Source organism: Salvelinus alpinus, chromosome 26 (assembly GCF_045679555.1).
Source record: "Salvelinus alpinus chromosome 26, SLU_Salpinus.1, whole genome shotgun sequence".
NCBI classification, from domain to species: Eukaryota; Metazoa; Chordata; class Actinopteri; order Salmoniformes; family Salmonidae; genus Salvelinus; species Salvelinus alpinus.
This window is the reverse complement of record NC_092111.1, coordinates 26,539,821-26,611,741: the sequence shown is the minus strand read 5'-3', so window position 1 is coordinate 26,611,741 and position 71,921 is coordinate 26,539,821. Positions and strand designations below refer to the sequence as shown.

Here is a 71,921-nt window from a genome sequence, read left to right as displayed (position 1 = left end):
CTAAGGTTGCTACACACTCCGATACCATCTGATGTAATACGTTAATATTCTGTACTCTGAATATGTGTTTGGCAGGCATGCCTCTGACTTTCCACTTACAGTTATACTGCTGTGTGCTGGAGGAAAGAGAAGAGGTATTTGAACTTGAACAACCCTGTGTTGTGTTCACACTTGATGTCCTAGTGTTTTGGAAAACATTACCCTCAAGTCTTACTCTGTTTAGTTCAAACAAGCTGTAACATCTAAACTCACTAAATTAATGACATACAGTAATTGTAATCTGAATCACCCTGTTTCTTTTTATGCTTTAATTTAATACACCGTTTTAAAGATAAAGACTCACAGTAGTAGTCAATTCAAGGTAGCAGGAGTAGAACTAGCAATAGAGCCAGCGGTAGAGACAGCATTATACAGTAGAGACAACAGTAGAGACAGCGGTAGAGACAGTGGTAGAGACAGCATTATACAGTAGAGACAACAGTAGAGACAGCATTATACAGTAGAGACAACAGTAGAGACAACGATAGATACAGCATTATACAGTAGAGACAACGATAGATACAGCATTATACAGTAGAGACAACAGTAGAGACAGCGGTAGAGACAGCATTATTCAGTAGAGACAACAGTAGAGACAGCGGTAGAGACAGCAGCATACCGCAGTGGAGACAGCAGTAGAGACAGCAGTAGAGACAGCAGTAGAGACAGCAGTAGAGACAGCAGCAGACCGCAATGGAGACAGCAGTAGAGACAGCAGTAGAGACAGCAGTAGAGACAGCAGTAGAGACAGCAGTAGAGACAGCAGCAGACCGCAATGGAGACAGCAGTAGAGACAGCAGTAGAGACAGCAGTAGAGACAGCAGTAGAGACAGCAGCAGACCGCAATGGAGACAGCAGTAGAGACAGCAGTAGAGACAGCAGTAGACAGTAGAGACAGTAGTAGACAGCAGTAGATATAGGAATAGAGACAGCAGACAGCAGTAGAGACAGCAGTAGAGACAGCAACATACCGCAGTGGAGACAGCAGTAGAGACAGCAGTAGAGACAGCAGTAGAGACAGCAGTAGAGACAGCAGTAGAGACAGCAGCAGACCGCAATGGAGACAGCAGTAGAGCCAACAGTAGACAGTAGAGACAGCAGTAGACAGTAGTAGACAGCAGTAGAGACAGCAGGTGAGGCAACAGTAGACAGACAGCGGTAGAGACAGCGGTAGAGACAGCGGTAGAGACAGCGGTAGAGACAGAGGTAGAGACAGAGGTAGACAGTAGAGACCGCAGTAGACAGTAGAGCCATCAGTAGAGCCAGCAGCAGACCGCAGTGGAGACAGCAGCAGAGCCAACAGTAGACAGCAGTAGACAGTGGTAGAGCCAGCGGTAGAGACAGCAGTAAACAGTAGAGCCAGCAGTGGAGCCAGCAGTTGAGACAGCAGTGGAGACAGCAGTGGAGACAGCAGTGGAGACAGCAGTGGAGACAGCAGTGGAGACAGCAGTGGAGACAGCAGTGGAGACAGCAGTGGAGACAGCAGTGGAGACAGCAGTGGAGACAGCAGTGGAGACAGCAGTGGAGACAGCAGTGGAGACAGCAGTTGAGACAGCAGTGGAGACAGCAGTGGAGACAGCAGTGGAGACAGCAGTGGAGACAGCAGTGGAGACAGCAGTGGAGACAGCAGTTGAGACAGCAGTGGAGACAGCAGTTGAGACAGCAGTGGAGACAGCAGTGGAGACAGCAGTGGAGACAGCAGTGGAGACAGCAGTGGAGACAGCAGTGGAGACAGCAGTGGAGCCAACAGTAGAGACAGCAGTGGAGACAGCAGTGGACAATAGTAGAGATAGCAATAGAGACAGTAGTAGATATAGCAATAGACACAGCAGACGGCAGTAGAGACAGCAGTAAACAGTAGAGACATTAGTAGAGACAGCAGCAGACCGCAATGGAGACAGCGGTAGAGACAGCGGTAGAGACAGCAGTAGAGACAGTGGTAGAGACAGCGGTAGAGACAGTGGTAGAGACAGCAGTAAAGACACCAGTAGACAGTAGCGACAGCGGTAGACAGCAGTAGAGACAACAGTAGACGGTAGAGACAGCAGTAGAGACAGCAGTAGAGACAGCAGTAGCGACAGCGGTAGACAGCAGTAAAGATACCAGTAGACAGTAGAGACAGCAGTAGAGACAGCAGTAGACTGAGGTAGAGACAGCGGATGAGACAGCAGTAGAGACAGCAGTAGACGTAGAGACAGCAGTTGACAGTAGAGACAGCAGTTGACAGTAGAGACAGCAGTTGACAGTAGAAACAGCAGTGGAGACAGCATTAGAGACATCATTAGACAGTAGAGGCAGCAGTAGAGCCACCAGTAGACAGTAGAGACACCAGTAGACAGTAGAGACAGCTGTAGACAGTAGAGGCAGCAGTAGAGCCACCAGTAGACAGTAGAGACACCAGTAGACAGTAGAGACAGCTGTAGACAGTAGAGACAGCAGTATAGCATCAGTAAACAGTAGAGACAGCAGAAGACAACAGCAGAAGACAGCAGTAGAAGACAGCAGAGACAGCTGTAGAGCCAGCAGTAGAGCCAGCGGTAGAGACAGGGGTAGAGACAGGGGTAGAGACAGGGGTAGAGACAGGGGTAGACAGTAGTGCCAGCAGTAGAGACAGTGGTAGACAGCATTAGAGACAGGGGTAGACAGCAGTAGAGACAGCAGTAGAGATAGCAATAGACACTGCAGTAGAGACAGCAGACAGCAGTAGAGACATCAGGTAAGACCCAGGTTGAGACAGCAGTAGACAGTAGAATAGATAGCAATAGAGACAGCAGTAGAGACAGCAGACAGCAGGTGAGACAGCAGTAGAGACAACAGTAGACAGTAGAGACAGCAGTAGAGACAGCAGTAAACAGTAGAGACAGCGGTAGACAGCAGACAGGAGTAGAGACAGCAGTATACAGTAGAGACAGTAGTAGACAGTAGTAGACAACAGTAGACAGTAGAGACAGCAGTAGAGACAGTAGAGACAGCAGTAGAGACAGTAGAGACAGCAGTAGACAGCAGTCGAGACAACAGTAGACAGTAGTAGAGATAGAAATAGAGACAGCAGTAGAGACAGCAGTAGAAAGCAGACAGCAGTCGAGACAACAGTAGACAGTAGTAGAGATAGAAATAGAGAAAGCAGTAGAGACAGCAGTAGAAAGCAGACAGGAGTAGAGACAGCAGTAAACAGTAGAGACAGTAGTAGACAGTAGATACAGCAGTAGATTGGTAGACAGCCATGAGCCAGCAGTAAACAGTAGAGAGAGTAGTAGAGACAGCAATAGACAGCAGTAGACAGTAGAGACAGCAGTAGACAGTAGAGACAACAGTAGACAGCAGTAGAGATAGAAATAGAGACAGCAGTAGAGATAGCAGGTGAGACAGCAGTTGAGACAGCAGTAGACAGTAGAGCCAGCAGTAGAGCCAGAGTTAGAGCCAGCAGTAAACAGTAGAGAGGGCAGTAGAGACAGTGGTAGACAGCAGTAGACAGTAGAGACAGCAGTAGAGACATCAGCAGTAGAGAAAGCAGTAGACAATAGAGACAGCATAGAGACAGCGGTAGACAGTAGTGCCAGCAGCAAAGACAGCGGTAGACAGCAATAGAGACAGGGGTAGACAGTAGAGACAGCAGGAGAGACAGCAGTAAACAGCAGTAGAGCCAGCAGTAGACAGTAGAGAAAGCAGTAGAGACAGCAGTAGAGACAGCAGTAGACTGTAGAGACAGCAGTAGAGAAAGCAGTAAACAGCAGTAGAGCCAGCAGTAGACAGTAGAGAAAGCAGTAGAGACAGCAGTAGAGACAGCAGTAGACTGTAGAGACAGCAGTAGAGAAAGCAGTAAACAGCGGTAGACTGTAGAGACAGCAGTAGAGACAGTTGTGGACAGCAGTAGAGAGCAGTAGACAGCAGTAGAGACAGCAGTAGACAGTTGTGGACAGCAGTAGACAGCAGTAGAGACAGCAGTAAACAGTAGAGACAGTTGTGGACAGCAGTAGACACAGAAGTAAACAGTAGAGACAGCAGTAGACAGTAGTAGAGACAGCGGTAGACAGCAGTAGAGACAGTGGTAGACAGTAGTAGACAACAGTAGACAGTAGAGACAGCAGTAGAGACAGTAGAGACAGCAGTAGAGACAGTAGAGACAGCAGTAGACAGCAGTCGAGACAACAGTAGACAGTAGTAGAGATAGAAATAGAGACAGCAGTAGAGACAGCAGTAGAAAGCAGACAGCAGTCGAGACAACAGTAGACAGTAGTAGAGATAGAAATAGAGAAAGCAGTAGAGACAGCAGTAGAAAGCAGACAGGAGTAGAGACAGCAGTAAACAGTAGAGACAGTAGTAGACAGTAGATACAGCAGTAGATTGGTAGACAGCCATGAGCCAGCAGTAAACAGTAGAGAGAGTAGTAGAGACAGCAATAGACAGCAGTAGACAGTAGAGACAGCAGTAGACAGTAGAGACAACAGTAGACAGCAGTAGAGATAGAAATAGAGACAGCAGTAGAGATAGCAGGTGAGACAGCAGTTGAGACAGCAGTAGACAGTAGAGCCAGCAGTAGAGCCAGAGTTAGAGCCAGCAGTAAACAGTAGAGAGGGCAGTAGAGACAGTGGTAGACAGCAGTAGACAGTAGAGACAGCAGTAGAGACATCAGCAGTAGAGAAAGCAGTAGACAATAGAGACAGCATAGAGACAGCGGTAGACAGTAGTGCCAGCAGCAAAGACAGCGGTAGACAGCAATAGAGACAGGGGTAGACAGTAGAGACAGCAGGAGAGACAGCAGTAAACAGCAGTAGAGCCAGCAGTAGACAGTAGAGAAAGCAGTAGAGACAGCAGTAGAGACAGCAGTAGACTGTAGAGACAGCAGTAGAGAAAGCAGTAAACAGCAGTAGAGCCAGCAGTAGACAGTAGAGAAAGCAGTAGAGACAGCAGTAGAGACAGCAGTAGACTGTAGAGACAGCAGTAGAGAAAGCAGTAAACAGCGGTAGACTGTAGAGACAGCAGTAGAGACAGTTGTGGACAGCAGTAGAGAGCAGTAGACAGCAGTAGAGACAGCAGTAGACAGTTGTGGACAGCAGTAGACAGCAGTAGAGACAGCAGTAAACAGTAGAGACAGTTGTGGACAGCAGTAGACACAGAAGTAAACAGTAGAGACAGCAGTAGACAGTAGTAGAGACAGCGGTAGACAGCAGTAGAGACAGTGGTAGACAGTAGTAGACAACAGTAGACAGTAGAGACAGCAGTAGAGACAGTAGAGACAGCAGTAGAGACAGTAGAGACAGCAGTAGACAGCAGTCGAGACAACAGTAGACAGTAGTAGAGATAGAAATAGAGACAGCAGTAGAGACAGCAGTAGAAAGCAGACAGCAGTCGAGACAACAGTAGACAGTAGTAGAGATAGAAATAGAGAAAGCAGTAGAGACAGCAGTAGAAAGCAGACAGGAGTAGAGACAGCAGTAAACAGTAGAGACAGTAGTAGACAGTAGATACAGCAGTAGATTGGTAGACAGCCATGAGCCAGCAGTAAACAGTAGAGAGAGTAGTAGAGACAGCAATAGACAGCAGTAGACAGTAGAGACAGCAGTAGACAGTAGAGACAACAGTAGACAGCAGTAGAGATAGAAATAGAGACAGCAGTAGAGATAGCAGGTGAGACAGCAGTTGAGACAGCAGTAGACAGTAGAGCCAGCAGTAGAGCCAGAGTTAGAGCCAGCAGTAAACAGTAGAGAGGGCAGTAGAGACAGTGGTAGACAGCAGTAGACAGTAGAGACAGCAGTAGAGACATCAGCAGTAGAGAAAGCAGTAGACAATAGAGACAGCATAGAGACAGCGGTAGACAGTAGTGCCAGCAGCAAAGACAGCGGTAGACAGCAATAGAGACAGGGGTAGACAGTAGAGACAGCAGGAGAGACAGCAGTAAACAGCAGTAGAGCCAGCAGTAGACAGTAGAGAAAGCAGTAGAGACAGCAGTAGACTGTAGAGACAGCAGTAGAGAAAGCAGTAAACAGCAGTAGAGCCAGCAGTAGACAGTAGAGAAAGCAGTAGAGACAGCAGTAGAGACAGCAGTAGACTGTAGAGACAGCAGTAGAGAAAGCAGTAAACAGCGGTAGACTGTAGAGACAGCAGTAGAGACAGTTGTGGACAGCAGTAGAGAGCAGTAGACAGCAGTAGAGACAGCAGTAGACAGTTGTGGACAGCAGTAGACAGCAGTAGAGACAGCAGTAAACAGTAGAGACAGTTGTGGACAGCAGTAGACACAGAAGTAAACAGTAGAGACAGCAGTAGACAGTAGTAGAGACAGCGGTAGACAGCAGTAGAGACAGTGGTAGACTGTAGAGACAGCAGTAGAGACAGCAGTAGACAGTAGAGACAGCAGTAAACAGTAGAGACAGCGGTAGAGCCAGCGGTAGAGACAGGGGTGGGCAGTAGAGACAGTAGTAAAGACAGCGGTAGACAATAGAGACAGCATAGAGATAGCGGTAGACAGTAGTGCCAGCAGTAGAGACAGGGGTGGACAGTAGAGCCAGCAGTAGAGACAGGGTTGGACAGTAGAGCCAGCAGTAGAGACATGTAGAGGCAGCGGTAGACAGCAGTAGAGCCAGCAGTAAAGCCAGTAGTAGAGACAGCTGTAGACAGTAGTGCCAGCAGTAGAGACAGGGGTGGACAGTAGAGCCAGCAGTAGAGACATGTAGAGGCAGCGGTAGACAGCAGTAGAGCCAGCAGTAAAGCCAGTAGTAGAGACAGCTGTAGACAGCATTAGAGCCAGCAGTAAAGCCAGTAGTAGAGACAGCGATAGACAGCAGTAGAGCCAGCAGTAAAGCCAGTAGTAGAGACAGCAGTAGAGACATGTAGAGGCAGCGGTAGACAGCAGTAGAGCCAGCAGTAAAGCCAGTAGTAGAGACAGCAGTAAAGCCAGTAGTAGAGACAGCGGTAGACAGCAGTAAAGCCAGTAGTAGAGACAGCTGTAGAAAGCAGTAGAGCCAGCAGTAAAGCCAGTAGTAGAGACAGCTGTAGACAGCAGGAGAGCCAGCAGTAAAGCCAGTAGTAGAGACAGCGGTAGACAGCAGTAGAGCCAGCAGTAAAGCCAGTAGTAGAGACAGCGGTAGACAGCAGTAAAGCCAGCAGTAAAGCCAGTAGTAGAGACAGCTGTAGACAGCAGTAGAGCCAGCAGTAAAGCCAGTAGTAGAGACAGCGGTAGACAGCAGTAGAGCCAGCAGTAAAGCCAGTAGTAGAGACAGCTGTAGACAGCAGTAGAGCCAGCAGTAAAGCCAGTAGTAGAGACAACTGTAGACAGCAGTAGAGCTAGCAGTAAAGCCAGTAGTAGAGCCAGCAGTAAAGCCAGTAGTAGAGACAGCTGTAGACAGCAGTAGAGCCAGCAGTAAAGCCAGTAGTAGAGACAGCTGTAGACAGCAGTAGAGCCAGCAGTAAAGCCAGTAGTAGAGCCAGCAGTAAAGGCAGTAGTAGAGACAGCTGTAGACAGCAGTAGAGCCAGCAGTAAAGCCAGTAGTAGAGCCAGCAGTAAAGGCAGTAGTAGAGACAGCTGTAGACAGCAGTAGAGACAGCAGTAGAGCCAGTAGTAGAGACAGCTGTAGACAGCAGTAGAGCCAGCAGTAAAGCCAGTAGTAGAGACAGCTGTAGACAGCAGTAGAGCCAGCAGTAAAGCCAGTAGTAGAGACAGCTGTAGACAGCAGTAGAGCCAGCAGTAAAGGCAGTAGTAGAGACAGCTGTAGACAGCAGTAGAGACAGCAGTAGAGCCAGTAGTAGAGACAGCAGTAGAGCCAGTAGTAGAGCCAGCAGTAAAGCCAGTAGTAGAGACAGCTGTAGACAGCAGTAGAGCCAGCAGTAAAGCCAGTAGTAGAGACAGCTGTAGACAGCAGTAGAGCCAGCAGTAAAGGCAGTAGTAGAGACAGCTGTAGACAGCAGTAGAGCCAGTAGTAGAGACAGCAGTAAAGCCAGTAGTAGAGACAGCTGTAGACAGCAGTAGAGCCAGTAGTAGAGACAGCAGTAAAGCCAGTAGTAGAGACAGCTGTAGACAGCAGTAGAGCCAGTAGTAGAGACAGCAGTAAAGCCAGTAGTAGAGACAGCTGTAGACAGCAGTAGAGCCAGTAGTAGAGACAGCAGTAAAGCCAGTAGTAGAGACAGCTGTAGACAGCAGTAGAGCCAGTAGTAGAGACAGCAGTAAAGCCAGTAGTAGAGACAGCTGTAGACAGCAGTAGAGCCAGTAGTAGAGACAGCAGTAAAGCCAGTAGTAGAGACAGCTGTAGACAGCAGTAGAGGCTCTGTGCCGCTCTACGGTCATTAATTAGCTATGTAAGAGGGCTTTTGGAGCACTCCGTTGTCTGTGCTGTCACAGGCTGTTTTTTTTTGTTTTTTTTTATAATACAAAATTATCAACAACTTACATCTATCTCTACATCAAACATGTCTAACAAAACAAGAAAATACTAAATAGATACAAAATATATAAATAATAATGCATTTAAAAAAACAATTCCAGTGCAATTGTATTCATTCTAAATGATCCAGGAAGATGTTATTCTTGTTGTTATTCACTAGGGAGTCGTCTTAACAATAGGATTCAATTCAATCAAACATAATTGTAATTTTGGTATTAAAATTCTGGAATTTTTGTTTGTGTATAAAGTATTTGGCAAAAAGAATTTAAAAAATCCACAATAATTTCAATGGTATTGTTATATCATTGCAATAGTAACATATGTCAAAAACATGGGTAGTGTTCAAAATGGTATTCTGTATTGTGCAAGGTTTTCCCAAAATTCTATCCCATAATATCAGAGACAGGCTGTTGACCAGTCTCACAGTCTCTCTATTACAATATAGCTAGACCAGAGGAACAGAGAATAAACTAGAGGTTTCAGACACCTCCCACCCTTCACTCTTTCTGCTGCCCTCTTATCAGCCTCCTGCCACAGACCACACAGTGGTCAATTACTGTGGGTCATCGCACAGAGAGGCCGTCGCACAGAGAGGCCGTCGCACAGAGAGGCCGTCGCACAGAGAGGCCGTCGCACAGAGAGGCCGTCGCACAGAGAGGCCGTCGCACAGAGAGGCCGTCGCACAGAGAGGCCGTCGCACAGAGAGGCCGTCGCACAGAGAGGCCGTCGCACAGAGAGGCAGTCGCACAGACACACACAAATACTGCTGAGGGGAGCAAGCTCTTCAAACAATGCTGCTCAATAAGCAGGAGACACTCAGGAGACATAGAAACACTACAGTACAGAAACTAATCAGAGCGCACCCTTTTCTGGACGGGTCAGCAACTTGGAAATGGTTTATTGTTCTAGAGTGAATCTGTGGTCGATAAACTGTATCAGTCTTGTATAAAGCTCAAATGCTCTTAATGCTCCAACTCCAGGATCTGCCCCAGCCCAGGTAATCAGGGTACAGCAGTCCTACTTGGTCTGGCACATGGGGATGTGTGAAACTCTTCAGTCTGAAGTGTCCCACAGTGTCCCACTGGAAAGACGCTGTAGGAGGGCAGTCACGTGTGCTGTAGGAGGGCAGTCACGTGTGCTGTAGGAAGGCAGTCACGTGTGCTGTAGGAGGGCAGTCACGTGTGCTGTAGGAGGGCAGTCACGTGTGCTGTAGGAGGGCAGGCACGTGTGCTGTAGGAGGCCAGGCACGTGTGCTAGCAAGTCGAAGGTCTTGGGTTCGGAACCTCGGTGTGAGCTGAAGAGGAAGGAAGTAGTACTTGCTAAGCAAGCAGTAAGACGTCCTTTACATTTGCAAAGCCACATTCAGTGGAGTGGTGGTGGAACCCATACTCTTCACTGCTTGACCTTATACAATTTTAATTAAACTTTCACAGATCTCCCCCACGCGATAAAAGTCTGATCAACTAGCACTGCTGGTCAACTGACGCTGACAGCGAGTCTCAGTCCAACGGCCTTCAGCTTCAAGATGAAATTTGTTTCATCGAGGGGTCTGCTTGCATAATGATTTTCACTGACTAACCTGGCACAAACAGTTACTGTCAGCTGTATGAAGCTCATAGGGCATTTACAAGGTTTATTATTCAAGAATCAATGTTACATCATTTTAGCTTAAATTACCATTGATTGTGGCTTTAATATTAGGATATGGGGTAGGTAAACTGATCCTAGACCTTTCTGAGAGTAACTTATATCCAGAGCAGAGCACGTGCCGCAGCCTTGTGCCTCTAAGTGGAGGTTGTTGAAGAGACATCGCCCCCCATGGTAGAGGTTGTTGAAGAGACATCGCCCCCCATGGTAGAGGTTGTTGAAGAGACATCGCCCCCCATGGTAGAGGTTGTTGAAGAGACATCGCCCCCCCATGGTAGAGGTTGTTGAAGAGACATCGCCCCCCCATGGTAGAGGTTGTTGAAGAGACATCGCCCCCATGGTAGAGGTTGTTGAAGAGACATCGCCCCCCATGGTAGAGGTTGTTGAAGAGACATCGCCCCCCCATGGTAGAGGTTGTTGAAGAGACATCGCCCCCCCATGGTAGAGGTTGTTGAAGAGACATCGCCCCCATGGTAGAGGTTGTTGAAGAGACATCGCCCCCCATGGTAGAGGTTGTTGAAGAGACATCGCCCCATCATGGTAGAGGTTGTTGAAGAGACATCGCCCCCATGGTAGAGGTTGTTGAAGAGACATCGCCCCCCATGGTAGAGGTTGTTGAAGAGACATCGCCCCCATGGTAGAGGTTGTTGAAGAGACATCGCCCCCCATGGTAGAGGTTGTTGAAGAGACATCGCCCCCATGGTAGAGGTTGTTGAAATGACATCGCCCCCCATGGTAGAGGTTGTTGAAGAGACATCGCCCCCATGGTAGAGGTTGTTGAAGAGACATCGCCCCCCATGGTAGAGGTTGTTGAAGAGACATCGCCCCCCCATGGTAGAGGTTGTTGAAGAGACATCGCCCCCCCATGGTAGAGGTTGTTGAAGAGACATCGCCCCCCCATGGTAGAGGTTGTTGAAGAGACATCGCCCCCCATGGTAGAGGTTGTTGAAGAGACATCGCCCCCCATGGTAGAGGTTGTTGAAGAGACATCGCCCCCCATGGTAGAGGTTGTTGAAGAGACATCGCCCCCCATGGTAGAGGTTGTTGAAGAGACATCGCCCCCCCATGGTAGAGGTTGTTGAGGTGACAATCGCCCCCCATGGTAGAGGTTGTTGAAGAGACATCGCCCCCCCATGGTAGAGGTTGTTGAAGTGACAACGCCCCCCATGGTAGAGGTTGTTGAAGTGACATCGCCCCCATGGTAGAAGTTGTTGAAGTGACATCGCCCCCATGGTAGAGGTTGTTGAAGTGACAATCGCCCCCCATGGTGGAGGTTGTTGACATGGCATCGCCCCCCATGGTGGAGGTTGTTGAAGTGACAATCGCCCCCCATGGTGGAGGTTGTTGACATGGCATCGCCCCCCATGGTTGAAGTTGTTGAAGTGACATCATCCCCCCCCCATGGTATAGGTTGTTGAAGTGACATTGCCCCTCCATGGTAGAAGTTGTTGAAGTGACATCGCCCCCATGGTGGAGGTTGTTGACATGGCATCGCCCCCCCCCCCCCCCCCCCATAGTGGCCCCCTAGATATCACTGCTCTGTGTGGATCTGTTCCACTCCCAGTCACAGCGCACACCAATCAGCAGCCTAAGCCAATCAGCTGGCCGTGTGAGCTGATGCGTGAGCTGATCCCAGACTCCCCTTCAGTTCTACCTCCTCGGCTCCCACCTCCAGCAGAGAGGCTCAAGGTCAGTTCTACCTCCCCCCTCCAACAGAGGCTCAAGGTCAGTTCTACCTCCCCCCCAACAGAGGCTCAAGGTCAGTTCTACCTCCCCCCTCCAACAGAGGCTCAAGGTCAGTTCTACCTCCCCCCTCCAACAGAGGCTCAAGGTCAGTTCTACCTCCCCCCTCCAACAGAGGCTCAAGGTCAGTTCTACCTCCTCCCTCCAGCAGAGAGGCTCAAGGTCAGTTCTACCTCCCCCCTCCAACAGAGGCTCAAGGTCAGTTCTACCTCCTCCCTCCAGCAGAGAGGCTCAAGGTCAGTTCTACCTCCCCCCTCCAACAGAGGCTCAAGGTCAGTTCTACCTCCCCCCTCCAACAGAGGCTCAAGGTCAGTTCTACCTCCTCCCTCCAACAGAGAGGCTCAAGGTCAGTTCTACCTCCTCCCTCCAACAGAGGCTCAAGGTCAGTTCTACCTCCTCCCTCCACAGAGGCTCAAGGTCAGTTCTACCTCCTCCCTCCAGCAGAGGCTAAAGGTCAGTTCTACCTCCTCCCTCCACAGAGGCTCAAGGTCAGTTCTACCTCCCCCTCCAGCAGAGAGGCTCAAGGTCAGTTCTACCTCCTCCCTCCAGCAGAGAGGCTCAAGGTCAGTTCTACCTCCTCCCTCCAGCAGAGAGGCTCAAGGTCAGTTCTACCTCCTCCCTCCAGCAGAGAGGCTCAAGGTCAATTCTACCTCCTCCCTCCAGCAGAGAGGCTCAAGGTCAGTTCTACCTCCCCCCTCCAGCAGAGAGGCTCAAGGTCAGTTCTACCTCCCCCCTCCAGCAGAGAGGCTCAAGGTCAGTTTTACCTCCCCCCTCCAGCAGAGAGGCTGAATGTAAGATGTTCCACTGCCATCTCCTCTTCTCTAGCAGCATATAAACACACAAATTAATGCATGCATATAGCCATACACACAGGTATGTAAACAATAAACATAGCCTGAAAGTATCTCTTTGTATTTATGTGAAGGAGAAAGAGTAGAATAAAGACACACTCAACATGGATGGCCAATAGTACATATAAACATGTCCAACAACAGTCCAGTTTGAGGGGGGCTGAGAGGAAGGTAGGAACAGAGAACACCAGCCATGTTGCCTATGTAGAGGACCTCTCACTGTGCTTCCATTATGTAAGACAGCAGACTACACCACAACATTGCTCCATCTCCAGCACTCAGAGGACATCTAATGGACAGGTTTATATCTAGTACAAGGCTCCTTGACAGAATATATAAGCTATGAACTCTGATCCATAAGAGGCTTCTGGGCACACCCATTAACATTGAATGTAATTCCTGACTGCAATGGTTTTTAGAATTAGGCTACTTCACAGCACTATATCTAACTACAGCGCTCAATGTGATGACTGACTAGCTAATGACTTATTTTGCATGCTTCTCCATTACACAGTGCATATTAAACAGGCAGCAAAAGGCCTTTCTCAACTCGCTCAAAGACCATAGACATAGGCAAAACAGACAAAAGGCACACACACACACTACTCACTGTTGAACTCCCTGTGGCGGGCCCGAGCCCTCCAGGGCCGGTTACGGATCCAGTGCAGCCGCCGAGACAGTTCCATGGCCTGGTGCCAGCAGTGTGCTGTGGCACGAGTCATCCACCATCTGCCTTGTCCCCGAGACAGGAGCTCATCCCTGGGCTGTAGTGGCCCAGCTCTGGGCCTGTCCCTGGACAGCTATCTGCTAGGATATGAAGTTCCTATGGATCTCAAGTCAGACTGGCTGGGTCAGTCTGTTTGTTTACAGCCAGTCCTGGCTCTACCAGAGTCTAGTGAGAACACTGATGGTGTGGATCATCTCTCCTCTCCCCCCCCTTCTTTCTCTCAGCTTTATCTTTAATGCATGAGTCTGTGGAACCAAACTCCCTGGGCTGGGCAGAAGGCTCAGGGACACACAGACACACACAAAAACACTCCCCAGGCCTAAGCACCTATCAACGGGCTGCATCTGAGACGAGGACAGGAGTACACACCCTGCTGAAACATAATCCGCTACGGTCCGGACCAGAGGGGAGGGGTGAGGACAAGAAACGGTCACATACACAGATTAACACAAGGCCATAATATATAGGACCTACTGCATTGTCCTCACTTTATAAACAAAAATCATCTTCAGTTGGCTGAATCCCAACAGATGACTTAACATTCATTTTGCCTGCAAATCCAATGTGCTTGCTTAGAGATCTCTAGTGGACAATCCTCTGTTGTTATGTATAGTACAGTACAGTGCACTCAGAAACTATTCACACACCTTGACTTTTTTCACATTTTGTTGTGTTACAGCCTGATTTCAAATGGATTAAATATATTTTTTTCTCACCCATCTACACACAATAACCCATAATGACAAAGTGGGAGAAAAAAAAGAAATTCAAAATTTTAGCAAATTTATTGCAAAAGAAATACAGTATCTCATTTACATAAAAGTATTCACACCCGAGTCAGTACTTTGTAGAAGGACCCTTGGCAGCGATTACAGCTTTCTGGGTAAGCCTCTAAGAGCTTTCCACACATGGATTGTGCAACATTTGACCATTTTTAAATTCCAAATTCTTCAAGCGCTGTCAAATTGGTTGTTGATCATTGCTAGACAACCATTTTCAGGTCTTGAAGTAGATTTAAGTCAAAACTGTAACTTAGCCGCTCAGGAACATTCACTGTCTTCTTGGTAAGTAACTCCAGTGTATATTTGGCCTTGGTTTTAGGTTATTGTCATGCTGAAAGGTGAATTAATCTCCCAGTGTCAGGTGGAAAGCACACTGAAACAGGTTCATTTTCCAGGAATTGTTTACAGATCCTTGCGACATGGGGCCGTGCATTATCATACTGAAACGAGGTGATGGAAGCGGATGAATGGCACAACAATGAGCCTCAGGATCTCGTCACAGTATCACAAATTGCCATCGATAAAATGCAATTGTGTACGTTGTCCGTAGCTTATGTCTACCCATACCATAACCCCACCATGGGGCACTCTGTTCATAATGTTGACATCAGCAAACTGCTTGCCCACACGACGTCTGCCCGGTACAGTTGAAACTGGGATTCATTAATGAAGAGCACACTTCTCTATTGTGCCAGCTGCCATCGAAGGTTAGCATTTGCCCACTTAAGTTGGTTATGATGCCGAACTGCAGGACTCTGGTGAGGACGACAAGCACACAGACGAGCTTCACTGAGAGGGTTTCTGACAGTTTGTGCAGAAATTCTTCGATGATGCAAACCCACAGTAATCAGCTGTCCGGCTGGCTGGTCTCAGAAGACCCCCCAGGTGAAGAATTCGGATGTGGAGATCCTGGGCTGGCGTGGTTACACATGGTCTGCAGTTGTGAGGCCGGTTGGACGTACTACCAAAATCTCTAAAACTATGTTGGAGGCTTATGGTAGAGAAATTAACATTCAATCCTCTGGCCTCAGCTCTGGTTGACATTCCTGTAGTCAGCAAGCCAATTCCACACTACCTTAAACATCGGTGGCATTGTGTTGTGACAATACTGCACATTTTAGTGGCCTTTTGTCCCCAGCACAAGGTGCACCTGTGTAATGATCATTGATGGATTATCTTGGCAAAAGAGAAACGCTCACAAACAGGGAAGTAAATAAATTTGAGCTCAAAATTAGAGAAATAAGCTTTTTGTGCATATGAAAATTGACTGGAATATTATATTTTAGCTCATGAAACCAACACTTTACATGTTGCATTTATATTTTTGTTCAGCATAATATCACCATGCTCAAAGGTCGCTGGTTCAAATCCCCGAGCTGACTAGTTGAACTATCTGCTGGTGTACCCTTGAGCAAGGCACTTAACTAGTTTCTCTGGATGAAAGCGTCTGCTAAATGACAAAAATGTACACGTGGTCTCCATATTAAAACACCTTAGTGTTTCTGTTTAGCCTCAAGTCTAAAACATGACAGACTTGTCTTCATTCCATTTTAATTCCACTTCACATATCTGAATCTTTCTAAACCATAAAGTATACCTCTTTGCACTATAAAGCGTGTATATTGTAATACGCAGGGCTGTAAACAAATACAAAATGGAACAAAGCAGACAGACTGGAATAATGACAACATTTAACATGTATACATCAACACCATTATGGAACTACTAGGAGAGACTAGAACTTGACCGTCAATGGACCACAACCCGCCGTATAGAAATGAATGTCAAGGCTGTAACATGACAACATAGGGGAATTTGGAATAAGAACACTTTACTGAAATGTTCTGAAGGATGAAGTGATGGAAACAGAGGTAGAGGCCCATGTGTCCTCTGTGCACCTCATTTTATTAACATTTGGAAAGATGTTGCAGATAAACAAAACAAGTCATTACAAAGATCCTCTTCTTGGTATGAGAGAAACAATGTCAAAGACACCACTTTAGCCTGGTTCTATAGCAGCTGGCAGGACTGCACAAAGCGATGTGGGACCAGGCTAACACTCCCACATCATATATCTTCCTAGGCTGTGTTTACACAGGCAGCCCAATACTGAAGAAAAAAAAAGAAGCTGATCGGATTGGTCAAAAGTCCAATTCGTGAAAAAATATCCGAAATGGGCTGCCTGTCTAAACAAAGCCATAGAAGGCCGCACAACAATATAAATTGCCTACATTTAGTCTGGCAGAAAGCACATTTACAAAAGGCACAAGTGAAAACCATACTCAAGCTGCATATAATACTCTTACAAGAACAAGAGAAACTGTACACACCACTGATTTCCCTTGAGAGATTTTATTCAGCAAGTTCAGACACCCAAATATAATATTCCTACTAAAGATTGAAATAGAAAAGCCTGTTCTGTAATGTATAGTGACGGACCTAGTCGCTCATTATGAAGTTAAACCTTTGATTTTTACACATACCTGTACACATCCTGTGAATTAGGACAGTGGACGGACAGATTGAAGTTAATGAGTTAATTTGTTAAAATGTCACCAGTACTTTGGAATCCATAGTTATGCAGTAATGTAGAGTAAAAATGACTGCAGAAAGTGAACCAACAGCAGTCGAAGATAAAGTGATATCACCAAGGGTGACATTGATAAAGCAAGTGAGACGGGTCGACCACAGTCCACATTGGTTCTGCCATAACCTGGCCAGAATAATTCCCAAATGTAAAAATGGGTTTATGTGCTTTATAGGTGAAAAATCTGTCGATGTGCCCTTGAGTAAGGCACTTAACCCTAATTGCTAATTTCAGTCACTCTGAAACAGCATCTGCTAAATTATAACAATTTCAAATGTATACCTGACCACTGAGAACTATAAAAAGTGACCAAAAAACCCCTCCAAAAACATTCAAATGGCAGTCATACATCCGTGGACATGTTTCCGTTTCACATTCAGTTCATGTAATGCAAACAAATTGATTTGATTGACAGGTGAAGGGACCTGGTAAACAGCTTTGGATGGAATTAGATCACTTATTAAAAAGGGTCAATATGCAGTTGTTACATCAATCTTTGGACTTATAAATGAATGATATGTACCCATTGATTCTTGAAGAACATAACTTAGAAATGCCTGATGAGCTTAGTTCAACTGACCTTCACCATCAGAACCGAGAAAAAGCTTACATTTTCTGTTTGTAAACAAAGTAAATGTAAACAAACAGCCTAAAAATGGTTAAGACTATCACTTTGATATCATGGATGGTCAGACCTTGCGTCTATGAATTTGAGTGGCTATATTTCTCCCTCAGCAGTTTACCAAAACAGGGGCGGGGAGTACCCATTTTATTTAACTAGGCAAGTCAGTTAAGAACACATTCTTATTTACAATGACAGCCTACATGGCCAAACCCGGAAGGCGCTGGGCCAATTGTGCACTGCCCTATGGGACTCCCAATCACGGCCGGTTGAGATACAGTCTGGATTCAAACCAGGGTGTCTGTAGTGACACCTCTAGCACTGAGATGCAGTGCCTTAGACCGCTGTGCCACATTGTTATAGTTTAAACTGCTGATTGCCCCTTTAAAGCAAATGACAACATACATGCATACACCAATAAGAGACAGCGCATTCAGAACAACAACTTTTGGATGCAAGTGGCCTGAGTGCAGTGATCCACAACATTGACTTGCTCTCAACAACCTGAAGTTCATAAAACTACCACTAGATGGTGCATAGAAATAAAATATGGCTCAGCCAGTAGCTGTAATATTTGATCTGGCTTCTCAATGAATTGCATTGTAAAGGAGATGTTGCATTCCTCTAATCCTGCAAGCTGCATCATATGTTCATCCAAATTGCATGAATGTGCATATTTATGGCATTGAATCCTACCAAATTCATGTTGTAGGATTTCTAGGTCTATAACAAAAGAACAATAGAGAGCAAGACATGCATGACACCACGGCAAGTCAATGGCAGAGATGTCATGAATAGGATCGCCATCTAATGGGTATATTAGAAAATGGGTATATTTTTTTATACAAAAAAAAAAAAACGAAAAACATTGAGACCAGTCCTCTGTATATTATTGGAAACATATCCTTTCTACATTTTCCACATGTCTACGTCAGCAACTGTCCTTTTGGTTGTTCAGATAGGCTTATGGTTTGAAATTAAACGTCAGTAAATGTGACATCTTAATATCAAGCACAAAATTCAGTAAGTGCTATTAACGTGTCACTGCTGGTGATTTCAACGCTGTCTTAGAGAGCCATCTTGGTGTAATAAGGGCATAGGCTAAAAGTCAATGTCATCTACAGGCCTACATGTTCCTTTCTGGACATCAATAGGGCAACCATGGTAAGAGCTGTAACAATGTCAGTAACATATCCTGTGTGCGTGCGCCATGGTGTGCAAGGCCAATAGAATGATAGCATCCATGTGAGGCCAAAATTGGGCTATCGGCAACAGTAACTAAATTACTATCATCTGACAGATTAAATGGTGAGAAATAACACAGTAAAAAGAAAATGCAACAACCAGCAACGGCAATCTATTCTTATGAGAACGAGCAAGCGTCAGAGACAATATCTTAGCTTGGTTTGGTAGAGAGAAATAAAGAAGACAAAAAAAGGACATTAAAGTGGTCACAGAATATGGACCACTTTGTTCTTCCGGGGTGGCAGGTAGCCTAGTGGGTTAGAGCGTTGGACTAGTAACCGAAAGGTTGCAAGATAGAATCCCCGAGCTGACAAGGTAAAAATCTGTCGTTCTGCCCCTGAACAAGGCAGTTAACCCACTGTTCCTAGGCCGTCATTGAAAATAAGAATTTGTTCTTAACTGACTTGCCTAGTTAAATAAAGGTACAATAAAATTAAAATTCACCGTCTGTCAGATTCACCAATAAACATTACTTTGATGCCATAACGGCTCAACCCATGGCAGTTTCCATTCAGTACATGTGTCAGTCACTTGACAGCCACTATGTTGGAGGAATCTTCAGTGACCAGTAAACAATCAAAGACAGGCAGTTTGTTTGTGCACACACACCACACCTGGCCTAGTGCAAGTAAAGTAGGGCCAGAATGGGCATCTTTGACTAATGCTTCCAACTTTCAAAACAAATAACTAATTTAATATAAAAAATCTCCACTAGCTTTATTCAGTAGGGCCTGCTGATGAAAACCTACTCCTCCTAAATGGTCAGTAGGGCCTGCTGATGAAAACCTACTCCTCCTAAATGGTCAGTAGGGCCTGCTGATGAAAACCTACTCCTCCTAAATGGTCAGTAGGGCCTGCTGATGAAAACCTACTCCTCCTAAATGGTCAGTAGGGCCTGCTGATGAAAACCTACTCCTCCTAAATGGTCAGTAGGGCCTGCTGATGAAAACCTACTCCTTCTAAATGGTCAGTAGGGCCTGCTGATGAAAACCTACTCCTCCTAAATGGTCAGTAGGGCCTGCTGATGAAAACCTACTCCTCCTAAATGGTCAGTAGGGCCTGCTGATGAAAACCTACTCCTCCTAAATGGTCAGTAGGGCCTGCTGATGAAAACCTACTCCTCCTAAATGGTCAGTAGGGCCTGCTGATGAAAACCTACTCCTCCTAAATGGTCAGTAGGGCCTGCTGATGAAAACCTACTCCTCCTAAATGGTCAGTAGGGCCTGCTGATGAAAACCTACTCCTCCTAAATGGTCAGTAGGGCCTGCTGATGAAAACCTACTCCTCCTAAATGGTCAGTAGGGCCTGCTGATGAAAACCTACTCCTCCTAAATGGTCAGTAGGGCCTGCTGATGAAAACCTACTCCTCCTAAATGGTCAGTAGGGCCTGCTGATGAAAGCCTACTCCTCCTAAATGGTCAGTAGGGCCTGCTGATGAAAACCTACTCCTTCTAAATGGTCAGTAGGGCCTGCTGATGAAAACCTACTCCTCCTAAATGGTCAGTAGGGCCTGCTGATGAAAACCTACTCCTCCTAAATGGTCAGTAGGGCCTGCTGATGAAAACCTACTCCTCCTAAATGGTCAGTAGGGCCTGCTGATGAAAACCTACTCCTCCTAAATGGTCAGTAGGGCCTGCTGATGAAAACCTACTCCTCCTAAATGGTCAGTAGGGCCTGCTGATGAAAACCTACTCCTCCTAAATGGTCAGTAGGGCCTGCTGATGAAAACCTACTCCTCCTAAATGGTCAGTAGGGCCTGCTGATGAAAGCCTACTCCTCCTAAATGGCCAGTAGGGCCTGCTGATGAAAACCTACTCCTTCTAAATGGTCAGTAGGGCCTGTTCAAATCTCCATTTGAATTTCTTGCGTTGTTAAATAGTTAAACTCTCATTGTTGATCGTCTCCATGGGTGTAACCAGTAGGAGTGAACTACATTGTGCTGCATGCGTGTGGTTGTCAGAGTCCACTGGCACTAGAAAGTGCCTTTCCTCAGCACTGAACACACACTGTACAGTCCCATAGGACAAGCAAGTCAAAATTATTCATAGTAAAGTCCTGGTAAAAAATTAATTCAAAAGAAATGTTCATCATTGGCGCAGAAGGTGTAGCTGTGATTGTGGTCCGTCTGTTTCCACCTTTGGCTCAGTATCTACCTCCATCCCACCACACCTCCTTTCATCCCTTACTCCAGCTTTTCATCAGGGATGTTGTCCAGGTCTAGGTCAGGTGAGGCCACACAGCACATACACAGCTTCTGGGTATTTAGGGAGATTGCATCTGGGGAAAGGAAATTAAACCAGGAAGTGTCAAATCCAAGCACAGCTCCCCGGAGCAAAGTGTTACAACTTTTACATTGCCCCCAAGCAGCCAGTGATTGTCAAGAAAACAACTGTCGTTCTCATGGTTATTGACTGTTAATTAACAAACATATTTAGTATCTACTGGCTTCCTTACAAGCCACTGATGCAGACCTTTGGAACATCTACATTTTAAAAAGGTATTATAAATCCATGTAATATAGAATACACTTACACAATAAATCCTTTATTTATTTTAGACAGGTCTAAAGAAACATAATATGAAGAAAATTGAGTCTATTTCAGAAGAACAGAATAGCATACTCTGAGTTGTCCTTATGTTAGGTCCTGATCTGGCTATGCCAAACTAGTTAATTTAGCAGAAAAGATTTGCTTAGAATTCTGTATGAAGAATACAATTGAACAAAGCTGAATAAAATAGAAAGGATATTTTCTCCAAATTATTCGAGGGAGTGCGCACATGCGGCTATTCTGTGTTGAGCAGTAAACAAAGAAATAGGTATTCCCAGGAGCGGAACTTTGATTTTAGAAGTGGGAGGAGTCCGCTGGGTCCTAAAGCACACCGTTGACTTGTATTCCTATATGCTTCATTTAGAGTTATTAATGTAACTTTAGTTATTCTACAAACGTTGGGCTATATGCTTAGATTTTTTTTATACATTGTAAAAGGCTGCATGATGCGACTAATTATGATTTGAATAAAGTTGCTTGAAAAGGCATGAGCTCGGCTTTGTTTTTAGTGCAGGCTGTACACACTACATCACTCTTTCAATCACAATTTGACAAGCACTTGATAATGCCTTGAATTTCACGGAGGCATGCCCTTCTGCGGCCAGTGGCCGCTGTGCCCTTGGCCCGTAGTACTGCGTTGTGCCCTTGGCCCGAGTGCTGCGAGCCCCGAAGCCCCGCTCACTCACATTGCTCTCCATCACGCGATCGGGTCTTCCACAGACTACAAGTAAAGACAGACACATCCGGGACGCAACTGCGTGCGTCCTTATCCAATTCCCGAGGTGCATATCGAAGATACTGGAAGAGCTGTCCACATTTAACTTACCAACAGCACTAGCCTATGTCAATCTACTATCCCCCATAGTACAAAAGTCAACCTATTCTGTGTGAGAAATAAATATTCCAGACAGTCTGGGACAGTTGTGCGATGCGATAGATCCCAAATCAATACAACCACTAGCATCAAAAAAAGTTTACGCAACACGGCTGACGCAAAATATCAAAACGTTTAGCTTAAGTTTTTCATTAACTATTATGCTATTTCTTCACATTAGAAGCGCAGCAATGCGCACATGGCAGTAGGCTAAGCGCAAATGTTCCATTAGCTGCAAATCACCATTATCAAAAGTGACCGCAAATGCTATTATGCATGTAATGTTTGTATTATAAAAGGTGCATTTTTACTCACATGATGCTTATCTATGCCAGTTAGGCTCTACACCCCTTGTAAAGCAGATTAATGTGCTTAATTTTAAGAAGTTATTTGGTCACTTTAGTGTGTGCAACTACGATTCTAAAAAGGTCGCAAAATAAAAGGCATTGTTTCTTGTGCTGGGCATCATTCACAAGTGATAATTCACAATAGGCTAATATTGTCACCCATCAGACTATTCTTGATTTAATCTTGTCTTTACATATAAGTGAAATTTGTTTTGATTTAGAATGGGCCATTATCAAGCACCCGTCTCAAAACCGAGGCAGCGAAAAAAAGACATGTCATCTATGCACTTAAATAGCGAATGGAGGACGCTTTTTCCGTGGTTTATTTTCATGCCAGCCAGGTAGGCTATACTCCTGTTGTAAAGCGAAGCAATGTGCTAAATATTAGGGTAGTTGAGAAATAAATATAGTAGGCCTAGCCTATAGAGAGCTGATGGGATCCTCTGTTTAGTAGAGGCCATCACTGTTTTCTCAAATAATTACATAGCCTATAGAAATGTTGTGCAACATGAGCTCTCATGAAGTGTTTGATTCGATTTTCAAAAAAATTTGCATTGATGTCAGATTGATTAGAGGGACAATAGAGTGCTGAGTACCAGGAAGTTAGCAAGTTTGGTAGGCTACTAATGACCATCAGCAGCATCAACACTTGGAGAAGCCTAATTACCTTGACTAAACGGACATGTTGAATTTGACTGCCTTCATGACGGCGTGTGTGACCGTACAGCAACAGCCCTACCTCCAACTACAGTAGATCTAAATTTGGCTGCCCAATTCCAAAATCACAAGGTAACCATGATATGAATGTATAGCTTTCCACCATGTATATGTCTTCAAACAAAGTCTACCTATTATTCCCCATGAATCAATCTTTCCTGTTGAATCATGTCAGCTCTATTTATTACATCTTAAGGTTGTTTCAGCCCAGTCTCACCGAGCATCCTGCCCAGGAAGGCAGGTCTGGAGGAGGGGGGCAGGTGGATACAGATGTAGTACACTGGAGCTCCAGACAAAGCCACCCCGATACCAACCAGAGAGTTGATGGTATCACTGTAGAGAGGTACTACCACTAGGAACACACTGCATAGGCAGTACACTATAGGGAAGAACAGAGAGAGCTGGAGAGGGAGAGAAAGAGGGCGAGAGAGAGAGCAAGTGGGGGGAAACGCAACATGAATTATGCATTCCATCATGTTCCCACACATTCCTCAGAGCAGTTGACAAAATAACTGATAGAAAAGTAGATAACTGACAGGAATTAAGACATTTAGTAACCGTGAATAAGGTCCTTACCTTGACGGGCCGGGGCATGTTGGGAGCCTTGAACCGGAGGTAAATCTGGCTGGCGATGGAGAGGCCGATGAACAGCCAGTAGTTGAAGCTGAAGTAGTTGATGAGCTGGAACACATCCTTCACACACAGGTAGATCAGAGACATGCCACCCTGCAGGACACAGAACACTTCAGAAATCTGATCCTAGATCAGACATGCCACCCTAAACCAGACAAAGACAGTGCCCACACACACCAGCAGGATAAACCCTATATTTCTACAGAGAAAAGGATTGTAAAGCTACTATATGCAACATCACACTCCCCATTAATCACTGTGTGACATGACATTTTAAGTCGTCATTCACTTACGTTGAAGAGCAGTGCTGGGATGGGGGTGTAGCGCTCGACGTGGATCATGCAGAGGACGTTGGGTAAATGGCCCTCCCTGGAGCCCACAAAGAACAGTCTGGAGATAGCAATGATGGAGGAGTTGAGTCCTCCGTAACAAGAGATGGCCACTGACAAGGGGATCAGCCACCGAGCCCAGCCCAGGACCAAATCCGAAAAAGTCTTCAAAAGACAAGACAACATAGGTTCACATCTGGGATTTGGATACAGAAACCTGGGTTAGGCTGCGTTCCATTTATTTCAACCAATTCAGCAATTTATTGCCTTTCCATGGGGAGAATTGGATTAAGAATTTTCCATTTACTTCCTGAATTGCAATGGAATTTACCCCATCTCTGCTAGCAACCGTCAACACACCTAAAAAGGACACTTACTCAGGGCATTCTGTAACTACATGATCATTATTAATTACCATAGTCCTGTGTACAAGCTAACCTCAGCAGCTAGAGGACTTTCCCTCCTCTTGGTTATCATGTCAGTGAGAGTCACAGGAGAATAGTATAGCTGGTGCCCCAGGCAAGCAGAGTAGCCAGTTTCCTACTGATGATGTCACAGGAACCAGAGAACATACAGCAACAGCTGGTCAATTAGCTACACTGAACAGATGCTGCCAATTAAGACCTGCCCCGTGACCTGCTAATGGTTTAACCATGGTGTGTGTGTTTGAAAAGAGAAGCCTTTTACATTCATCATGATTGACTTAACATGGCAGGTCCCAACTCATCCATAACCCTACTAGTGGTGAGCGATTAATCAAACATTTTTTTTATTAAATAACTAATTGACCGACGTCTGTTCAATTACTTGAATTCCATTTAGTTCTGTTTTTTTGTGAGCTCAACGGGCAGTTTCTCTAGAAATAAGTCAAATAATTCGAGAAATTAAGTCAAGAACAAATGTGGAACGCTGGGCTGAAGGGAGTTGTAGTTTTCATTAGGCAAATATTGAACATAATTACTACATTTCTGTGCTGAACAAACTGCAGAGCCTTCAGAAACTATTTATATCCCTTGACATTCCACATTGTTGTGTTACAGCCTGAATTCAAAATGGATTCAATAGATTTTACCACATACAATGCCCCATAATGATAAAGTGAAACCCTATTTAGAAATATTTGCACTTTGTGAAAATGAAATATAGAAATTGTATTTACATAAGTATTCACAGCCCCGAATCAATACTTTGTAGAAGCACCTTTGGCAGCGATTACAGCTGTGAATCTTCCTGGGTAAGCCTCAGCTTTCCACACATGGATTGTGCAACATTTGACATTTTTTTCTTTTAAATTCTTCAAGCTCTATCAAATTGGCTGTTGATCATTGATAGACAACCATTTTCAGGTCTTGCCAAATCTAACTCGGCCACTCCGGAACATTCACTGGATTCCTGGTAAGGAACTTAGATTTGGCCTTGTGTTTTAGACTATTGTCCTGCTGAAAGGTGAATTAATCTCCCAGTGTCGGGTGGAAAGCACACCGAAACAGGTTTTCATCTAGGATTTTGCCTGTGCTTAGCTCCATTCTGTTCCTTTTTTATCCTGAAAAACTCCAGTCCTTAACGATTACAAGCATACATACACATAACATGATGCAGCCACCACTATGCTTGAAAATATGGAGAGTGGTACTCAGTAATGCATTGTATATGCTCCAAACATTGTATTCAGGACGAGAATGTTTTGCCTTGCCACATTTTTTGCAGTATTACTTTAGTGCCTTGTTGCAAACAGGATGGATGTTTTGGAATATTTTTTATTCTATACAGGCTTCCCTTTCACTCTGTCAATTAGGTTAGTATTGTGGAGTAACTATAATGTTGTTTTATCCTCAGTTATCTCCCATTACAGCTATTAAACTCACTGTTTAAAATAAATCCCCATTGGCCTCAGGGTGAAATCCCTGAGCGGTTTCCTTCCTCTCCGGAACCTGAGTTAGGAAGGACGCCTTCTTTGGATGGTGTATCAATACACCCTGTCACTACAAAGTGTAATTAACAGTAATTGGTAATAAGCAGTCTTTAAAGTAGGGCTGGTCGATATGGCCAAAATATTATATCACTGTATTTTTACAAAATGTGATGTTATTTTTAGTTTTTGAATAATAAAAGTTCTACATTTGCTTTATGAGTAGTGAGTGATCCTAGCGTGGCAACACATACATTCAATGGGTCTTTCTCCATTCTAATTGTTTTATACTGTTCAATTCAACCAAAACATATTTCAGCACTTTTATCATTTCCCGAATTTCCTGCACTCAATTACAGTGGTGGGAAAAGTGCCCAAATGTCATAAAAGTAAAGATACATTAATAGAAAATTACTAAAGTAAAAGTGACCCAGTAAAATACTTGAGTAAAAGTTAACATATTTGATTTTAAATATAATTGATAAAATGTACTTAAGTATTAAAACTAAAAGTATAAATCATTTCAAAATCCTTATATTTAGCAAACCAGATGGCACCATTTTATTTACGGATAGCCAGGGGCACACTCCAACACTCAGACATAATTTACCAACAAAGAATTTGTGATTAGCGAGTCCTCCAAAGAGGCAATAGATGACCAGGGATGTTCTCTTGACAAGTGCGTGAATTGGACCATTTTCCTGTCCTGCTAAGCATTCAAAATGTAACGAGTACTTTTAGGTGTCAGGGAAAATATATCGAGTAAAAAGCACAGTATTTTCTTTAGGAATGTAGTGAAGTAAAAGTTGTCAAAAATAGTAAAGTACAGATACCAAAAAAAAGCAACTTAAGTAGCACTTGAAAGTATTTTTACACCACTGCTCAATTGAGAATTTCCACACAGCCACGTAGGACTGCATGATATGTGCAAATAATCGAGGACTTATTTTTAACCAAATGTTACAAATGCAATTTGACTTGCGAATTAGAGCAAAACTGTTGGAATCGTGTAAATAGAATGACAGTTCTAATTCTATTGTTAGAATATAATAGTGGGCACTTTGAATAGTGTTGTTTGAGATGACAACAAATGAAAATGCCAGGGAATAGTTAACGTGACAGGGTAAGAACTAAAGTGTTAATAGGCGTTTCCTAGGGGACCCAATAAGCACGGGCTACATTGCATGTTCTCTCTTACCTACTTCATGTGTGAACATATTCCTCTTTGATTTAGTAGATACTGTTGTACAAACATGCTGGCTTAGGTCTACACCATCACTGGTATTATCAGGCTGTATTAGCTAGCTACGTTTGCTCTTACTCAGTACATTTATTAGTTTGCTACGTTTGCGCTTAACGTTACTCAGTACATTTATTAGCTAGCTAGCTATTAGCGTCTCACAAGAATTAGGGCAACTTGCGAAGATGTTGCTTTGCTGCTGTAAGAAACAAACTAATAATGTCATTATAGAACGCTAGTGTATTTATATTAATTAAGAAGCACAGGGAAAACAGCATTGTCGTCATTAACTTTGTTGCATGCGCTGCATTGACCATGCAGACTTAACGCAAGTGTTTCTTGGTTGAGGATGCGCTCCTTGAGTGACAGGGGGCGGGGCTAGGTCCTTGTGGAAAGTGACACGGAGACAAAGAGCGGATAGCGATGATTCAAGTAGCAATGTAAACAATAAAAATTGACTACACATGGCGTATCACATTTAACAAACCAAACATTCAAATACCGGTATAGAAGGTAAAGTTAAATCCCAAACCGGTGCCTGCATCAATACCGGTATATCATAAAATACGGTATACCGCCCGCCACACTTTAAAGTACTTTGAATAACTAGTAACATGATTGTCAGACAGCTCTGCAGCATACTGTAATGAAACAGCAGGGAGCAGGTCTCGAACCCTCGACCTTCTAGCCCGAGGTCCGGCGCGCTATCGACTGTGCCGCAAAAGCATGCTCAAGCGGCAGAGTCGATTTCCGCGCTTATAAACCCAGGGTCATTACAATACTTAGGCAGCTACTAGTGATGAGGGTTTGAAATAATTTCACTATACTATCATGAATAATTGTGAAATACGTGTTTGACCTGAGCACTGCTGCACGGGGGAGAGACGCTGGTGCTCTATTGCAGCTATGGAGGGGCCGGAGAGATGGGAGTGAGCAGACGGAGGGAGACTCAGTTAGCCAAGGCAACTCAGCTAAAGTTACAGCAAAGATCCTCTTTGCCATGCAAATGAACTGAATCCCCAAAAAACATTTCCACTGCATTTCAGCCCTGCCACAAAAGGACCAGCTGACATGTCAGTGATTCTCTCGTTATCACAGGTGTGAGTGTTGACGAGGACAAGGCTGGAGATCACTCTGTCATGCTGATTGAGTTCGAATAACCACCCAAAGCTTCAAAAAGGAGGGTGGTGCTTGGAATCATTGTTCTTCCTCTGTCAACCATGGATACCTGCAAGGAAACACGTGCCATCATCATTGCTTTGCACAAAAAGGGCTTCACAGGCAAGGATATTGCTGCCAGTAAGATTGCACCTAAATCAACCATTTATTGGATCATCAAGAACTTCAAGGAGAGCGGTTCAATTGTTGTGAAGAAGGCTTCAGGGCGCCCAAGAAAGTCCAGCAAGCACCAGGACGGTCTCCTAAAGTTGATTCAGCTGTGGGATCGGGGCACCACCAGAACAGAGCTTGCTCAGGAATGGCAGCAGGCAGGTGTGAGTGCATCTGCACGCACAGTGAGGTGAAGACTTTGAGGATGGCCTGGTGTCAAGAAGGGCAGCAAAGAAGCCACTTCTCTCCAGGAAAAACATCAGGGACAGACTGATATTCTGTAAAAGGTACAGGGATTGGACTGCTGAGGACTGGGGTAAAGTAATTTTCTCTGATGAATCCTCTTTCCGATTGTTTGGGGCTTCCGGAAAAAAGCTTGTCCGGAGAAGACAAGGTGAGCGCTACCATCAGTCCTGTGTCATGCCAACAGTAAAGCATCCTGCGACCATTCATGTGTGGGATTGCTTCTCAGCCAAGGGAGTGGGCTCACTCACAATTTTGCCTAAGAACACAACTATGAATAAAGAATGGTACCAACACATCCTCCGAGAGCAACTTCTCCCAACCATCCAGGAACAGTTGGGTGACGAACAATGCCTTTTCCAGCATGATGGAGGACCTTGCCATAAGGCAAAAGTGATAATTAAGTGGCTGGGGAACAAAACATTGATATTTTGGCTCCATGGCCAGGAAACTCCCCAGACCTTAATCCCATTGAGAACTTGTGGTCAATCCTCAAGTGCCGGGTAGACAAACAAACCCACAAATTCTGACAAACTCCAAGCATTGATTATGCAAGAATGGGCTGTCATCAGTCAGGATGTGGCCCAGAAGTTAATTGACAGCATGCCAGGGCGGATTGCAGAGGTCTAGAAAAAGAAGGGTCAACACTGCAAATATTGACTCTGCATCAACTTCATGTAATTGTCAATAAAAGCCTTTGACACTTATGAAATGCTTGTAATTATACTTCAGTATTCCATAGTAACATCTAACAAAATATCTAAAGACACTGAAGCAGAAAACTTTGAAAATGTATATTTGTGTCATTCTCAACTTTTGGCCACGACTGTACCTAACTTGTAGCAGCCAATGTTATTTATCATCCCCTATATAACAGTGCCTGTCTTGACTAAGCTAGCAACCTATAGCTAGCTAAGCTAATTGAGGACACATGCTGCGTTTTCTCCCTAAACCAATTCAGATAAAACAGCTTACCTGTTGGTTGCTCGTTGTATCCTACTCATCATTTCGCAAACTTTTAATTCCATAATTGTATTCCTTTTTGCATTAGTGAATTTGCGCTCCACATTGAGCCGCTTTGATTGGCCAACAAACAACAACCTACACGTGAAGACTACCGGTCTTTTTAATGGGGCATATCATAAAAACGACATTGAAAAGTTGTGTTTTATTAATCATTTGAAATATAATGGTATATCCTTGTACGCAACATGGATGTTTAAATTTTATTTAGAAAAAGCCTTTGTGAAAAATAGGCCTATTTTTTGCCAACATTTATACTCACAATTATTTCAATACTAACGTCAGTTCGTATATTCGAATAACCGTGCACATCCCTACTACCTAGCTAAATAGGATGACACAAAGACAGTGCCGGAATGACGGGCACAGGGATAACGTTAGATGGTTGGCTGCTACTTCCTGAACAGAGAAAATGACTAAGGAATTAAAAACAAAGTAATATACACAACTGATATTTTATTATTTCAGAGTAATTTGATTTTTCTGTTGACATCTACCCAATGTGGACCTGAGAGCAATGGAATGTTTTCGGCAATTGAACGTTCACTATTTTGGGCTTTGTAATTTCCATTAAAAAGCTATAAAATCACTCATGTCATTATTTCATAACTCAGTTAATGTTTTTAATGATCTAAACCGACCTCAAAATGCACCAATCGCTCAGCATTAAACCCCACACAACCTCAAATCCAGAGCAGAGTAGAACTCACCATAGCCACAGCCTCACTGGCCAGCACGGTGCCAGCATCCATAACGGTGTAGTAAGCTATATTAGTCAGAATGTAGATCACTGTGACGATGGGCATGGAGATCCCTATGGCCAACGGGAGGTTCCTGGTAGGAATGGATAAAGAAATTGATAGAACGCTTTATAAAAATACAAGGACAAACTTTGCGGGGAGAGAGAAACCTTGACAGTAACCAGACGGCCAGGGCCGGGCATACGTTCCTTGTCTATATATAACAAGAGTCAGACTAAGAAGGGTCAAGAGAGGACTGGCAGTGCAGGGCTAGTGGAACATAGGGTTGAGTGGTACCGTTCCTATACCGGGGTATACAGTATTACCGGCAGTGCACACAAGTAGCGCTATTTCTTTCCAAAAATAAATATAAACATCATGACAGACTGCCTCACCTCTTCGGGTTCTTGATCTCCTCGGTGATGAAGTTGAGTGCGTCCCAGCCCGAGTAGGAGTAGAGCGCAGCGTACAGAGCCAGGGCCATGTCCCCAGGGTTCACTTTAGAACCCTTAAACAAATTCTCAAAGTTCTGAGTCTGGCCTACAGACAGAGGCCAGGGATCACATAATAAATTAGATGTAATGGATTAAATAATTGAGTTAAATATCATAGCTCTTTTCCTGTTTTTCAATGCTCTTTACATTGTAAGGGGGACTCATCTCATCCACTACAAAACTCACACACCTGGTCAGCAAGTGAAACTCCATCATGAATAGGCCAGCACACTGACATTAGGAACAGGTGGGTTATGTGTCCCTAGCCAGATGCCGTACTATACCTTGTCCCAGCTTGATCATCCCAGTAATGATGATGACAATGAGGGCCAGGACCTTGGCTACTGTAGAGACCACCTGGAGAATGGCCCCCCACTTCACCTTCATACAGTTCACACACGTCAGGAGACCTAGAGTGGGAGAGGAGGAAGAAGACTGTAGCAGACCACTCTCTGCAAGCAACTCCAAAGCAAGTGTTGTTTCAAACCAGGGTTGGTTCAGGTAAATTCCATTTCAAACGGATATAAACCAATTCCATTTTCAAACCTGGTTCAAATCATGTATATCATGAAAGCAGAGGCACGTTTTTGCTGACTCGCCGAGTTAGAGCTGCTACTAGTTACCAGTAAAGCAGAGGGCCGGGATGATAAGGCTAATGGCTTATGAACAATTCCAGATAGAGACAGGCTTATCTGACTATCCACCACTACACAGGGAGCTGATAACATTACAGTCCAGGAGGACAGGACTCCATCTGAGGGCCTGCATGTAAAGTCATTCCCTCAGATAACATTCGCAGGAAAGTGTGCACCTGCAGGCACAGACAGGGATTTGACTTTATCACTGTGGCGCTGCACAGCAATTTCCTCTCTGGTACCCTGGTCCCAGTGGATATGTGCATGGCTTTGCATTGTCATCCCAGAGAAGGCCTGTAAAGGAAAATAAGCCTGAAGCTTCTTACTGTATTTACAAGTGGCTATTCAAGGAAGGCTGACTCCACAGCCAATCGCTTAAACATACCCTGGAGGTGTACTGGAAAATATTTGCTGCTGTTTATTTGGTAAGTAAACAACTCAAATAAGTTACTGAAAAAGTAATTATCTTGGGTATGGTTTAACATGTAAATACTAGGCCTATAAAAAAAATATGCAGAACTGAATTGATAATCTAAAGAAAGCTCATTTGGAAACACACAAACTTCCGTAGACTATATTTGGAGCATGTTACACGGAATCATTCACCAACATGTAAGCCAACTTAGATTCACTATGTGGCCAGTTTCTAAAGGTTTCATTTGTCAATTTACCATACATACTCGAAGTACATATCTCATAAATAGTGTTTTACTTGTAAAGTGTTATTCCCGTGTTTCATGAGCTGAAATCACAGAAATATTCCATATTTCTCACAAATTTTGTGCACAAATTTGTTAACATCTTTAATGGTGAGCATTTCTCCTTTGCCAAGATAATCTCTTTATGGGTCTGATTAAACAGCATGATCATTATACAGGTGCACCTTGTGCTGGGGACAAATTTTGAGGGAGCGTGCAATTGGCATGCTGACTGCAGGAATGTCCACCAGAGCTTTTGCCAGAGATTTGAATGTTCATTTCTCTACCCTAAGCCACCTACAACAACATTTTAGAGAATTTGGATGTACATCCAACCGGCCTCACAACCGCAGACTATGTGTAACCACGCCAGCCCAGGACCTCCACATCAGAATTCTTCACCTGCGGGATCGTCTGAGACCAGACACCCGGACAGCTGATGAAACTGAGGAGTATTTCTATCTGTAATAAAGCCCTTGTGGGGAAAAACGTATTCTGATTGGCTAGGCCTGGCTCCCCAGTGGGCATAAATGGGACCCATACCAGCCAAAAAGTTATACTTTTGACTCATCTATCCATAACACATCCTTCCAAGAGTATTGATGATCATCCAGGTGTTTATTGGCAAGCTTGACCCCCATTATGTCTGGAGAAAACCAAACACTACATTTCACAGTAAGAACCTTATACCAACGGTCAAGCATGGTGGTGGTGGTGGTAGTGTGATGGTTTGGGGATTCTTTGCTGCCTCAGGACCTGGACAACTTGCCTTAATAAAAGGAACCATGAATTCTGCTCTGTATCAGAATTCTACAGGAGAATGTCAGGTCCTCCATCTGAGCTGAAGCTGAAGTGCAGCTGGGTCATGCAGAAAGACAATGATCCAAAACACACAATCAAGTCTACATGAAAATGTATAAAAAGCAACACATTTTTAGTTTTGGAATGGCCTTAACCTAATCCCAATTGAGATGTTGTGGCAGGACTTGAAAAGAGCAGTTCATGCTTGAAAACCCACAAATGTCGCTGAGTTATAGCAGTTCGGCATACAAAAGTGGGCCAAAATTACAACACAGTGATGTGAGAGACTGATCAACAACTACAGGACATATTTGGTTGCAGTCATCCAGTCATTGCAGTTAAAAAGGTGGAACAACCAGTTATTGAGTGTAAGGGGGCAATTACTTTTTCACACAGGGGAATTGGGTGTTGCATAACTTTGTTGAATACATTTAAAAAGTATACATGTTTTGCTATTTGCAAACTCAAGTTCCCTTTATCTAATATTAGGTTTTGGTTTAGGAGCTGATAATTCAGAATAAAAAAAATAAGCAAAAATTGAGAAAAACTAAAAGGGGGCAAATACATTTTCACGGCACTGTAGTTTGAATAGCGATCCTTATTTTGTCTTCATAAACTGGGTGGTTTAAGCCCTGAATGCTGATTGTAAAATGGCGCCGGAAAGAAATGGCAGCAGTTTTACGGGCGCCCAACCAGTTGTGCTATTATGTTTTTCCCCCATTATTTGTAACTTACTTTGTACATAATGTTTCTGCAACCGTATCTTACAGCAAAAAAGAGCTTCTGGATATCAGGACAGCGATCACTCACCTCGGATTAGACAAAGATTTTTTCTTCAACAAACAAGACATTCTCCAAACACCCGGCAGGGCCGACATCCACGTTATTTGCAAGAGGAAGCGACACAGGTACAGAGGACAAAAGAGTGGGATGCCTGGTCAGGACCCGGAAAAGTCGAGTGGGAAAGCTGCTGTTACCGTCAATACTCGCCAACGTGCAATCATTGAACAATAAACTAGACGAGGTACGATCACGAATATCCTACCAACGGGACATCAAAAACTGTAATATCCTATGTTTCACGGAATCGTGGCTGAATGACGACATGGATATTCAGCTAGCGGGATACACGCTGCACCGGCAAGATAGAACAGCACACTCCGGTAAAACGAGAGGGGGCGGTCTGTGCATATTTGTAAACAGCTGGTGCACGAAATCTAAGGAAGTCTAGATTTTGCTCGCCTGAAGTAGAGTATAATGTGATAAATTGCAGGCCACACTACTTGCCTAGAGAGTTCTCAGCTATACTTTTCGTGGCTGTTTATTTACCACCACAGACACATGCTGGCACTAAGACCGCACTCAGTCAGCTGTATAAGGAAATAAGCAAACAGGAAACCACTCACCCAGAGGCGGCGCTCCTAGTGGCCAGAGACTTTAATGCAGGGAAATTTAAATAAGTTCTATCAAATGTCCATCAACATGTTAATTGTGCAACCAGAGGGAAAAAAATTCTAGATCACCTGTACTCCACACAGAGACGCATACAAAGCTCTCCCTCGCCCTCCATTTGGTAAATCCGACCACAACTCTATCCTCCTGATTCCTGCTTACAAGCAAAAATTTAAGCAGGAAGCACCAGTGACTCAGTCTATAAAAAAGTGGTCAGATGAAGCAGATGCTAAACTACAGGACTGTTTTGTTAGCACAGACTGGAGCATGGTCCGGGATTCTCCACTCGATGGCATTGAGGAGTACACCACATCAGTCACTGGCTTTATCAATAAGTGCATCGAGGACGTCGTCCCCACAGTGACTGTACGTACATACCCCAACCAGAAGCCATGGATTACAGGCAACATTCGCACTGAGCTAAAGGGTAGAGCTGCCGCTTTCAAGGTGCGGGACTCTAACCCGGAAGCTTACAAGAAATCCTGCTATGCCCTGCGACAAACCATCAAACAGGCAAAGCGTCAATACAGGGCTAAGATTGAATCATACTACACAGGCTCCGATACTCGTCTTATGTGGCAGGGCTTGCAAAATATTACAGACTACAAAGGGAAGCACAGCCGCAAGCTGCCCAGTGACACGAGCCTACCAGACGAGCTAAATCACTTCTATGCTCGCTTCGAGGCAAGCAACACTGAGGCATGCATGAGAGCATCAGCTGTTCCGGACGACTGTGTGATCACGCTCTCCATAGCCGATGTGAGTAAGACCTTTAAACAGGTCAACATACACAAGGCTGCGGGGCCAGACGGATTACCAGGACGTGTGCTCCGGGCATGTGCTGACCAACTGGCAGGTGTCTTCACTGACATTTTCAACATGTCCCTGATTGAGTCTGTAATACCAACATGTTTCAAGCAGACCACCATAGTCCCTGTGCCCAAGAACACAAAGGCAACCTGCCTAAATGACTACAGACCCGTAGCACTCACGTCTGTAGCCATGAAGTGCTTTCAAAGGCTGGTAATGGCTCACATCAACACCATTATCCCAGAAACCCACTCCAATTTGCATACCGCCCAAACAGATCCACAGATGATGCAATCTCTATTGCACTCCACACTGCCCTTTCCCACCTGGACAAAAGGAACACTTATGTGAGAATGCTATTCATTGACTACAGCTCAGCGTTCAACACCATAGTACCCTCAAAGCTCAACACTAAGCTAAGGAACATGGGACTAAACACCTCCCTCTGCAACTGGATCCTGGACTTCCTAACGGGCCGCCCCCAGGTGGTGAGGGTAGGTAGCAACACATCTGCCACGCTGATCCTCAACACTGGAGCTCCCCAGGGGTGCCTGCTCAGTCCCCTCCTGTACTTCCTGTTCACCCACGACTGCATGGCCAGGCATGAATCCAACACCATCATTAAGTTTGCAGACGACAAAACAGTGGTAGGCCTGATCACCGACAACAACGACACAGCCTATAGGGAGGAGGTCAGAGACCTGGCCGGGTGGTGCCAGAATAACAACCTTTCCCTCAACGTAACCAAGACTAAGGAGATTATTGTGGACTACAGGAAAAGGAGCACCGAGCACGCCCCCATTCTCATCGACGGGGCTGTAGTGGAGCAGGTTGAGAGCTTCAAGTTCCTTGGTGTCCACATCAACAACAAACTAGAATGGTCCAAACACACCAAGACAGTCGTGAAGAGGGCACGACAAAGCCTATTCCCCCTCAGAAAACTAGAAAGATTTGGCATGGGTCCTGAGATCCTCAAAAGGTTCTACAGCTGCAACATCGAGAGCATCCTGACTGGTTGCATCACTGCCTGGTATGGCAACTGCTCGGCCTCTGACCGCAAGGCACTACAGAAGGTAGTGCGTACCGCCCAGTACATCACTGGGGCTAAGCTGCCTGCCATCCAGGACCTCTACACCAGGCGGTGTCAGAGGAAGGCCCTAAAAATTGTCAAAGACCCCAGCCATAGACTGTTCTCTCTACTACCGCATGGCAAGCGGTACCGGAGTGCCAAGTCTAGGACAAAAAGGCTTCAACAGTTTTTACCCCCAAGCCATAAGATTCCTGAACAGGTAGCCATTTGATTATCTGGACTATTTGCATTGTGTGCCCCCCCCACAACCCCTCTTTTTACGCTGCTGCTACTCTCTGTTTATCATATATGCATAGTCACTAACCATATCTACATGTACATACTACCTCAATCAGCCTGACTAACCGGTGTCTGTATGTAGCCTCGCTACTTTTATAGCCTCTACTGTATATAGCCTGTCTTTTTACCTACCTATTGTTCACCTAATACCTTTTTTGCACTATTGGTTAGAGCCTGTAAGTAAGCATTTCACTGTAAGGTCTACCTGTTGTATTGAGCGCACGTGACAAATAAACTTTGATTTGATTGGCTGACACCCGTGGTATACAATCTACCATGGCTATGACAAAACATTTATTTTTACTGCTCTAATTACGTTGGTAACCAGTTTATAATAGCAATAAGACACCTCAGGGGTTTGTGATGCATCTCTAAAATACCACGGCTAACGGCTGTGTCCAGGCACTACACGTTGCATTGTGCATGATAACAGCCTTAAGCCATAGTACATTGGCCATTTACCACACCCCCTCGGTCCTTATTATTTAACTATACTAATGGTACTTACAGAGTGCTAATATCTGCTAACACACATGAAGCAGGAATGTGGCTTAGGCCACATCACACCCAAGGCTAACAGAAGGATAGTGCAAACTGAAAAGTTGCAAATCTGATGTTGAAGAGAGTTAAATCTTACTACACATATTTTATTTTTTTAAGAGACAACCTCTGAAAATAGATTATCTATACACACACAACTGCTAAATTATTGGAATCATTGGTTTCAACAAGGACCTAATGTTGCTAGTCAGTGTGTATCTGCTTCAGGGAGAATTTCTACAATGCCTTCACACAACAACCAAATGCTTCCATGACATGTTTGAGTTCTGTTGTCATGGCCTATGGCATTTATGTACATCAAGCGCTGCGTTTTGGCAACATGGATTCCTTAGCATTTAGGGGAACAATTATACCTACGTCTTTTCTGAAACATGAGTAGCATACACTGTTACCGCTGCAATATTACAAGGACATTTAAAATTCCCCACAAATAACTGAGCAGGTTCTCAGTTAGCTACTAAGATGTTATCAGGTTGCTTCCGCATAGACCTTGGCCTCCTACACTAACCAGAGAATCAGCATTCCTTTACTCACTCGTAATTCATGAAGGAACGTGTGAGAATGTCTCCCCAGACCCATAAAGAGAACAAGCATGTACAGTTGGCCTAATTCCTGAGGGGATTCAACTAAATGCCAAGTCAGGCTGTTCCGTTGATTACAGCTCACTCTCTCCGACTCAGCAGTACCCCTTTTTAGCCTTCTACATGTTTGTCTGACAAAGCACACATTTGTTTTTACCTTGAGTGGCTCAGCTCCAACTGAAAAACACACACGCACATTCATATCCCCCCTGGCAACTGCAGAGCTGACACAGGATGAGAGAAACAAATGGCAGGACTGAGAAAAACAAAGAAAAGCACAAGTGCACTTTAAAGCCAGACCCAGTTAAGACCCAGTTACATCATTTGTATTCATGAAATATCACACTGTCTGAGAGACAAAAAAAACTAACAGTGAAGACGTCATAATGTGTTCGATCAGAGTTCTTTAGTGGCAGCTGGGCCAGCCACCCTTTGATCAGTCAGTATCAGACAGCTGATGTTTGCGTGTAGCCAACAAGCATGTAGGCTACTCTACAGTATTGTAACATTTTAAATGTACAAGTGGGATCAGCTTTGAACGTTAAGGCAGTGAAATGTAATTCTAATTTACAAAGACGAGTTCAACAATAAAAAGGCAGCTTACATGTCTTATCTGTGATATTTTGATTAAAAGACAAAAAAATGAAATTAAACAATATACTACATTACTTCTTATTAGAAATACATTTATTGTTTTAGAAACATGAGCATGCTAATCGGTTTCTGTTTTGTTGGTGTAATTTTAGCAGGAAACTAATATTTTGGCTGGTAAATTTTCCATCTACCTGCCAGTGGCTGTTGGACCAAAATACAATTTTAGGCCCTGGTTACGACATGCATTTGTCCGGGATGCTGGCGTTCTAGGCAGTGTTCCTCTGTCCAATGTCTGTTCTTTTGCCCATCTTAATCTTTTATTTTTATTGGCCAGTCTGGGATAAGGCTTTTTCTTTGCAACTCTGCCTAGAAGGCCAGCATCCCGGAGTCGCCTCTTCACTGTTGATGTTGAGACTGGTGTTCTGCAGGTACTATTTAATGAAGCTGCCAGTTGAGGACTTGTGAGGCGTCTTTCTCAAACTAGACACTCTAATGTACTTGTCCTCTTGCTCAGTTGTGCACCGGGGCCTCCCACTCCTCTTTCTATTCTGGTTAGAGCCAGTTTGCACTGTTCTGTGAAGGGAGTAGTACACAGCGTTGTACAAGAGCTTCAGTCTCTTTGCAATTTCTTGAATAGCCTTCATTTCTCAGAACAAGAATAGACTGACGAGTTTCAAAAGAAAGTCTTTGTTTCTGGCCATTTTGAGCCTGTAATCGAACCCACAAATGCTGATGCTCCAGATACTCAACTAGTCTAAAGATGGCCAGTTGTATTGCTTCTTTAAATCAGGACAACAGTTTACAGCTGTGCTAACATAATTGCAAAAGGGTTTTCTAATGATCAATTAGCCATTTAAAATTATGGTTGGATTAGCTAACACAACATGCCATTGGAACACAGGAGTGATGGTTGCTGATAATGGGCCTCTGTACACCTATGTAGATATTCCATAAAATAAAAAATAAATGTTTAAAAGCCTTCCCCAGCTACAATAGTCATTTACAACATTAACAATATCTACACTGTATTTCTTACTGATGATGGCTGCTGCTATGAGTTTCACAGCATCGTAGGAGGCTGAGCACGTGGGGTAGAAGGGCTGCACCAGGTAGTTGGAGAAGGTGAGGGCTATGACAGCCTGGCCTGCTGGCTCCACGATCATCATGGACGACCACAGCCTGATAATTAAAAATAAGAAATTAATGAGGATATATATATAGAGTGGTTTTCTAGATACTCGAAGCACTTCACATAAAGGTCTATTTTGCAAAATAGTTTCTCAATCAGACCAAACTGTAATTTAAAAAACAAAAGTGGAATCTCACCTAATGAAAGCCAGGAAGCCACCAAAGGACTCCAGGATGTAGGCATAGCTGGCCCCAGACTTGCGGATGGTGGTTCCTAGCTCGGCGTAGCACAGGGCCCCGAACACGGAGAAGACCCCGCCGATGGCCCACACCACCAGAGACAGGCCGAAGGAGCCTGTGTAGAGGAGAACCCCTTTGGGGGAGATGAAGATGCCCGAGCCGATCATGCTTCCCACAATGAGGCAGACCCCTTGGAGCAGGGAGATTTCCTGCTTCAGACGCATGGAGCCAGTCAAAATGGTGTCGGTGTCTTTCTCAACCCCCATGATGATGGTTCGGGGAGGAATAAGGTGGAGGGTTGAGGCAGAGACCGGGGTGGAGGGATTGAGGACAGAAAGATGAAGGAGTGGAGACAAGAACAAAGTAGAAGGTGCAGGACTGGAGACCGGGGTAGAAGGATGGAGACGGGTGGGAGCAGCACGTCAGTAAACAAGGCCACTGTCAAAGGCTCTCAGCTGATGGTCATCAATGGTCTTTATCAGCTGTACTCTCTCGATAAGAAGGCTGTAGGGAAATAAGGACAACTGTTAGCACAGGATGCAGGACAACATAACTTGCTGTGTGAGACCATTAGGCTTCAGGCAATGACTCCTTGTATTAGGTAACTGTGAACTTCAGCATTTTTGAGGGATAGAAAAACTAGCTAGTCCTACAAGCTGGAATTTTCAAAGACGCAGCTGATTACAAACCTACTCACAGGTACAATGTAGTAGCAGGTCTAGAGTTTCTCTACAGCGTCTCTGAGCCACAAGCCGTAGTGGAGGAGGAGTTGATGCAGGATGTGTTTCTGGGTAGCAGATACAGTGGAGAAGTGCTAATGAATGCTACAGCAAGGTCTTGTGACCAACTGTTTTTCCACTAACAGGCACAGTGCCTGGCTACTGGATCTGGGAACAAAGTAGTGGGGGCCTTAGAAGTCAGAACAAGGTCTTTGTTATAGGATCACACACAGTACACGCACACATACGTAGTGCGCACGAACATACTGCACACAGTGACACACACTACCCATGTAACGCACAGTACAGTATTCACATAACTGTTTCCCATCACTTATTTTCCTCCCTCTAGAGTTGAAAAACTCGTCTTGGATTCAAGTCGCTGTTTACTCAAGCACTTTACTTTACCTCTGTAACAAAGAAAAAAAACAAGGACATGGAGTGAATCATAGTTCAAATGCCTCCTGTTACCATGGGAGAATTTCTCATGGCTGTTTGTTCATCAACTAGAAAATCTTCAAAGTGAACGTAGAACAGCCCGCACACTTTGCATTTCATAACAGTAATAAGGCTAGATAGATGCTCATTAAAATTCACTAATGGTGTATTAGAGCTTGATATATCCTAGCTGAATATCTAACGCAACAATGCTGTCAGTAGGAGAGATGCATCTTTCAAATGATTTACCCCCGATATAAAGTGCGCCGCACGTAACAGTTGGCAATACATTGAGAAGATGAAATGCAAACTTTGTTAGGTGGAACTGAGCTACAGTGGCAGTACAGGTGCAATGCTGAAAGGGAGGCAGCAGGAGAATCAGCACTTTACTCAGAGTACATAGCTCTTCTCCCGGGCAGTGTTGCTGCGTGAGGTGAGATATAGGATTCGTATTTCTTTGTGCGCACAAAGAAATACGAATCCTATATCCCACCTCATGCAGCAACACGGTAAAGTGCGGATAGTTTCATTTTTGGAGGCGCTGCGCACAGGCATAAACTTTGGTCTAATTTACTATAAAGTCTACAAAGTGAGACTTTGTCCTCGTGTTTGACTTTTCATATAGTTTTGTTCACAAGCTCGGATGATGTTCAACGTTAGTTTGGAGTCTGCTGCTTTAAATGATAGTGAAGAGACGCCCTAGTCAGATCACTCATCTCACGGGCCCGTTAACCAAAATATAAAGGCGGGAGGTTACCGTGTTAAAAGACTCAAGTTACAATTTTTTTAATTAGATTTAGAAATATACCACATTACTTACTAATACATTTTTTGTTTTAGAAACATTACAAAGCATGGGCATGTTTTTTTAATGCAATTATGACAAAATATAATATAATATAATATTTTGGCTGGCAGAAAATCCGATTGGCTGGTAGACATTTTTTTAATCTACCTGCCACAGTGGCTGGTGGAACAAAAAGTACATTAAGGCCCTGGTATTGCGATTAAATACTGCGATTTTATTGCAGTTTGACGTTCTGAACATATTGCTCACTATATGTCTGCTAAAGACAGACAAGAGCATGAAAAAATGTGTTTTGATCAGTCATGGAAATAAAAGTGCTGAAAACACAAGCTACAGGATGAAAAATACTGTGTTTTAGAGCAGGTACAATTTCTCGAGGCAAGCCGAAGTTCAGAAGCCGAAGTCTACGGCCTTTGGTCAGTGATTGGTCAACAGTAGGGATTCTTCAATTAAGTGTTTGTTGTCATTCAACGACATACAATTAAGTTTAAGCAAATTTTTTTGCTTGAGAAATACAGCACCAAACATATTTGATAGATGTGAAATTGCGCGACTAAGACCTCTGCAAAAACTTCAAAATTAACGAGATTTCTTGATTTATCTTAGCTTGATTCTTACTATTTTGTGGAAGTCTTACTGTATGTTGTTACTACAGTGGGACAAACAGTCATATAGTTTTAAGTAATGTATTTTTAAGTGAGTAGGCGAGGCACAGACGTTCGCGTCGCTTAGCTGAGTTCTGCTAAGAGCAAACCAAACCTAGTATACGGACGCCTTAATGCTGTGTCTGTTTGTAATGCCCTCTCTGTGTTTGTAATGCCCTCTCTGTGTTTGTAATGCCCTCTCTGTGTTTGTAATGCCCTCTCTGTGTTTGTAATGCCCTCTCTGTGTTTGTAATGCCCTCTCTGTGTTTGTAATGCCCTCTCTGTGTTTGTAATGCCCTCTCTGTGTTTGTAATGCTACTGCATTAAACACACAAGTATCTCGGTTTCTAATGCAGTATCTGGTCTGGTGGTCTGTCTGGGTGTTCTGGGAAATACACTGCCTTCAATTAAATGTATTTGGGATTCCTGGCAATAACAGCCTAGAGACTGATAACATAATCACAGTTTAACTAAAATATATCAGCGTGCCATATCACAAGGAACACCATGTGGGAATGAGTTTTCCACTCATGCGTGTGTGTCAACATCAGCTTGTAGCAAGTGATGCAACATCTAGATCACATGAGGTTATTCTACCTGCTTGAAAGTCAAATGTCACTGCCCAGATCATGTTCCGATTAATTTCATCACAGTGTTCAACATTTTGCATGATGGTACTAGCTAGTCTGATTAATCAGGCTGTAATACAAAATGTATTGGTATATACAACATCAAACAAATGCCTGATAAAATTACATTTAAGATTAATCTACCAGTTGCCTTTGTGGTTTGATCTTCAGCTGCTTGAAATTTGAGATAAAATATCCACCGTAAAGTAATGGTTTAACCAGCTTTTTATAGAGAGCCATAGGTATATGTTAGTTTTGTTGGATTTTCTTTAGTCAATAGCTATTGAACCATATTCTAAATCAGGGAAGGATAGCTAACTATCAACATCTGATTCATTACACAGTACCAGTCAAAAGTTGACACCTACTCATTCCATGGTTTTTCTTTATTTTTTTCTTCATTGTAGAATAATACTGAAGACATCAAAACTTTGAAATCATGTAATAAACAAAAAAATATATATATTTTATATTTGAGATTCTTAAAAGTAGCCACCCTTGCACACTTGGCATTCTCTCAACCAGCTTCATGGTGTAGTCACCTGGAATTAATTTCGATTCACAGGTGTGCCTAGTAAAAAATGTATTTGTGGAATTTCTTTCCTTCTTAATGCGTGAGCCAAATCAGTTGTGTTGTGACAAGGTAGGGGTGATATACAGAAGCTAGCCCTATTTGATAAAAGACCAAGTCTATATTATGGCAAGAAGAGCTCAAATAAGCAAAGAAAAACAACAGTCCATTACTTTAAGGCATGAAGGTCCGTCAATACAGAACATTTCAATAACTTTTTCTTCAAGTGCAGTCGCAAAAACCCATCAAGCGCCATGATGAAACTAGCTCTCATGAGGACCGCCACAGGAAAGGAAGACAGAGTTCAAGTAACAGACATATCAACTGTTCAGAGGAGACAGCGTGAATCAGGCCTTCATGGTCGAAACGCTGCAAAGAAACCAATACTAAAGGACAGCAATAAGAAGAAGAGACCTGCTTGGGCCAAAAAACATGAGCAGTGGACATCAGACCAGTGGAAATCTGTCCTTTGGTCTGATGAGTCCAAATTTGAGATTTTGGGTTCCAATCGCAGTGTCTTTGTGAGATGCAGAGTAGGTGAACGGATGATCTCCGGATGTGTGATTCCCAACGTGAAGCATGGAGGAGGTGGTGTGATGGTGCTTTGCTGGTGACACTGATTTATTTAGAATTCAAGGCACACTTAACCAGCATGGCTATCACAGCATTGTGCAGCGATACGCCATCCTATTTGGTTTGCGTTTAGTGGGACTATCATTTGTTTTCAATGACCCAACACACCCCCAGGCTGTATAAGTGATATTTGACCAAGAAAGAGAGTAATGGAGTGCTGCATCAGATGACCTAGCCTCCACAATCACCCGGCCTCAACCCAATTGAGATGGTTTGGGATGAATTGGGCCGCCGAGTGAAGGAAAAGCAGCCAATAAGTGTTCAGCATGTGGGAACTCCTTCAAGACTTCGGAAAAGCATTCCAGGTGAAGCTGGTTGAGAGAATGCCAAGAGTGTGCAAAGCTGTCATCAAGGCAAAAGGTGGCTATTTTGAAGAATCTAAAATATATTTTGATTTGTTTAACACTTTTTTGTTATTACATGATTCCATGTGTTATTTCACAGTTGACATCGTCACCATTATTCTACAATGTAGAAAATAGTACAAATAAAGAAACCCTTGAATGAGGTGTTTTTATTGGTCACGGCATTATTGTTTCAATATTTCAAGCAGCTGAAGGACAATCCGCACAGATAACCAGTAGATTAAGTTTAAATGTAATTTTGTTCAACATTCTGGCTTGTAAGGAACATTTACAGAATTTTGCAGGCATTCGTTTTAGGCTGAAACGTTATATACCAATTAATTGTGTATGATCAGCCTATTAATCAGACTAGGTACATGCTAGACCTATTGTTGCCAGGATACTGTTTTTGCCCACAACATCAAACCACAGATAGAACAATGAGACAGATATTTCACCAGATGTATAAATGTGAAGCATCTGCTTGGCATTTCCACTCACTAACAAATATGGTAGTAAGGGAAAACATACAATTTTGATAAACTTCCATATATCGGTGAAATACCAGTGTGCAATCACAGCAGCAAGATATATGACCTGTTGCCACAAGAAAAGGGCAACCAGTGAAGAACAAACACCATTGTAAATACAACCCATATTTATTTATTTCCCCTTTTGTACATCGGTACAACACTGTATATAGACAATGACATTTGAAATGTCTTTATTCTTTTATAACTTCTCTGAGTGTAATGTTCACTGTCCACTTTTTATTGTTTGTTTCACTTTTGTTTATCCAGTTCACTTGCTTTGGCAATGCGAACATATTTTTCCCATGCCAATAAAACCCCTTGAATTTAATTGAAAGCCAAGTTGCCGGCAGTGGGAGAAGATGGAACGAGGTGGATTTTGGCCGACTCTCTGCTAATTCTCTCATCGATTAAACGTTTGATCTCAATAACGTTTTCTGTTCCCAACACTAGAATCTGTCACGAACAATGTGGACTACGTTTTGTAGACTTCACCCTTTGCCAAAGTAAACGTGTGTTGTTGTTTAGCAGTGCAAAGGCGAATTGATTTAAATGGACAGTGACAGTGAACACACATATATATATATATTGTAATGAAACAGCAAGGAGCAGGTCTCGAACCCTCGACCTTCTAGCCCGAGGTCCGGCGCGCTATCGACTGTGCCGCAAAAACATGCTCATATATGCTAAACTAGATAGCAAATATAACTACTGGCAGCTAAAGAACTCCCAACAATGATCAACTTAGACAATAACACATATTTGCCAGGTAGTTTGAGTAAATACAAAAAAAGCATGAGTGTTTACCAATCTTGAACCCTTTCCAACACGCGCAGTTCAATCCAGTGACGTTTAGCTCGCTCTCTACTGTAGCTAACAAGTTAGAACCAGCTGGCTAATTTAACATATTAACTAGATCAATTTAGTTAAGAAGTGAAATCAAATTCTCTTTAAAAAAATACCTTACCTTGAAATATTCAATGAGACTAGAACCCCATGTGCAAAATTACTCACCGATGGCTGTTTGACTATCGTTGACTGACTGCCTCTTCTGCCGCATTCAACTACTAGATTGAACTAAGAAACTCAGAAGATTCGGGCTTGCTAACTGGTTGTAATTATACACGTGCCGCGTTCAACGAATCAGCAAGTCGAAAATGGAGTTTCCTAGTTCTAACTAGTACATAAACGCTGCATCATCACCTGCTAGTGAAGCTCGTCGCATGTTCCCGCCCTCCTTCTCTTGGGGGAGGTAGTGATAATGACGATAATGCCCTGTGATGAAGATGTGGTTAGGAGGAGTTTGAAGCATCTATTTAAAGTCAGGTTGAAGTTAGTTGTTGAGGTGAGGATGAAATACGATTCTATTTAAACCTTTATGACTAAAAACTAACCAGGAGACTGAGGGGTGCTTATCTAGCTGAGCTCCTTGATCTCCTGTTCTGTGAGAAGGGAAACCTGTGTGCCTGACAGTGATTTGAACACTCCTGATAATTGCAATTGCAAAAGATTAGTTCACAATCTCACTGGATGATGGTGTATGAGCCAGGTGTGTGTGAAGTGCATCTATTTCAGTGTCCCTAAATGACCATCTGATACTCATTCACCCATTCCTAAAGAGGTCCATTATAGTCAAACAGTTACTCTGGGGTGTCAGGTGGCTGGGTCCTCATGATTATTTTGTTGATTATTTACCCCAAACAGTAGTGCCTTAGCCCCTGTTATCTATGGAAACACCATACATTTTCCATAAATAGTCCCCACAAGTACTTGTCCAGTGGTGTCTGTGCTATTGATCTCAGTGATCAGTGTCCTATATTTCATATATGTAGTAGCGATACAAAACAGATGAACACTGATACTCATATAATTATAAAGAGACATTTAAATCTATTTTCCCACAAACCTTTGTTCATGATATGTACAGTATTACTCTGACTTCTCTATCAGCAGCATACCTGACTCTGAATTAGCTCTAGAATTGTTCTCATCTATTTTAATCTCTCTGGCAGACAAACACACTCCCTTTAAATGCCTCAGAGTAAAAAATAGAACAAGTCCTTGGTTCTGTATAGAACTTCAGATCTTTTAACACATAAGAAATCAGGTCTGGGCCAAGGCTAGAAAAACTGACTCTGTAGCTGATTGGCGGCTTTTCAGTCAATTGATAAATAGATGCTCTTCCTCAATCAAGAAAGCTAAATCTACTAGCTACTTTCTAAGTTATATCAAATCAAATCAAAGTTTATTTATCACGTGTGCCGAATACAACAGGTGTAGTAGACCTTACAGTGAAATGCTTACTTACAGGCTCTAACCAATAGTGGGAAAAAAAGGTATGTGTGTGTGTGTGTGTGTGTGTGTGTGTGTGTGTGTGTGTGTGTGTGTGTGTGTGTGTGTGTGTGTGTGTGTGTGTGTGTGTGTGTGTGTGGGTAAGTAAAGAAATAAAACAACAGTAAAAAGACATTTGAAAATAACAGTAGCAAAGCTATATACAGACACTGGTTAGTCAGGCTTATTGAGGTAGTATGTACATGCAGGTATGGTTAAAGTGACTATGCATATATGATGAACAGAGAGTAGCAGTAGCGTAAAAAGAGGGGTTGGCGGGTGGTGGGACACAATGCAGATAGCCCAGTTAGCCAATGTGCGGGAGCATTGGTTGGTCGGCCCAATTGAGGTAGTATGTACATGAATGTATAGTTAAAGTGACTATGCATATATGATAAACAGAGAGTAGCAGCAGCGTAAAAGAGGGGTTGGGGGGAGGCACACAATGCAAATAGTCCGGGTAACCATTTGGTTACCTGTTCAGGAGTCTTATGGCTTGGGGGTAAAAACTGTTGAGAAGCCTTTTTGTCCTAGACTTGGCACTCCGGTACCACTTGCCATGCGGTAGTAGAGAGAACAGTCTATGACTGGGGTAGCTGGGGTCTTTGACAATTTTTAGGGCCTTCCTCTGACACCGCCTGGTTTAGAGGTCCTGAATGGCAGGCAGCTTAGCCCCAGTGATGTACTGGGCCGTATTTATTACCCTCTGTAGTGCCTTGCAGTCAGAGGACGAGCAGTTGCCGTACCAGGCAGTGATGCAACCGGTCAGGATACTCTCGATGTTGCAGCTGTAGAACCTTTTGAGGATCTCAGGACCCATGCCAAATCTTTTTCGTTTCCTGTGGGGGAAGTGGCTTTGTCATGCCCTCTTCACGACTGTCTTGGTGTGTTTGGACCATTCTAGTTTGTTGTTGATGTGGACACCAAGGAACTTGAAGCTCTCAACCTGCTCCACTACAGCCCCGTCGATGAGAATGGGGGCGTGCTCGGTGCTCCTTTTCCTGTAGTCCACAATAATCTCCTTAGTCTTGGTTACGTTGAGGGAAAGGTTGTTATTCTGGCACCACCCGGCCAGGTCTCTGACCTCCTCCCTATAGGCTGTCTCGTCGATGTCGGTGATCAGGCCTACCACTGTTTTGTCGTCTGCAAACTTAATGATGGTGTTGGAGTCATGCCTGGTCATGCAGTCGTGGGTGAACAGGGAGTACAGGAGGGGACTGAGCAGGCACCCCTGGGGAGCTCCAGTGTTGAGGATCAGCGTGGCAGATGTGTTGCTACCTACCCTCACCACCTGGGGGCGGCCCGTCAGGAAGTCCAGGATCCAGTTGCAGAGGGAGGTGTTTAGTCCCTTAGCTTAGTGTTGAGCTTTGAGGGTACTATGGTGTTGAACGCTGAGCTGTAGTCAATGAATAGCATTCTCACATAGGTGTTCCTTTTGTCCAGGTGGGAAAGGGCAGTGTGGAGTGCAATAGAGATTGCATCATCTGTGGATCTGTTTGGGCGGTATGCAAATTGGAGTGGGTCTAGGGTTTCTGGGATAATGGTGTTGATGTGAGCCATTACCAGCCTTTGAAAGCACTTCATGGCTACAGACGTGAGCAGACCACTATGGTGGTCTGCTTGAAACATGTTGGTATTACAGACTCAATCAGGGACATGTTGAAAATGTCAGTGAAGACACCTGCCAGTTGGTCAGCACATGCCCGGAGCACACGTCCTGGTAATCCGTCTGGCCCCGCAGCCTTGTGTATGTTGAGCTGTTTAAAGGTCTTACTCACGTCAGCTACGGAGAGCGTGATCACACAGTCGTCCGGAACAGATGATGCTCTCATGCATGCCTCAGTGTTGCTTGCCTCGAAGCGAGCATAGAAGTGATTTAGCTCGTCTGGTAGGCTCGTGTCACTGGGCAGCTCTCGGCTGTGCTTCCTTTTGTAGTCTGTAATAGTTTGCCCTGCCACATCCGACGAGCGTCGGAGCCGGTGTATCTCAGACTGTTGGTGATCCATCTGTTTCGCTTTTTGTGTTTTGTGTTTGCTTTTTGTGTTTTGTGTAATCGATATGGATATGTACAGTGTAATTGATATGGATATGTATTGTGTAATTGATATGGATATGTATTGTGTAATTGATATGGATATGTACAGTGTAATCGATATGGATATGTACAGTGTAATCAATATGGATATGTACAGTGTAATTGATATGGATATGTACAGTGTAATTGATATGGATATGTACAGTGTAATCGATATGGATATGTACAGTGTAATTGATATGGATATGTACAGTGTAATCGATATGGATATGTACAGTGTAATCAATATGGATATGTACAGTGTAATTGATATGGATATGTACAGTGTAATTGATATGGATATGTACAGTGTAATCAATATGGATATGTACAGTGTAATTGATGTGGATATGTACAGTGTAATCGATATGGATATGTACAGTGTAATCGATATGGATATGTACAGTGTAATCGATATGGATATGTACAGTGTAATCGATATGGATATGTACAGTGTAATTGATATGGATATGTACAGTGTAATTGATATGGATATGTACAGTGTAATTGTTGTTTATTGATGTGTTCATGCAGGGTTCATCTGCATAAGAGATCATGGTCTCAGCATGACTCCCTGCTTAAATAAAGGTTTAAAATTAAATTTAAAACACTTAAATAGCAGAAAAAGTCACATGAATTCCACATGTGAAATGAACGTAATCACATGTGACTTTTCCTAAAAGTAAACAAACAAAAAAAGAGCATATCCATTTATTATAAAGTTTGCTTTTGTTTTCCTAATTCATAGCCCACTCTGGTTGATGGCTGAAGTGAAGGTCTTGTTGGGAACTAGTAAAGTAATTGTCTGCTGACATCAAGCGATTGAAGAGGGAACATTGTGGAGAGGTAATTCACAATACGATTTTGTCAGATAGGCCTACTATAATATTCGGGAAATGGAAAAGGAAAGGGGGATACCTATTCAGTTGTACAACTGAATGCATTCAACTGAAATGTGTCTTCAGTATTTAACCCAACCCCTATGAATCATTACAGGTCTCAATTCTGGATAGGATACTTTATCATGCAATCACAAAGGCATAGGAAGAAGACGTGTTACTGTGAAGCAGAAGGCCATTTAGCCACTACACTTATAGCCTAGATATAATTGTATTCCAATAAATACGCTAATGAGTGGCATTAAAACATCAATGTCAAAATTTCACAGATCAGCCTATGTGTTACCTTGTAATTATGTCACACACGAAACATTAGGCCTATACATTGTGGTCAAGTTACGTTTCATTTACCTTCAACGTCTATTTCCATTAAGTTAAGCTATTAGTAGGCTGCCTCTCTCTGATACCGTTTCAGCACCATGGACAAGAGCCATTAGGACCGATTCCATCTCTGACAGTACTTTTTTACGGGCGGCACCATTAGAGAAAACAAAGAGGGATAACACCCACCCCGTCACCTTTCATAGGGGCAATTTGAGCTATCCTACACACAGGAACATTAGAGGAAAAAGCGACTGTCTCTTGCCTAGGAAATGCGCGTCAGGGGACCGCGGTAGCCAATCTGCTTGAGCACGTATAGACGCTTGTAATTCACCAGCCCCCTTGCTGTCTCGCGCAGTGCTCTCTTTCCCCACACAGCAGTGTTCTTGCTGACTCAGTGCCTTGCTCCCTTTTCTCGCCAAGCACCGACCAGTAACTGCGACGCACGCTCCCTCCAGTAGCCTATAGCCCACTTCAGCAGCACCAACGCCGCACAAACCGACAGACATGGCTAAAACAGCAATTGGTAAGCTAACGATGTACCGTTATTTATCTGTGTTTTGGGGACGAGTTGACAGTCACAGAGCGTTGGGTGGTGATTCTGCATGAGGCTGTAAGGATGCTGTGTGAGCATGCAGCGGCGACACCCTTGGCACAAAAGACTGCCAAGCATTTATTAAAGGGAGCGGTCAAAGTCTGTCGCACGTCAACAAATATTGTAGTTTTAAACTGGCAAATGGATGCAATCATTTTGCTTATGTTTACATTGATCCTGAACTGTACGCATTTGTTTTTCCTTTCATTCTATATCAACAGGGTTGATTGATAATAGTGGGCTACAGTTTAGGATTAAATAGCCCAATAACATTTTATTATAGGGATATTCAATCTCCCTTTTTACATTGTGCGTAAAGCGAATACATAGCCTAGATTGAAGAAATCCTATGGACACATTTGCTGTAGATTATTCGAGCTGGATAGGCGCTCTTGTGGATGCTGGCTGCCGCACCTGCCGCTGTAGACCAACACATGCTCATACAACAGCATAATGCAGAACGACCGCACCCAACATCACGGTCTCTCTCTCTCCTCACCAGCCCAGAGCAGAATTAGGCTTAACCTTTACACATATTATTATAGGGACTGGGCTACTATTTATTATAATCGTATGCTCAATCAAGTTGAATGATAAGAGGAATGCATGAGAATAAATGAATCTCTAGCCGCACACTTTACATCTGAGCTAAAGCTGTCAGGTGAAGAATTACGACTTGCAATGAAAATGAATGGTCGTTTGCGGCATTAGATTTTTTTTCTCTCGAATCTATATGGATACTAATCATATAGTCACATTTATTCCTAGTGGCCGATGATTGCCCTGTCATTCAATTTATGATCTAAACATGTCTATTTGGTTATATGGAGGAATGGATGGAAGTGAAATGTGTCATCATATTCCGGCAATTTCATGCCTGGTCTTGATATCATTTTTATTGCATGGCTAGGCCTGATTTGCTTACAGCCAGTCATGGTAAATGTTTTAAGATATTTGGGAGCATAAATAGTATAGACCGATCCAAGATTGTCTAATGCTTAATGGAGCACTTTCATGCGGATTTGGGACCCTTTGAGTGAGTTGAGACCCGTCTCTATGGCGACGACTGTCAAGGGACTACTTGTATTCAGGATGACTAGGTCGGTGATGGATGGGTGGATGAGGGTGCAGACAGAGAGCAATACATTTAACTGTGTCAGGTCCTGGCGTCTGCTTGCACCTGCAGCGGGCTGTTTCGTTATGTCTCGGCCTGGCCGCATAGCTGTTAGTTATGTTTTTATATTTTATTATTGAGTTGTAGACAGACACGGGGCGAGTGGGATGGGCCAGACACCCGGGGCACGTGATCGTCATAGACCTCGTCAGTGGGCGCAAGGGCAGGCAGGGCCGTAGGCCGGATCAGTTGAGGTTTGGTTATGTACCATACTGTCAATGACAGTGACTGTAATAGAAATAGAAATGTGTCCTTGCTGTTTATAGAAAAATTCAATAAGAATATGTTGCCTACAGCCTGGGATCAACGCATTTTTAGCAGACAGACAGGCAGAAAGGCAGGCAGACAGACAGGATATTTGATAGTTGTGGGCGACATACACAGCTTCCTCCCAATGGCATATAGTGGTAGGCCTATTAAATGACAAGCCAAAATTCTAATGTATGCTCTCTGTCCACTTGGCTACTGATTTGGCTAGGGACATCAAACATGCTTACGTTAACGTACATTAAGATCCTTGTTAATTTATAATATATACAGGGCCTACTGTGTGATCTCTCAGATAAGCCCATGATTTAGGTGTGGCTATCAGATATTCCCCATTCTTTGTGTTAAGGGGCCAAAGCTTTCTGGGACAATGGCGCCCTCCAGAGGTCATAGCCTCTGCAGTGTCACTGAGTGCATCCCTGAACCCAGTTCTGCCTGAGTCACTCCAGTGACTCTTGTTGCCATAGAGCTGTATTCATCACTTCTCAAGACCCATCAACAGTTGTAGAATAAAATGTATACGAATTAAGCAAAAGCTGAAATCAAATATCTCAGCCAGAGAGGGGAGGCTATCATCAGCAATGTCTCTCAGTTAAAATAATAATTGTATCCTAATCAAATCAAATCACATTTTATTAGCCATATGTGCCGAATACAACAGGTGTAGACCTTACAGTGAAATGCTTACTAACGAGCCCCTAACTAACAATGCAGTTTAAAAAAATACGGATAAGAATAAGAAATATAAGTAACAAGTAATTAAAGAGCAGCAGTAAAATAACAATAGTGAGACTATATACAGGGGGGTACCGGTATAGAGTCAGTGTGTGGAGGCACCGGTTAGTTGAGGTAATATGTATATGAAGGTAGAGTTATTAAAGTGACTATGCATAGATGATAACAACAGAGAGTAGCAGCGGTGTAAAAGGAGGTGGGGGGGGGGGGGGGGCAATGCAAATAGTCTGGGTAGCCATATGATTAGGTGTTCAGGAGTCTTATGGCTTGGGGGTAGAAGCTGTTTAGAAGCCTCTTGGACCTAGACTTGGCGCTCCGGTACCGCTTGCCGTGCGATAGCAGAGTGAACAGTCTATGACTAGGGTGGCTGGAGTCTTTAACAATTTTCAGGGCCTTCTTCTGACACCGCCTGGTATAGAGGTCCTGGATGGCAGGAAGCTACGCTCTGTAGTGCCTTGTGGTCGGAGGCCGAGCAGTTGCCATACCAGCCAGTGATGCAACCAGTCAGGATGCTCTCCATGGTGCAGCTGTAGAACCTTTTGAGGATATGAGGACCCATGCCAAATCTTTTCAGTCTCCTGAGGGAGAATAGGTTTTGTCGTGCCCTCTTCACGACTGTCTTGGTGTGCTTGGACCTAGATGACATTAGGTCTAGATGACATTACACTAAATAGGGAACATGACTCCTTGGGTGTGGTTATAAAAAAAAGAAATTAGGCTCAGGCTTATTGGTCTGTTGTTTGCATTTCAGTGTTCAACAATGCATACTAATGTCTGAAACCTCCCTCGCTGATAATATCCTCCACCTACCATCCCACTCAACAGCCCATTTCCACTGTAGTTCTCCATTAATGCTGTAATTACACAACTGATTATATTGTCGTCTAGAGGCTGGGTTGTAAACTAAATGATGAGCTTTATCCAACACACACACACACACACACACACACACACACACACACACACACACACACACACACACACACACACACACACACACACACACACACACACACACACACACACACACACACACACACACACACACACACACACACAGTCAGTCCAGTCAAGCTGCTGTTTTAGCTTATTGGGCCCTCAAGACCTGTAAGGCCCCAGTATTGGGTTAGGTAGGAGGGATGCTTACGGACAGAACAGGACAGTAGAACAGGACAGTATTGGGTTGGGGTGGAGAGACGGGCAGAACAGGACAGTATTGGGTTGGGGTGGAGGGACGGGCAGAACAGGACAGTATTGGGTTGGGTTGGAGGGACGGGCAGAACAGGACAGTATTGGGTTGGGGTGGAGAGACGGGCAGAACAGGACAGTATTGGGTTGGGGTGGAGGGACGGGCAGAACAGGACAGTATTGGGTTGGGTATGAGGGACGGGCAGAACAGGACAGTATTGGGTTGGGTTGGAGGGACGGGCAGAACAGGACAGTATTGGGTTGGGGTGGAGAGACGGGCAGAACAGGACAGTATTGGGTTGGGGTGGAGGGACGGGCAGAACAGGACAGTATTGGGTTGGGTATGAGGGACGGGCAGAACAGGACAGTATTGGGTTGGGGTGGAGGGACGGGCAGAACAGGACAGTATTGGGTTGGGGTGGAGGGACGGGCAGAACAGGACAGTATTGGGTTGGGGTGGAGGGACGGGCAGAACAGGACAGTAGAACAGGACAGTATTGGGTTGGGGTGGAGGGACGGGCAGAACAGGACAGTATTGGGTTGGGGTGGAGGGACGGGCAGAACAGGACAGTATTGGGTTGGGTTGGAGAGACGGGCAGAACAGGACAGTATTGGGTTGGGTTGGAGGGACGGGCAGAACAGGACAGTATTGGGTTGGGGTGGAGGGACGGGCAGAACAGGACAGTATTGGGTTGGGGTGGAGGGATGGGCAGAACAGGACAGTATTGGGTTGGGGTCGAGGGACGGGCAGAACAGGACAGTATTGGGTTGGGGTGGAGAGACGGGCAGAACAGGACAGTATTGGGTTGGGGTGGAGGGACGGGCAGAACAGGACAGTATTGGGTTGGGTATGAGGGATGGGCAGAACAGGACAGTATTGGGTTGGGGTGGAGGGATGGGCAGAACAGGACAGTATTGGGTTGGGTATGAGGGATGGGCAGAACAGGACAGTATTGGGTTGGGGTGGAGAGACGGGCAGAACAGGACAGTATTGGGTTGGGTATGAGGGACGGGCAGAACAGGACAGTATTGGGTTGGGGTGGAGGGACGGGCAGAACAGGACAGTATTGGGTTGGGGTGGAGGGACTGGCAGAACAGGACAGTATTGGGTTGGGTTGGAGGGACGGGCAGAACAGGACAGTATTGGGTTGGGGTGGAGAGACGGGCAGAACAGGACAGTATTGGGTTGGGGTGGAGGGACGGGCAGAACAGGACAGTATTGGGTTGGGGTGGAGGTACTGGCAGTACAGGACAGTATTGGGTTGGGTTGGAGAGACGGGCAGAACAGGACAGTATTGGGTTGGGGTGGAGGGACGGGCAGTACAGGACAGTATTGGGTTGGGGTGGAGGTACTGGCAGAACAGGACAGTATTGGGTTGGGGTGGAGGGACGGGCAGAACAGGACAGTATTGGGTTGGGTTGGAGGGACGGGCAGAACAGGACAGTATTGGGTTGGGGTGGAGGGACGGGCAGAACAGGACAGTATTGGGTTGGGGTGGAGGTACTGGCAGTACAGGACAGTATTGGGTTGGGGTGGAGGTACTGGCAGTACAGGACAGTATTGGGTTGGGGTGGAGGTACGGGCAGAACAGGACAGTATTGGGTTGGGGTGGAGGTGGAGGGACGGGGTAGAACAGGACAGCACCAGTGCAAGAGGAGGAAGAAGAAGGGAAGAGGGGGAGGAAGAGGGGGGAGGTTATTGATGATCTGTGGTCTCATGCTGATGGATTACAACAGGAAACGTAACAACTGGCTCTGTTTCCGTGGTGAGGAGGAGATCTCCATGGGGATAAGAGAAGATGTTCAGTGTAGATCTTGCGGTATTGAATCACTTCAACTAAATGTGTTGACAACGTTCACTAAACAACAAAACACACAACAGGCCAGGGTAAGACCAGGGTAAGAGCAAGTTGACACAACTACCTGCTCATTAAAACTTAACCTACATTATCTGCTCCACTAAACCACCATTTGTTCACATCACTGACAAGATGTCCTGAAGGGAAAATGGCTGCTGCCTGTGGTTCCCGGCACACACACTGCCCTCTTAATGATGACGTGACAGCCAACACACACACACACACACAGCCCTCTTAATGATGACGTGACAGCCAACACACACACACACACACACACACACACACACACACACACACACACACACACACACACACACACACACACACACACACACACACACACACACACACACACACACACACACACACACACACACACACTGCCCTCTTAATGATGACGTGACAGCCAACACACACACACACTGCCCTCTTAATGACGACGTGTCAGCCAACACACACACGCACACGCACACACACACGCACACACACACGCACACGCACACATGCACACACACACACACACACACACACACACACACACACACACACACACACACACACACACACACACACACACACACACACACTGCCCTCTTAATGATGACGTGACAGCCAACACACACACACACACACACACACACACACACACACACACACTGCCCTCTTAATGACGACGTGACAGCCAACACACACGCCCACACACACACACGCACACGCACACACACACACACACGCCCACACACACACATGCACACCTACACCCACACACGTACACTCACAACTGCACCCGCACAGGCACACCCACCCACCCACCCACACACACACACACACACACATTTAAGTAGATGCACACACACGCACATCCGTCCAGCGGGCCACCAGTAGAGATGGTCTGGTCTAGTAATAACAAATGAAAATCCCCTCCACTACCTCAGCGAAGTCAGCAGCATACATTTGCCTGCCCTGAGGTCCCTCCATCCCTGTGGGAGTCAGCCAGCTCAAACCAGCCCTCCTTTCATCCTCTTCACCCCCCCCCCCCCCTTTAATTTTCTCTTGGGAGGGGTTAACCGAGTCCTCCTTTTCTACTTCTCTTCTGGGAAGAAGGGATTAACAAGAGAGTTAACACAGTCCTCCTCTTCTCATCCCCTCTTTCATCTCCTTTTCTTTTTCTTCTGGGAGGGGTTAACAAGCTCATCGGAGAGTCAGCGAGCTATTGCTACATGTGAGAGTTGATCTGATTACCCGTGGCGTCTGCTAGGCTGAGAGCTGTCTGGTTGTGCAGTACCACTGCTGTGGGCACTAGCTACACTTCACTCAAACAGACAGAAAGACAGGGAGAGGCTTTGGCTGGTTGAGCAACAGCAGAGCGGCAGTAGGCACTAGCTACACTTCTCTCCTCCATGGAGAAGCTGTCTAACTGTAAATCTCAGCCTTATTTTGCTCAGTTTTGACTCCCAGCCAGGGACATCAGTCAGTGATCGATGTAGCAATTTTCAGCCCTGCAGCCCACAGCGTGTGGTGGATGATAGATCATAGAGGCTCGGGTGCTGTTTGGCACGTTGAGGTGCCCGGCTGGACTCTGACTGTGCCTCCAATAAACACTGTACTGAACACTACAGCACAGCAGCCAGGAGGACAAGAGCCAGAGTGTTTGTTGCAGTATGATACAGTAGTTTTCCCATCTTTGCTGGCTGCCTTATGGGGATGCTACAGTAGGTTCTAGTCCCAATTTGGGTGCCAAAGCTCAGGAACTTTCTAGCCTGGAATCCTAAAGTGAAATAATATTGAAATAGAACAATACAGTTTGGATTCCAGGCTAGATTTTGGCAACATCAGCCATAATCATTCAGCCTCTAGGTGCTACCCTTGCTGTTAAATGACTGTTGGGTGTTACCAGTGCTAGCTACAGACTGGGCAAGGAGGGTACCTTGACTGTTAGCTATGTAAATCAATTATATGCTGAAATGAAATGCATAGCTAATGATGAATGGAGAATGAATGCTGTGGGGAGGTGGTCAACCGTTCAGAACATATGAGGACACAGCAGACACCATCTCACGCAAGTATGTACACACACAAACATACACACACACACACACACAGCCATCCCACTTCCCTTCAGTCTGCACAAACAAAGCTCCACAAAATGGGGCTTAGAAACCTCAGGCTGATTCATCTCACTAGACCGCCTTTGATTATCATGTTTTTCTTTTCTATTTAAGGATTTGCTGAATATTTATTTTCCTAAACATCTAAAGATGGCGATGCCATGTGGGATGATCATTTATGAGGAGGAGAAAGTGGGTTAACGATGTGTGTGTGTGTGTGTGTGTCTGTGTGTGTGTGTGTGTGTGTGTGTGTGTGTGTGTGTGTGTGTGTGTGTGTGTGTGTGTGTGTGTGTGTGTGTGTGTGTGTGTGTGTGTGTGTGTGTGTGTGTGTGTGTGTGCACGCATGTGTGTGTGTGCATGTGTGTGTGTGTGTGTGTGTGTGTTCCCCACAGCATACAAAGAGAAGATGAAGGAGATTTCTGTCCTATCTCTCCTCTGCTCCTGCCTGTACCCTGAGACACGCAAGAACCTGATGGGAGAGTTCCAAGGTAAGCAGAAGAGTCATCTGACTTTTTTAGTGTTTCAAATCACTTTCAACTTACTGTAAAGGCAACGAAGAGGCATTTCTTTGTCTAAGTGAAAGTTTGATTGGGGTAATATTAATACTACAAAGGCAGCATTTTGAGTTTCCTTCTGTGGTTTTCCTCCATCTGCCCCCCCCCCCCCTCTACCTCTCACCTTGCAGTAGCAGGCATGGAGGTGAAGCCCATCAACAAGCGTGCCTCTGGCCAGGCCTTCGAGGTGATCCTGAAGCCCCCCTCCCCGATGTCGGACGCAGCCCACTGCGTCACCTCGCCCCCTAAGAGGGAGGTCTCTCTGGAGGACATCCTGAAGAAGCTGGAGGCCGCTGAGGACCGGAGGAGAGTGAGTCACCATCTATCAGATTCCCTTAGCATAAGCCGACAACTTAATTCCAAAACTGAATCACACTGAATCACGCTAGTAAATTACACTTGGGACAAACTTTCTCCTAGCTTACTTGTCTTAGCCAATACCTTAGCTTGGCTTAGACTATACCTTAGCTTGTTTTAGCCTATACCTTAGCTTGTCTTAGACTATTCCTTAGCTTGTCTTAGCTTATACCTTAGCTTAGCTTAGACTATACCTTAGCTTGTCTTAGCCTATACCTTAGCTTGTCTTAGACTATTCCTTATCCTGTTTTAACCTATACCTTAGCTTGGCTTAGACTATTCCTTATCCTGTCTTAACCTATACCTTAGCTTGTCTTAGACTATTCCTTAGCTTGTCTTAGCTTGGCTTAGACTATAACTTAGCTTGTCTTAGCCTATACCTTAGCTTGGCTTAGACTATAACTTAGCTTGTCTTAGCCTATACCTTAGCTTGTCTTAGACTATACCTTAGCCTGTCTTAACCTATACCTTAGCTTGACTTAGCCTATACCTTAGCTTGGCTTAGACTATTCCTTAGCTTGTCTGAACCTATACCTTAGCTTGGCTTAGACTTTGACTCCTACACTTACTTTATTATTACTAAGCAATGAGTACATTCATCAGGCAAAGGAACGATACTAAAACTAACTCTTCCCCTCTCCTTCCAACCTTGTATCTTGGCCTCCACCTGCATTCTATTCTGTTCTATTCTACTTTATTCTATTCTATTCGGATTCCTTATTCTATTCTACTTCATATTATTCTACTCTTTTCTACACTACTGTACCCTACTCTACTTTACTCTACTCTATCACGTCCCCTCTTCAGTCCCAGGAGGTCCAGGTTCTCAGGGCCCTTGCAGAGAAGCGGGAGCACGAAAGGGACGTGCTGCTCAAGGCCATGGAGGAGAACAGCAACTTCAGCAAGATGGCAGAGGAGAAGCTGACCATGAAGATGGAGCAGATCAAGGAGAACCGCCAGGCCTACCTGGCCTCCATCATGGAGCGCCTGCAGGAGAAGGTGAGAGGAGAACTTGGTGGGAAAAATTGTAGGTGGAGATAGCAAGACCAGGTGAATGGAAGGGGTGGGCAAGATAGAAGGGTACGATGTGATAGGTAGGGCTGGTGGCATCATTCTAGGATGAAACACTGGCGATTGTAGTCAAACATGTCAGCTGAAAGGGGGACGACAGTAAGTTGACAGACTTGAATCAGAGAGTCTCAGGGCAGGGTCAGAAAGGTTTCTGGTACGTCCAATATGGCAGCATCTCTCTCTGTGTTGTCCTCAGGAGAGGCATGCCCAGGTGGTGCGCAGGAACAAAGAGCTCAGGGAAGAGCTGACAGCGTGAGCAGATGAGGGGCGCCACCGACCATCGTACCCCCCTACAGCCACCCTTTCCCCCCCCGAGGGACCCCCAGATCCCCCTACTACTACAGCCCCCACAGCATCAGACGACCCCCCCTCCCTTGAGGGAGGAGGATGACCAGCCCACCCACCGCCAGCCCACACCAACAGCGTTAGCAGATGGGGGGGATCACAAACAAATATGAAAATGTCTCCCACTCCTCCCTATAAAAGAATGTGTTTGCTCAATTTCAAATGATGAAAAAGAAAGAAAAAGAGAAGCCAACCAAGTGAAAGTGGGTATTGTTTTTTGTAAATACTTCCTTTTTTGTTATATACAGTATGATAATACAGCTAAAGTATTGCAGTTTGCGATTGGATCATTTTCTCTATCTATGGATGTACATTGTTGTTTAGTTTTTCTCGGAACAAAAAACGTTTGCAGTTTCTCTTGTACTATCAGGCTTCTGTGTTGTTGTGAGTTTGCCAGCTAGCTGACGTGTGTTTGCGGTGGTTATTTTCTGACCATGTCTGTGTCTGTGTCGGTCAGTCAGTCAGTCAGTCAGTCAGTGTGGGGATGATTAGAATGCAAGCTGCACATTGACTCCTGGAAGAGAGACTAGCTAGACTTCAGGAGACTTATTATAGCATTTATGAGCCGATTCTCTCCTGTCTGTCTGTCTGATCCCCCACTCTCTTACATACATTCACACACATGCAAGCTCGCACACACACACACATACTCTCAAACACACTTACACACACACACACATTTTGAGAAATTTGGCAAACATGACATGTCGATCAAGAGGAGCTTGCTAAATTCTGTCAGTTGGGCATTGCAGAGGTCACATGACATCCCTGGCTCATACCATGATGTCACAGAGGGGTGTTATGATCCTTCCTGGTTCCCAAGGCCCCCTGCGTCCCCTGTCAATCACTCTCTCAGCATGTATGTACCATCTTAGACATGTAGATGCTACAAACTCATATAGCGGCTAACATAGAGGCAATGGTAGATCCATAAGTTACATCCATGTCCTACAAGCTTATGGACCCTCTCATTTCTTTCACGTCGTACCAGAGAGGAACCAATGCCAAATGCTACTAGGAAGGTTTCACACTATATATGGAGAATCGTAGAATAACTCTCTCACTATGGAGAATGAATCATTGTACCTTCTTCTTAGTATTTAAACAGCTTTTAACTGGGTAAAGCAGACTTTGGCACACGAAGGGCATAAACAGCTAAAGTAGGCAACATGTAAGCCAATCAACACATAGACTTCAAATAACAGCTAGATGATGTTAGATGTGTTAACATGACAATGGAAGACAGTGGCCATCTGCAAAGGGTGCATGCAAGTGTATACAGGTCAGGTGTGTGTGTGTGTGTGTGTGTGTGTGTGTGTGTGTGTGTGTGTGTGTGTGTGTGTGTGTGTGTGTGTGTGTGTGTGTGTGTGTGTGTGTGTGTGTGTGTGTGTGTGTGTGTGTGTGTGTGTGTTTCAGGAGGGGTGGGTGGATTGTGTGTGCATGTGTGCTGGGGAGCACAGGGAGCACAGCCAGGAAGTTGGAGCTGTATATCTGACCATCGGTCACATACTGATGACATCACAGCGTCCTGTCTGTGGTGATGAATCTGCCTGCCTCTCTCTCTTCCTGTTTGTGTGTTTCCCCCCCTCCACATATATCTTTGTGAGCAACCTGTGGTTAATAAAGGTTTGGGGTTCTGTGAATGATATTGGCTTTGTGTGCTTATTCTATTACTGATGTATTGTCTTTTTAGCTTGGAAGAAGACAAAAACTATTCAATTTGTTTTTGAGCATGTCCAATTACAAATGCAGATTAATCTGTCACATTAATATTTGTTGGTATGTATTATTGTATTATTTCTATAATATAACTATGTTTATTACTCAGTCTCTGAATTAGTTTGGACAATTTTTTAAAATATGGACATGGCCAAGGAAAGCAAGTGATCATCCACAGTTGTAGAATCGCATATGACCAGTAGGTGGTGACAAAAGATTGCAATTGGCAGTGTTGTAACACATTGACCCTTTACTATGAAGTAAATCCAGAATTGCCTGTAGGGTTTACATGAGACAATACTAGACTCTGTAGTGTAGACTCTTCCCCCATAGTTACTGATGAGAATCACCTTACAATTCTGGCAAACAAACGACAGGAAGAACGATAATGAGGATGGATGGAGACAGAGTGAGAGAAAGAAGGAGGGAAAGGGTGTGGGAGAGATACAGGAGAGGAGCATATTTTGGCAGAGCATTGATGAAAGGAGGAGGAGGATGGATGGAGACCGAGTGAAAGAGAGAGGGATAGGAGGGTGGGTGAGATAGAGGAGGATGATTTGGCAGAGTTGATGAAAGGCGGAGGAGGAGGAGGAGGCTCTGTTTTATCACTCCTCTGACGGGCGTCCCAGCAGCAGCAACAACAGTAACTTGGGGGAGCGTGGGAGCCAAGCACACCGGGAGGAGAGTGGGCTGCAACCATGGCTCTGGGACAAAGCAGCACTGTGCTCTCTCTTCTCTCTCCCTCCTACCTCTCCCCTCTATCCCACACTGCTCTCTTTCCCTCTCTATTCCCTCTCTTTCTCTCTCCCCTCTCTCCCACACCCCTATGTCTATCACACTCTCTCTTTCCCTCTCTCTCTTTTCCCACTTTCCCACACTGCCCTTTCTCTCCCTCTCCTCTCACTCTCTTCCCTCTCTGCCTCCCACACAACCCTGTTTCCCCTCTCTCTCCTCCTGCCTCCTCTCTCCTTTCCTCCCTCTCTCCCTCCTCCCTCTCTTCCCACGCGGTAGGGCCAGCCAAGCTGCCATTGTCCAGGACATCCCCTCGTTGTTAATCGCTTCCTGTACACACAGAGAAGCAATCAAGAGACCCAGAGGCTGTGGCTGATACCGGGCGTCGACTGTCTCACAGCACAGCGGAGAGCAGCATAGGGACAGATAGGGACATGGACAGACAGGGACTGGACCAGGGACTATTACCTGTTACCCATGGAGAGCAGTGTGGAGTGAAAGTCGATATTACTACTGTTAATCACAACGATATCTTCCTTTATCTAAACAGACTTCAGAAATGTTGGATAATGTTGGTGGAAGATTGATCTAATAATTAAAATAAATAAGGAAGAGAATCTCAACAGTTCCAGACAGTCATAATAACCTAAGATGAATATAAATAGGGAGGGTTGAGTTTTGAATATCAGAAATACTTATTAAAATGTGTCTTTCTCCACACGGTCTCAATCAGACGATAGTTTGGGACACAGAAGGAGCAAACAATGGATTTCATTTTCTCATAGCTTTTTATTGCAGATAAGTCACACAGATAGATAAGTGAAGGACGGAATAGAGTACCTCACATGCCGTCCCAGCACTCTCTCTCTACATACATCCCATCTCTAGTGTACATACATACACACAGTATATCATTATTAGAAAGCTGAGAAATCAGATTTATCAGCGCTTTTTTATACAAAACACTTATGTACAAAATCACTTTTGAGGTTTGGTAAAAATACACATCTTACAAGAGGGGATGCCATTACTGTCACAGACTCGCTATAGAATCCACAGAGATGTGGTCGGAAACCATCTAGAATTGGACCGTAGAGGGAATATGTAGTCTAGATATCTCTGAGCAATGACTATATAGAGGTACAGGGATACTGCAGTGTGTTTGAGCGATTGTTCCTATTGGCGTCTATGTTGAAAATGATATCATATGATAATTTGTCTATTAATTCATAAAAATATATATGTTTTAATTGAGAAGAGTGTCACGCCTCTCCACCACTTTTTATGGATCATATAATATAATCGAATGTAAAGGAGTGTAAAGAATTTATGTTGCAAGTCTCAGACCAACTAATATTGTAATTCTTTGAAAAAGCATTGCATTTTTTTTATTACACTGATTCCAATTGGTTCCATACGTCTCAATAGCTGCCTGCTCAGCTCGCTATGACAGTATGTTGTTTAATGTTAAACAATTGTACAGCTACCACTTTTTGACTGCAATCTGCTAACAATCAGAAATATAGGGTCTTGTGACCTCTGTAGACATCACGTCAAAGGACATTAACTCTTTGTTGTCCTCACCCTTGACTCATGACTGTAAATACATGACTTCAGAGAGATTTTGCTGCGATAGAAACTCCCACAGAGAATGCAAATCAAACTAATGGCAAACAAGAGGGTTCCAGATCAATTCTAACAGTCAAACAAACACCTGCTTTTAGTTCTTCCAGTCCATAAAATGCCATAAAAAGGGCACCACCAAGACCTCCCTCTCCACGCATCTCTCCCTCCCTCTCTTTCTCTCTCTGTGAGATACAAGTACAGTCCAGGGCTCAATCGGAAAACAAAGGGGACAGTTTCGCTGAGAACTTGATGGGCGACTGATTGACAGCCTGACCATCTGTGAAATCTTCCCCTTACAGGCTGAACACACTATGGGAGGAGAAGCAAAGCCCACTAACAGACAACACATAGATAACTCAATATTGTTAATTAAACAATCACTTTGTTTGCTCTCTTATAATTGTTTCCTTCTTTCGACAACATCATAGAAAAACACAATTTCTAAGAAGAAAAAAAAAATAGTATTCCTATAGCTATCTCCTTTATAGAATGTTGATATGGTATGATAGAAAAACAACATCTTCTTGGCCATGGAAAGGTCCAGCTCAGCTGGTGAGTTCAGTTCAGTTCATAGTGATGGTGCACTCTCTAGCCATCTACTTGGTCAGTTTAGTCAGTGTGGAGGGGGGTTAAAGATAGTTCAGAAAGCCCCTATCTCCATGCCCCAGGGCCGGTAGGGCTGCTTCCCCAGGCTGGCTTGGCTGGAGGGGGTGTGGACGGGGGGGCTGAGGGTGCCGGGGGACAGCAGGGGGAAGGCACTGAAGGGGAAGGGGAACGCCGATAGGGTGGAGAGTGAGGACAGGGAGAGGGGAGGGGAGAGCTTGGAGGCTGCAGAGGCGGCTGTGGAGGTCACGGTGAGGTTCAGCCCTGGGGGGAGGGGGGCAGCACTGGGGGGGACACGGAGAGGACCCCCCTGGGCGTGACTGTGCTCAGAGAGGGGGGTGGCACCGCTAAGCCTGCTGGGAGCATGGCCATGGGGCGAGGAGCGAGGCTCTCTCTCTATCGGCGAGGAGGAGGAAGAAGAGGATGAAGAAGGAGTCGAAGAGGAGGATGACGGAGAGCTGTTGGAGGCGCTGCGTGGTAACGGTAACGTCGCCCCCTGCTGGTGTTGATGGTGCTGCTGCTGGAGGAGGAGGTGGTGGGCCAGGTGTGCGGAGGGGGGAGACCCAAAAGCCGAGCCCCATGCCAGGTGGCCCAGTCCAGACACAGGGACGGAGTGGGCCTCTCTCTGGGAGGCGTAGCTGTTCAGGTGGGAGACCAGGCGGATCCGCAGGGGGTCAGTGCTGTCCAGGCCTTCCATAATGCTCAGGTAGCGGGCCGTCTCAGCCAGACATTCCCTGAAACCCAGACCCCGGTAGTCCGAGGCCAGGGCATGGGCATCAAAGTAACCTGGAAGGGAGAGGGGAGAAGCAGGGTTAATTAAGTGTTTTCAGTCAATACCACCAAACAAGTAGAGCAGGAATAAAGGAAGGCTACTGAAGTCTACTAATAACAATGAGTGTGACAATCCAGGAAGATAGTTAAAGTTAGCAAAGAAACTAAAGCAGGTGTCTTGTGCTATGCCTGCCTGACTTACTAAAATATTTAATGAGATGCACATAGCTTGAGTTTACAGAACAACTCAGTGAAGAGAAAGATATTATACAAATCAATAACTTTACAGTCAATCAATATTATGGCAGTTCAAAAACATTGTTTCCTTCCATGATACAGTAATTATTTTATTATGGTAATTTATTGTAGTACAAACGACTCCACCATACCTTTTCCTCCAGCAGCATGAAGCATCTTCAGATGATCCACCGTCATCTGCAGAATCTCTGCTTTCTCCAGTTTAGCTGAACCCTGAAGGATTTCGGGACAGAAGGCACATTAATTAAACTAATAAAAAGTTATTGAATATCGTTTAAATCATTAAAGATATATACTGGAAATTATTATTCGTTATTTTCTTAAAACATGTGGAAAGTTTATAAACTTGAACTGTTCTCTACCAGTTCAAAGCACGTTGACGTATCCTGTCAAACTTTTTGATAGGGCGGTTGTTTTACGCATGACACAGGGATCGGACCATACCTGCTTCTCGAACGCGCTAGGGACCAGTCTGCGCAGCTCGGTGAGGCTGTTGTTGATTCTGTCACGGCGACGTTTTTCAATGATCTGTAGGAGAGATGAGCGATTGGAACATTCAGTTACTGAAAAAAATTGAGAATTTAGTTGGTGTAAAAACGTGCGTATTACACACTTTTACGGGCGACCATTCTAACAAGAAATGTACTCACTCCTCGACGGCGCTTCCTCGCATTCACTTGAGTTTTTGTTGCTGGAGACATCGGCCCAAGGGGAGAACTCATGTTCCTGAAAGAACAACACATTCAATTATTGTATTAATGTGCGTTACTAACGCACATCAGGCCTCGGAAATGACCAAATTGCTGAATATATTTTCATTTTTGCACGTCTTTTCTTATAAACAATATCAAAGCAATACATGAGTAAGACCCTTGGAACGTAGGTTCGGAACATAATGCAATGAAACGAAAATATTGGACACAATCTTACCCATTTTCATCTGCACTCTCCTTCTCAACCTCAATGTTCTCGTCCAGCTCGCTGTCCGAGGAGCTAAAATCGTGATTCCTTTTCATTTTTATCCGCTGTTGTGTTTCCTTCGTTCAGAGTACAATACAATATGGTCCAAGTCTTTCAATTCTCCGACTCTCTGTGCGTCTATCAGCTATGCGTCGAGCTCATCCGTTTGAAGGACCAAGCTTTCCCACGGTATCATTTCTACATCACTGCCAGCCAGAAGGGGCTTGGCATTGCACCATAACTAGCCAATTATAAGTCAGCTATGGTTTGAGTGACAGCACAGTTGCAAGGGAACTCTACGGCCTAAACACGCCCCACTTCTTTGAATGATTTTGACAGGGGTCCAATAGACTTTCGGTCCGTGACTGTCAACCCCCCTCCCCTCCCGAGTACTGTGGCTGTCTGTCCCGGTTGTGAGGAGTGGCTGGCCTGCTGTCACCACGCGCTTGCCGTGGGAAAGTTTCTTAGCCCAACGCTGATAACCAATCAGGGGCGACGGCAGTCTCCGGCGTTTGAAATGAATGGGGCAATTGGTCGGGGCGACGGGCGGTCTAGAGGCGAGCGTGTGAACCTGTAATCCAATACTAACTCATCTAAAGGACAGCCAGTGTTCAAGAGGAAACTATGAAGTCTAATCTTACCCACCGCGGACATGATGCACGGTAAAGATGCTTTAGGGACTGGAGAGGATGAGGACTTTGCCACACAAAAGGCATAATGCAATTAAAGGAGGCCAGCTTCTCCAGTGTGTCATCACCACACCACACCCCCTCTGGGTCCCAATAATCGCCACACTCCCAAATCATTTGACAGACATTGTTGTGTGTGTTTGTATGTCCCCTCTCCGCATGTGACAAGCAGATTTAGCTCTTGCTGATCCTTTTGACCTGTTTTCATGAGTCATACACACGCGGGCACACACGCGCACACACACACACACACACTCACACACACACACACACACACACACACACACACACACACACACACACACACACACACACACACACACACACACACACACACACACACACACACACACACACACACACACACACACACACACACACACCAGTCCCATGCCACGGGTAAGGGCCTTATTGTATAGAAGGAAGCTCAGTTTATTGACCTGGTGTCGAATTCAGATAAACATTCATAGTTTATAGGACATTCATTGACAAACCAAAGTATTTTAACAGGCAGGTCTGGAATATCTCACTTGCAGACATCTTCAAGAATATATTTGGCAAAGAGTAGGCCTGTACTATTTGAAGCTACTTGTTGATTCAATCAAGGAATATTCATACATTTAGATCAGAATATTACTTAAAAATGTATCTGAAAACGTAGGGTTTTATTTACAGGTTTGAGGTATCTTAATTACTCAGGAACAATGTAATGATGGTCATATGTTTTCTGCTGGTCTTGGCTGTCTCTCAGAATGACAGCCTGTCATGTTCCCCCACCTCCTGCCACTGTGACCTGATCATACGCTGATTGGCTACCCTATAAAGATTCTGATAAGAGGAAGAAACGTGAGAGGACCATACAGTACATCAGCAGTGTTTGACCCCTGACCCTTGTCCATATAATCTTACTCATTATGATCTGAAAGGCAAAACTGATCCTAGATCAGAAATCCTACTCTGAGATAGTCTATGAATCCATGATCCTTATCTCTAATAACCCCAGGCAGCAGCATGCATAATAGTCATCAGGCCAGGAGAGGAGAGGAGCTGCCTTGTTAAGAAACATGAATGAGAGGAAGCTCTTAGGGCTGTTTTCATGTTGTTGTTATTGCTGCCTTCAACCAGCTAGCCTCGAGTTCTGCCATGACACAGACAGACGCATTCCCACACACTCCCACCTTTCTGCTGCCTGCTGATTGTTGGCGTGGCAGGGGGGCACAAACATATACGTGCACGCACGCACACGCACGCACGCACGCACGCACGCACGCACACACACACACACACACACACACACTTCCACATTCTGCTGCTGATTGTTAGTGTGGCAACAGGCAGGCAGGCTTGGCGGGCTGTGAGTCGGAGGGTGGGTGGGATGGGTGGTTTCGTTCTCTCCCTGTTGTATTTCAAATTCACTGAGGGTTCCCACGCTGCTGTTATTTTCTGCCTGTTGTCTTTGTTCTCCAGGCTCATCACATGTTGTGATTAGTGCCTTTCAGAGGGCTGCCTTTGAAGGTGACCGAGGCACGCACGCACACACACAGACACACAGACACACACACACACACACACACACACACACACACACACACACACACACACACACACACACACACACACACACACACACACACACACACACACACACACACACACACACACACACACACACACACACACATCCAGCCGAGGTAGTGGCTGTGACACAACATCATTTCCCTCAATCCCCCTGCGTTTGCCAATCAGACTGAATCTCAAACAGTCCTTTCTCATGTTGGCTTGGGGGTTTGTGTCCTCTGACATCTAGACTACACACACAGTCGCTGTGTGGTTGTCTTGGGGTTGTAGGTCATCCGACTGTCTGACACACAGCCACGGTGTAGTTTACTCCAGGAGTTTATTACTCACATGTCATAATGTTATTATTCCAAACTCTCTATTTCCCTGCCAAGCACAGGAGGTATTCATTGATACATGAAGCGTCTGGAGGATCAGTTCAAAGCAAAAGAAAATCCTTCTTCAAAGATCCTCCTTTTTCTCAACTCTCTTTGACTGATTTCTTTGAGTTTGCTGAAAACTGAGATGCAACAAACAGACAACAATCAAGAAATCATCTGACTTCATTTACAAGCCACAAGTACCCCGGTCCCAAATAAATGGATGCCTCTGGACTCTCTCTGAGGCCCCAGAGGAATAAATGGGGACGCTTCTGAAATGACCCTCTATTTCTTATAGTACACTACTTTGTCTGCCTCGTCTAATAGCCTCCGTCTCTGAGGCTCTTCCTCACACACAGGCTCTCTAACCGACATGGGATAAGATGTCGACCAACGGCGTGAGGCTCTTCCTCACACACAGGCTCTCTAACCGACATGGGATAAGATGTCGACCAACGGCGTGAGGCTCTTCCTCACACACAGGCTCTCTAACCGACATGGGATAAGATGTCGACCAACGGCGTGAGGCTCTTCCTCACACACAGGCTCTCTAACCGACATGGGATAAGATGTCGACCAACGGCGTGAGGCTCTTCCTCACACACAGGCTCTCTAACCAACATGGGATAAGATGTCGACCAACGGCGTAAGGCTCTTCGGAGTACAGACAGATGTTCCCTGATGGAAACAATGAACCAGCCGACACGTCATTCTTCAGTCACCAGGACCAGCGGAGACCACATGTTATTGTTTATAAATAACCTCTGTGCATTAAGTTTCACAGAGGAAAGGCTAGCTTTGTCTCCACTCACTGGGAGAGGAAGCACTGGCTAATTCTCCCTGAGACGTGTGTGACAACCGCTCATTGTGTGTGTGTGTGTGTGGGGTGGGGTGGGGCATTGTTTGTTTGGCCGTGTTTGGTCATCTACACACACACACACACACACACACACACACACACACACACACACACACACACACACACACACACACACACACACACACACACACACACACACACACACACACACACACATACACACATACACACTCATACACAATGCCTTTGGAGGATGTGTTCAAGTGGTAACCCATTGACACCCATGCCAATTGTCACGTTGTCTCCTTCCCCCAAGGGAAGTGTTATAGAGCCACCTCTGTCTTTCATTGTCAACCTACCACACCCCATATTTATGTCAGCCCCAGTTTTGATTGGCTGAAGTCAAGAGGATCACTTCCCATTGCCATGTAAAGTTGAAGTCAGAAGTTAACATACACTTAGGTTGGAGTCATTAAAACTTGTTTTTCAACCACTCCACAAATTTCTTGTTAACAAACTATAGTTTTTGCAAGTCGGTTAGGACATCTACTTTGTGCATGACACAAGTCATTTTTCCAACAATTGTTTACAGACAGATTATTTAACTTATAATTCACTTTTTGACAATTCCAGTGGGTCAGAAGTTTAAATACACTAAATTGACTGTTTCTTTAAACAGCTTGGAAAATTCCAGAAAA

The 71,921-nt window shown here is 44.7% G+C and overlaps 3 protein-coding genes across 7 annotated transcripts; 1 reads left to right on the top strand and 2 right to left on the bottom strand.

Annotated features, from left to right (window-relative positions):
• Positions 1-16,006: 16,006 nt before the first annotated feature.
• On the bottom strand, positions 16,007-46,377 carry LOC139555078 (Y+L amino acid transporter 2-like). Of its 5 annotated transcripts, none has more exons than XM_071368546.1 (11): positions 46,245-46,377; positions 40,604-40,701; positions 39,873-40,418; positions 39,583-39,725; positions 31,330-31,455; positions 30,947-31,091; positions 30,522-30,645; positions 24,032-24,232; positions 23,682-23,831; positions 23,323-23,506; positions 16,007-20,895 (listed from the first exon to the last, which is right to left on the bottom strand). In XM_071368546.1, exons 3-11 carry the CDS (start codon positions 40,178-40,180, stop codon positions 20,801-20,803), a joined length of 1,476 nt encoding a protein of 491 aa, XP_071224647.1. In that variant the 5' UTR covers positions 40,181-40,418; positions 40,604-40,701; positions 46,245-46,377; the 3' UTR covers positions 16,007-20,800. The 5 variants fall into 5 exon arrangements, with proteins under 5 accessions (XP_071224647.1, XP_071224644.1, XP_071224645.1 ...); XM_071368543.1 differs by having other exon boundaries at positions 40,612-40,701; XM_071368544.1 differs by having other exon boundaries at positions 40,612-40,801; positions 46,245-46,348.
• A 4,683-nt stretch (positions 46,378-51,060) lies between these two features.
• LOC139555077 (stathmin-2-like) lies at positions 51,061-62,754 on the top strand. Its single transcript, XM_071368542.1, has 5 exons — positions 51,061-51,381; positions 59,174-59,269; positions 59,467-59,645; positions 60,500-60,691; positions 60,960-62,754. Exons 1-5 carry the CDS (start codon positions 51,363-51,365, stop codon positions 61,017-61,019), a joined length of 546 nt encoding a protein of 181 aa, XP_071224643.1. The 5' UTR covers positions 51,061-51,362; the 3' UTR covers positions 61,020-62,754.
• Positions 62,755-64,328: 1,574 nt separating this feature from the next.
• On the bottom strand, positions 64,329-67,959 carry LOC139555076 (hairy/enhancer-of-split related with YRPW motif protein 1-like). The gene is made up of 5 exons (XM_071368541.1): positions 67,748-67,959; positions 67,468-67,543; positions 67,262-67,345; positions 66,949-67,030; positions 64,329-66,574 (listed from the first exon to the last, which is right to left on the bottom strand). Exons 1-5 carry the CDS (start codon positions 67,831-67,833, stop codon positions 65,826-65,828), a joined length of 1,077 nt encoding a protein of 358 aa, XP_071224642.1. The 5' UTR covers positions 67,834-67,959; the 3' UTR covers positions 64,329-65,825.
• Between the last annotated feature and the right edge of the window lie 3,962 nt (positions 67,960-71,921).

Excerpts from the sequence above, each read along its gene's own strand:
- LOC139555078 (XM_071368546.1), bottom strand. The coding sequence starts at position 40,180 with ATGGGGGTTGAGAAAGACACCGACACCATTTTGACTGGCTCCATGCGT. Across the intron at positions 30,646-30,946 it reads GAGATCAAGAACCCGAAGAG|GAACCTCCCGTTGGCCATAG; the intron begins GTGAGGCAGTCT and ends CATTCCTACCAG. Across the intron at positions 24,233-30,521 it reads CCAGTGAGGCTGTGGCTATG|ACTTTTTCGGATTTGGTCCT; the intron begins GTGAGTTCTACT and ends TGTCTTTTGAAG.
- LOC139555076 (XM_071368541.1), bottom strand. The coding sequence starts at position 67,833 with ATGAAAAGGAATCACGATTTTAGCTCCTCGGACAGCGAGCTGGACGAG. Across the intron at positions 67,031-67,261 it reads CTAGCGCGTTCGAGAAGCAG|GGTTCAGCTAAACTGGAGAA; the intron begins GTATGGTCCGAT and ends GAAATCCTTCAG. Across the intron at positions 66,575-66,948 it reads TCATGCTGCTGGAGGAAAAG|GTTACTTTGATGCCCATGCC; the intron begins GTATGGTGGAGT and ends TCTCCCTTCCAG.
- LOC139555077 (XM_071368542.1), top strand. Across the intron at positions 59,270-59,466 it reads CCTGATGGGAGAGTTCCAAG|TAGCAGGCATGGAGGTGAAG; the intron begins GTAAGCAGAAGA and ends CTCACCTTGCAG. Across the intron at positions 60,692-60,959 it reads TGGAGCGCCTGCAGGAGAAG|GAGAGGCATGCCCAGGTGGT; the intron begins GTGAGAGGAGAA and ends TGTTGTCCTCAG.